Raw genomic sequence first — 72089 nt, 5'->3', positions numbered from 1 at the left:
AGTGGGGGCTCAGAAAAGGAACACCTAACGAAGTCTAGAAAGTGAGATAGAAAATGACCTCTAAGAGGACATTTTTTTTTTTTTTTTAGAGGACATTTCTTGGTGAGACAAAAGCTCTTTGAGACAGAGGAAGGAAGGAAGGAAGGTAGGAAGGAAGTTTTTTCAAAATGCAAATAAACCACTTAAAACAAAAGAATACCTATTGTTTCTCATTGCTATTTGTGGCCCACCTTCTGAGAAAAGGAGTTAGCCTGGGGCCAGGTGAAAAAACTAGGCGGCAGAGGGAGATATTTGTAGCTGGGTTGGGGAGGCTTTGCCAATTCTAGGGCGGCCCAGCTTGTAGGGAGGAAGGGTATAGACAAATATACTGCTCTCGGGTGTCACCCTCACTCTGCCTGTGAAATTGTTCACCTTTCTTTCTTTTTTTTTTTTTGGTACGAGGGCCTCTCACTGTTGTGGCCTCTCCCGTTGCGGAGCACAGGCTCCGGACGCGCAGGCTCAGCGGCCATGGCTCACGGGCCCAGCCGCTTCGCGGCATGTGGGATCTTCCCGGACACGGGCACGAACCCGTGTCCCCTGCATCGGCAGGCGGACTCTCAACCACGGCGCCACCAGGGAAGCCCCTGACCTTTCTTTTAAAGAGAAAGACACACCCTAACTCTAAAGACTTGGCCCAAAAAAGGGTGAGTAGAGGAGGAAAGGAGAGAAAAGAGGCAAGCATGTTGGGTGTGGTCACGGAGAGTGTGTGGATAGAGGAGGGAAGCTAGAACAAGCCCCAGGTACACCGGCATCTTTAGCTTGGGCAGAGGAAGTGAGAAAGAGTGCCTGTAAAGGTGGCTACATGGGTTCCTGGGGAAATGTAGCCAAGTCTTGGAAAAGGGAAAAAAGAACACTAAGTGATAGAGTAGATGGTGGATGGTGGGAGTTTTAAGAGGGAATGAAAAACAGGCAGTCATTGGAAAGGGCAAACAAATAAAAACCAATACGTAAGTGAGCTGGGCTGAAATTCTTGAATTTTTATTCAGTAGCAGATGGAGAGCCCCTGAGGTATTGCAAATAGGGGAACTATGGGGTTGTGTGTGTGTTAAAATCGCTCGCTGACCGGGAAGAATCTGGGTGGGTGAGTGGGCAGTTGGCAGTGGGACCGGAGGCAGGGAGATGATTCAGCCGCTACATACATCTCCTTCATTCTTTGTCCATCTTTTATTTTCGCTCTTCCCCTCCCTATCTATAGGAGCCTACAAAATCCTAGTCCAGAGACTTATTTTTCCTCCCAGGCTGTGTTGGGTGAGTTCTCCTTTTTACAGTTGTCAGAAGTGAAAGTGACAAATGTAACCTCTTTTTCACTGAAAGGAAAGAAGCCTTGCTAGGTTTTAACAAAAAGGAGACTGTCCAAATAGGTTTGTTATAAGTACTATAACCGAGAAACTCTCAGTTAGCTGTCCTGGCATCCCCAGGTGTTATCTTAATTTATTCAACATTTACTATACATCACTGTAGAGGAGGAAAAATAATTTTGCCTCTACCCTTCTTAGGTTCTTGAATGAGACTCCCCTGTAATAAAAAGACAGATTAACAAGAGGAAAATTTAATTCTGTTCCTATATACAAAAGCCCCACAAAGATAAGAGACTGAAAGACGTGACCAGAGCAGGAAGCTTTTCTAACTTTTAGACAAAGAAACAATAAATTTGTGAAGAACTGACAAGACAAACAGGTTTGGGCTAGAAGTAGTAAATGGTGAGGAAGTACCAAGATTTGCTTATCTAGTCTTTTTGGCCCTAGATTCCCTGTATCTTGTGGTGAGGATGCCTTCTACCCTCCAGGTACAGGGAAGGCACCTTTCACAGGGGAGATTTTTTTTTTTAATTTCTGCTGTACAGCAAAGTGACTTAGTTGTACATATATATACGTCCTTTTCCATTCTGATTTGTCACAGGATACTGAATATAGTTCCCAGTGCTATACAGTAGGAGCTTGTTTATCCATCCTATATATACCAGTTTGCATCTGCTCATCCACTAACGGAGCAGGACCCTATGGGATAGCCTTCCCCCATATCCTCTGCTTTAGCTCCTCTCTGAAGTACCTGGATAACAGTATTTGATGCACATTCCTGAGCTGTTTTACAGATGTGAAAACCCCCCACCAAATGGAAGATGTTAACTACTTGATGACCATGAGCACATAGCCCCAGGCCTCCTGGAGCCTAAGGATAGATAATGTTAACCCCTATGACACCACCCTGTTACCTCACCATCAACCAGTTAGAGACTTTTACATGTGCTGATCAACATATCTTGCGACCCCCCCCTCCCTCACCTGGCCTTTAAAAATGCTTTGGTGAAAGTGTTTGGGGAGCTCGGGGGGTTTTTTTTGGGCTGAGCCACTCGTCTCCTTGCATGGCCCTGCAATAAACCTTTTTCTGTCTTCCAGATTCCGACGTTTCAGCTTGTTTGGCCTCACTCTGCGTTGGGCACACAAACTTGCACTAAGAACCCCAAGCTGCCAATCCTTCCCTCCCCCTCCCCCTTGGCAGCCACAAGTCTGTTCTCTGTGTCTGTGAGTCTGTTCCTGTTTCGTAGATATGTTCATCTGTGTCGTATTTTAGATTCCACATATAAGTGACATCATATGGTATTTGTCTTTCTCTTTCTGACATACTTCGCTTAGTATGATAATCTCTAGGTTCATCCATGTTGCTGCAAATGGCATTATTTTAGTCCTTTTTTCATCACAGGAGATTTATCTCCTACTTTCAGGGGACAAAGGAGAGTCAGTGTCCTTGCACTGGCTGTTTCTCCAGTACCTTTAATGAAAAATAAATGCCAGAGTGGCATATTTTGGGGTGACATGTCCTGAACCCCTGTATCAGTCATGGTACTAAGATGAGGACCATGAATCAGACCGGAACTGGTTTGCAAGGGAGAAATGGAGACACAGTGTAGAGAACAAACGTATGGACACCAAGGGGGGAAAGCAGCGGGGGGTGGTGGGATGAATTGGGAGATCAGGATTGACATATATACACTAATATGTATAAAATAGATAACTAATAAGAACGTGCTGTACAAAATTAAATAAGTAAAATAAGATTAAAAAAAAAAAAGACCGGGTCTTTGCTCTCCTAAAGTTTAAATTCTGGGTAGGTTTTGGATATGTGTGTGTGTATGTTGGGAGTAGTGGGTGAGACAGATTGTAAACAAATAACCATGAAAACTTAAGATTCTGAGAGGGACTGTGAAGACAATAGGGTCCTGACATAGAACATAATAGGGTTGAGGGAGGGCTTTCTGAATGTAATACAGGGCCTAGGGGAGGTGACATTTGAACCTAGACTTGAAGGCGGAGAAGGAATCAAAGTACAAAGGTCCTTTCAAGCAGACAGAATAGCCTGTGCGAAGAACTCTAGGTGGTTATGAGTCTGAGGTTTCCGTGGCTGAATCACGTTGAGCAAGGGGGGCCATTGGTATAGGATGAGATGGAGGAGTTTGGCAGGGCTGGAGCAGTGGAAAGCTAATGAAGGATTGTTTTGTTTTTGTTTTTGTTTTGCAGTACGCAGGCCTCTCACTGTTGCGGCCTCTCCTGTTGCGGAGCACAGGCTCCGGACGCGCAGGCTCAGCGGCCATGGCTCACGGGCCCAGCCGCTCCGCGGCATGTGGGATCCTCCCGGACCAGGGCACGAACCCGTGTCCCCTGTATAGACTAGAACAATGGCAGTGGCGATGGAGAAAAGTGGATGGATTTGTGATATATTTGTGGAAGTAAAGCAAGAGTATTTGGTGACACATTAGAAGGGAGAAACAAGGGATAGAGAGGACTGTCAACTAATACTTGGTTTTTAGCTTGATCAGTTGGGTAGACGATGATGCTATTTACTGAGGTAGAAAGATCTGGAGATGAGTGGCTTTTTGAGGAGGGAATTGGAGATCTATTATGACATGTTATATTCAAAATGACATCAAGTAGCTGATTTAATATACGAGTTTGGAGTTCAGAGAAAGGTCTTAGCTGGAGATATAACACTTGGAGTCACAGGATATGATGGAACCACTGTTCCTCAAAAACAGTCTGATAAAGTCACATCTTTCCTAATTGGAGAACATGTCATCCCTCGGTGCCATCTCTCAGGTAATCCCCACGTTCCACAGGCGATCACCATTCCGATTTCTATTGCCATTGTTTCATTTCACCTGTTCCGATACAGGTTTCCCCTCCACTATCTGAAAGTAGAGCGCTTCTATGAAACGTTTGGCAAGCCGAAATGGTGTGAAGTGAAAAAGCAATTACCTTAACACTTCTTGCTAACTGGTGCACAAAATAAATTGAGATAAAGCACAGACACAGTTCAAATCTGTGGCGGCTTGATGCTGGGTGTAGTTCCCGGGGAAGGAGGTTGGCAGTGCCACCTCTATAATGGTGGCTGGCGGCTGGCTGCAAAATAAGTGCTGTACGTTATTTTCATTTTTCACCTTTTTTTTTTTGTAAAAGTGAGAATCCTCTTTGGCTTTCTTTCCAGTGTGGAAAACAGGTAAAAGCGAAGAGGTTGTAAAGTAAACTTTCGGAAAGTGGGGGATACCTGCCTTGTACTTTGTTCATCATCCAGTTCAAAACCTTTTTTCCCTTGTGATTTCTTCTTTGACTCATGGATTATTTAGATATGTGCTGTTCTGTTCAATTTCCAAATATGTGAGACTTTTCTAGATGTCTTGATGTTGATTTCTAATTTAATTATCTTGTGGTCAGGAAATAGACTAGGTACAATGGCAATTCCTTTTGAAGTTTATTGAGACTTATTTCATAACCTGGAATAATGTGTATCTTGATGAATGTTTCATTTGCACTTGAAAAGAACATGCATTCTGCTACTCTACAGTTGCTGGATGAAATGTTTTATAAATGTTAATTATATAATTAGGTAAAGTTGCTTAATGGTGTTTTTCAAATTCTCCATATCCTAGTTTTTTGGTGTGTGGGTGTGTGTTGGTCTAATTCTATCAGTTTTTGAGACGGGACGTTAAAATCTTCAACTACAATTGTTTCTTTATTTCTCCCTTCAGCTTTGTCAGATTTTTTTAATGTGTTTTGAAGTTCTGCTATTAGGTTCATATACATTTAGGAATGATATGTCTTCCTGGTGAAACAATCCCTTTATCATTATAAAATATTCCTCTTTATCTCTGGTAATACATTTTGTTTCGAAGTCTAATTTGTCCTGTATTAAAGTGGGTCTCTTTTTGGGGACTTCCCTGGAGGTCCAGTGGTTAAGACTCTGCACTTCCATTGCAGGGGGCATGGGTTCAATCCCTGGTCGGGGAACTAAGATCCCGCATGCCATGTGGCGTAGCCAAAAATAAAAAAAAAAGAAATAAAATAAAGGGGGTCTTTCATTGATAGCACATAGTTAGGTCTTCCTTTTTTATTCAGTTGGACAATTCCAGTCTTTTAGTTGGTTTGTTAGGTCCATTTACATTTGTTGTAATTATTGGTGTGATTAATTCAATTCCACTATTTTTTTTTTTTTTTTTTTTTTTGCGGTACGCGGGCCTCTCACTGCTGTGGCCTCTCCCGTTGCGGAGCACAGGCTCCAGATGCGCAGGCTCAGCGGCCATGGCTCACGGGCTCAGCCGCCCCGCGGCATGTGGGATCTTCCTGGACCGGGGCACAAACCCGTGTCCCCTGAATCGGCAGGCGGACTCTCAATCACTGCGCCACCAGGGCAGCCCCCTCTCTGTTAGCTTTTTAGCCTGATACCACAAGCCAGTAAGACTGCAGATTTCTGCTTGAGTTCTAGCTCCCCTAGACATGGGAACATTCTGTATGAGTGGATCTCATCCAGTGAGTATAGTTCCCTTCTTTTAAGGCTTGAAGGCCCCTCCCGTTTTTGCTTGCTTCAGCCCCTCTCCAGTATCTTCAAATAGTTAATTACATTTTATCCACAGTTTATGACTGTTATCTGTGGGAGAGTTATTCTAGTGCTGGTTATTCTGCCATTATCAACACCATAACTCTCAGTTCTCTTTTAATCCTTTAAAAGTCTTTCTCATATCAATGAGAAAGCCTCAGTTTGATGATGTTATTTAACATCACACTTTTTGTTTTGTCCAAGAGATCATGTCTCAGACTTTAGAAGACAATAAAATCTAGTTAGAATTTAATAATCATGTTTCATATTTTATCCATCTATCATTTTATTGATGGCCAATTATACTGTTTTTCCAGTTGTAGCTATAATTTAAATTTTTATACAAGTAAAACAAGTGTGAGTCAATGTAAAGAAAACTAATAAGTAATAGTAGAAGGATTATACAGTTATGGCAAAACATAAGACAACAGTGCTGGGAATACTGAAGTTAGGAAAATGCCCTTCAATAACATACTTCCTGTGACCATGAGACACTGGTGAATGGAAGTTTAGCGTTAGGAAGAGAAGTCAGGACAGGAAATAGAGATTAGAGAATTCAAAGGCTTAAGACCTTCAGCCCAGTGGCATTGTAAGAATCAGGTTTTATAACTTTAATGTAAAATGTTGTTGAGAATACAGCCATTCTAAGAGGTTCTCTCTTTGGTTTTTATCCTTATAGGTTGTTAAATTTTATAAGAGTCAGTATAACCTGTTCAATTCCACTTCTGATTTATGTTTTTTATTTGATGTTTGCTTTCTATTTCCAACCATTGTGAAGGTAGCTTTAAAATACATCTATAAGTTCATTTGTTTGAATGTCTCTGATGAAACTTCAGTTTCAGAAATGTCTATTGTTACCTTTCTGTTTTTTTCTACATTGATCTTGATCCTGAGGAGGGTTATAAATTTTCTTTTAAGTCATCTGACTCTAGTCCTAGATCAGGTCGACATCACCTGGAAAGTAACACTTTTGTTATCCAAGAATATAAAGAAAATAAACCCCCAGGGAGGCAGCATTGAAAAGAGATTAGAAAAGGGGCTATCAGGATGATAATCCAATTTAATCAGCTCTCCTTTTTCTAAACTCTCTGCTACCAGTCCTTTTTACCCTGGCTTTTTAAGGATTGGTATGACTACCTGGTGTTACTATTTATTTATTTATATAATGAAGGCACAGTTTTAGTTTCTTAAGTAAGTAGGTTTTAGTCAGTTCACTGTGGAGTAACTGGTTCTTTGATCTATTTTGAAGGGTGGACTGAAGAAAAAATTCCTGACAATTCTGTTAAGGGCCTCATGTCATGGACATGATCCTTATACTGTCTTTTCTAGCTGGTACTATGCTAAAATTGCATTATGCTAAAACACAGACTTTGGAAATACAAATACTTTTGATGAGAAGTCAGTGGCCTTTGTATTCTCCTGTATATAATATATATATTTTAACAGCTTTTAAGATTTTTCTCTTCATCTTTGGTTTTCAGAAAATTTACGAAGGACATCACGGATGTGGTTTTCTTTGTATTTTTCTTGCTTGGGGTTCGCTGAGCTTCTTGAATCTATAAATTTGGGAAATTTTCAGCTATTATTCCTTCAACTATTTTTTTCTGCCTCATTCTCTCTGTGCTCTCCTTTTAGGACTCTGATTACACATATATTAGAATTTTTTATATTGTTTCTATAGGTCACTAAGTCCCTTTTCTATTCTTTTTCCATTTTTCTCCCCAATCTTTTTTCCTCTTTGTTCTTTATAGTAGATAATTTCTAATCACCTGTCTTTATGCTCTCTTATTCTGACATCATCTCCAATCTTAAGTCTATCCATTAGATATTTTATTTAGGTTATTTTCTTTTTCTTTCTTTTTTAAAATAAATTTATTTTTATTTTTGGCTGCATTGGGTCTTTGTTGCTGCATGCGAGCTTTCTCTAGTTGCGGCGAGCAGGGGCTACTCTTTGTTGTGGTGTGCAGCCTTCTCATTGCGGTGGCTTCTTTTGTTATGGAGCAGGGCTCTAGGCGTGCGTGCTTCAGTAGTTGTGGCACGTGGGCTCAGTAGTTGTGGCTTGTGGGCTCTAGAGCACAGGCTCAGCAGTTGTGGCACACGGGCTTAGTTGCTCCGTGGCATGTGGGATCTTCCTGGACCAGGGCTCGAACCCGTGTCCCCTGCATTGGCAGGCGGATTCTTAACCACTGCGCCACTAGGAAATTCCCTATTTTATTTTTCAAATCCAGAAGTTCCATTTGGTTCAATTTGTATACTTTGATTTCTCTCCTGACAGCTTTTATTTGTTTATTACAAGATATTTTCCTTTATGTCCTTGAGCTTAGTTATAATAGCTGTTTTATCATCTTTCTTTGCTAACTTCAACATCTGGGGAATCTTGAGGACAGTCTGCATTGATTGCCTGAGTCATGAGTATTTTCCCCCTTGTCTAGTGATTTTGGGTTTTATTCAAAACATTATAAATAATCATTGTAGACACTTTGGATTCTGTTCTGTTCTTCCAAAGAGTCTTGATTATTTGTTTTAACAGGAGGTTAACTGGGCCTGCTTCAAACTCCACACTCAGACTCCCTTGCAGTTGGTAGCAGCTGAAATCTCTGCTTAGTTTTTTTAGCAAAGAACTTCTTGGATCTCTCATGCACATGTAGTTTAGGAATCAGCCAAAGATTTGGGCAGAATTTACATGCAGAATTTGAGGCAACCCGTTTATGACTCTTCTTTTTGAGATTTCCCCTCAGTTTCCAGTTGCTGTTTCCATTTCAAACTCTGGTTCTTCAAACCAGTAAGACTGCAGGATTCTATTGGCGTTTTAGCCACCCTGTCTTGTGCCAGCTAAGGACTGCCTTCAGGTAAAAGGACATAAAAATGGGAAATTCACACAGCTATTCCCTTTTTCCAACTATAAACATCTTTGCAGTTCCTGTTTGCTTTTGGTCACTCTCTAGTGCCTTTGGGCAACTGATTTTTATATTTTTGTCCAAGAGTGTTGGTCCTATAGGAGCTCTACACCATTACTGGAGCAGAACCTCATAAGCACTTATTTGTCTTATATTTGATTTAATTTGTCTCTGTGTCTTTGCAAAAAAGTTAATTGGCCTGATTTAGGGACAGTATTTTTATTTTAGACCTTTATTTTACAGATAACTACTCAGTATTTTTTTAAGCTTAACAGTTTTATTTTTTAATTAAACATTTTATTTATTTTGAGATAACTGTAGATTCACATGCAGTCATAAAAAATCACGGAGACGCCATCTACCCTTTACCCAGTTTCCCCCAATGGTAACATCTTGCAAAACTATAGTACAATGTCACAACCAGGAGATTCGCACTGATACAGTCAAGATACAGAATATTTCTGCCACCACAGAGATTCCTCATGTTGCCTTTTTATACCTGTGCCTACTTCCTTTTTGCCCTCACCTCCTCCTTAACCCCTGGCAACCACTAATCTGTTCTTCATTTCTATAACTTCATTATTTCAAAAATGTTATATAAATGATAACCTTTTAGGATTCGCTTTTTTCACCAGCATAATTCTCATAATTAATCCACATTGTCATTAATCTGTAGTTCCTTTTTTTTGTTTGTTTTTGTGGTACGCGGGCCTCTCACTGTTGTGGCCTCTCCTGTTGCGGAGCACAGGCTCCGGATGCACAGGCTCAGCAGCCATGGCTCACGGGCCTAGCCGCTCCGCGGCATGCGGGATCTTCCCAGACCGGGGCACGAACCCGTGTACCCTGCATCGGCAGGCGGACTCTCAACCACTGCGCCACCAGGGGGAAGCCCAGTTCCTTTTTATTGATAAGTAGTATTCCAAGGTATGGATATACCTTGTTTGTATAAACTTTTCCCACTGAAGGACATCTGGATTTTTTTCCAGTTTTTTACTATTATGAATAGAGCTCCTGAAAATTCATGAGCACGTTTTTGTGTGAACATAAGTCTTGATTTCTGTGGAATAAATGCCCAGGAGTGCAATTGCTGGGCCCTATGTAGTTGCATATTTTGTTTCTTTTTTTTGAATTTTATTTTTTTATACAGCAGGTTCTTATTGGTTATCCATTTTATACATATTGGTGTATATATGTCAATCCCAATCTCCCAATTCATCACACCGGCCCGCCCCCCCCGCATATTTTGTTTCTTAAGAAACTCAAAACTTTTCCAGAGTGTCTATGTCATTATACATTCCCACTAGGAATATATGATCCAGTTTCTCTCCATCCTCGCCAGCATTTGGTGGTATTACCATTGTTTATTTCAACCTTTCTGATAGGTATATAGTGTTAATCTCATTGTGGTTTTATTTTGCATTTCCCTAATAGCTAATGATACCAAACTATTTTCATGCGCTTATTTATCACATATATTTATTTTTTCTATGAAATGACCCTTCATGTGTTTTGTACACACACAAATTGGATTGTTTGCTTTTCTGCTGTTGAGTTTTGAGAGTTGATTATATAATTTAGATACTAGTCTTTTCCCAGATACACAGTTTGGAAATATTTTCTCCCAAACTGTAGCTTGTCTTAATTTTGTAAACATTTGGTAGAATCTCCAGTGAAACCATGTGGGCTTGGATGTGTCTTTTGTGGCAGTTTTTAAATTACACATTCAATTACATTGAGTTATAAGATCTTCAAATTATCTATTTCATATTGGGCAAGTCATGGTATTTTGAGAAACTGGTCATTTCAACTAAGTTGTCAAATATATGTGTGTAGAGTCGTTGATAGTATTCCCTTATTATCCCTTTCTTGTCTGCAGGGTCTGTAGTGATATCCCCTGCTTTATTTCTGACATTGGAAATTGTTTAACCTCTTTTTATCAGTCTTATTAGAGAATTGTCAAGTTTATTGGTCTTTTCAAAGAACCATCTCTGTCTCATTGATTTTTCCCTATTGCTTTTCTGTTTTCAGTTTCATAATTTTTGCTCTAATTTTTATTATTTCTTTCCTTCTGGTTGCTTTGAGTTTAATTTGTTCTTCCATCTTGAGGTGGGAGCTTAATAAAATATTGATTTGAGACTTTCCCTTTTTTCTAATGTATACATTTAGTGTTATATTTCCCTCTCAACACTTCTTTACCTGTGTCCCTCAAAATTTGATATGTTTTATTTCCATTTTCATTAAGTTCCATCTATTTTCTGATTTTCTTCGAGACTTCCTCTTTAACACATGACTTATTTATAAGTATGTTGTTTAGTCTCCAAGAGTTTGGAGATTTTCCTCTTATCTTTCTGTTATTTAATTCCAGTTTGACTCCCATCAAGGTTACACAACACACTCTCTGTGATTTACATTCTTTTTAATTTCTTAAGGTTTATTTTATGACCCAGGATATGGTCTGTCTTGGAATACTTCCTCTGGACACTTTATTTTAATTAATTAATTAATTGGGCTGCACTGGGTCTTTGTTGCTGCGTGTGGGCTTTCTCTAGTTGTGGCGAGCAGGGGCTACTCTGTTGTAGCGCGCGGCCTTCTCATTGCGGTGGCTTCTCTTGTTGTGGAGCACGGGCTCTAGGAGTGCGTGCTTCAGTAGTTGTGGCACGTGGGCTCTAGAGCGCAGGCTCAGTAGTTGTGGCACACGGGCTTAGTTGCTCCTCGGCATGTGGGATCTTCCCGGACCAGGGCTGCATTGGCAGGCGGATTCTTAACCACTGCACCACTAGGGAAGTCCCTGGACACTTTAAAAGAATGTGTATTATGCCGTTGTTGGATGGAGTGTTATATAAATGTTGATTAGGTCCTGTTGGTTGGTGGTGTTGAGTTCTTCTATATCCTTGCTGATTTTCTGTCTAGTTTTATCACTTATTGAGTGAGGAGTGTTGAAATCTCCAACTATAATATGGGTTTATTTCTCCATCCATTTCTATCATCTTTTGTTTCTCATATTTTGTAGCTCTATTGTTGTGTGCATCCACATTTAGGATTACTGTTCTTGGTGGATTAACCTATTTATCGTTATACAATGTCCTCCATCTTTGTTCATTTTACTTACTTTGAAGTCTCCTTTATCTGATATGAATATAGCCACTCCTACTTTTATTAATGTTTGCCTGCTGTATCTTTTTTCATCTGATAATTTATTATAAGTAAGTTTCTTATAGACGGCATAGAGTTAGGCTGTTTTTCAAGAATCTACTCTGCCGATCTGTCTTTTAATTGATTTATTTAAGACATTTACATTGATTTATTTATTATTTTTGGCTGCTTCAGGTCTTAGTTGTGGCATGCGGGATCTTTGTTGCAGCGTGCGGGCTTCTCTAGTTGCGGCATGTGGGCTTCTCTCTAGTTGTGGCATGCGGGTTTTCTCTCATTGTGGTGCGTGGGCTCTGTAGTTGTGGCATGTGGGCTCCAGAGCGCATGGGCTCTATAGTTTGCAGCACGTGGGCTCTTTAGTTGAGGTGCGTGGGCTCAGTGGTTGTGGTGTGCGCAGCATGTGGGATCTTAGTTCCCCGACCAGGGTTCCAACCTGCGTCCCCTGCATTGGAAGGTGGATTCTTTACCACTGGACCACCAGGGAAGCCCCCTAAGCCATTTACATTTAATGTAATGATATATCAGGGCTTAAATCTGCCATTTTGTTTTTTCTGCTTTCCCATGTTACTTGAACATTTTTTAGAATTCCATTTTGGCTTATTTACAATATTTTATAGTGCATCTCTTTGTATATCTTTAGTACTGTATGCTCTAGGTATACATTATTATACCTAATTTGTCACAATCTGCTTGTGTTTTCATTTCAACAGTTCAAGTGAAGTATATAGAAACTTTATTTCTTTTTATATCCCTTTACGCTCCCATTTGATAATTGTTTTAAATATTTCCACCACATAAATTTAGACCCATATTAGACATGTTATAATTTTTTCTTCAACCATCAAAGATAAATTAGAAAACTAAGGAGGAAAAGAAGTGGTGCTCCCCCTCCCCCCAAAGATTGATAGGTCCTTGTCCTAGTACCCAAACACTGTAAATATTACCTTATTTGGGAAAAGGGTCTTTACAGATGTAATTAAGTTAAGGATCTTGAGATGAGATCATCCTGGTTTACCCAAGTAGGCCCTAAACCCAATGACAAGTGTCCTTATAAGAGACACAAGAGGAGGAGTCACAGACACAGAGAAGATCATGCAAAGATGGAGGCAGAGACTGGTGTGAGCAACCATAAGCCAAGGAATGAAGACAGCAATCAGAAGCTACAAGAGGCAAGGAACAGAATCTCCCCTAGAGCTTCTGGAGGGAGCACAGTCCTGCTGAGACCTTGATTTCAGACTTCTGGTCTCCAAAACTGAGAGAATAACTTTCTGTTGTTTAAGACACAAAGTTTGTGGTAATTTCTTACAGCAGCCACAGGATCCCCATACAACACCACACCCAGCCTTCCAGTCTCTAATCTGAAAAAGAGGAGTCCAAACAGACCCAGCTTGACCAAGCTCTTATCCTAGAGATGGGATTGCCATAACAACTCTGGTTACAAACTAGACTAGATCTTTCAGACTCTTACTTTGAAAGACAGTAACTAGAATAACCAGGCTTTACCAATTTCCAATTAGGAATTTATGAAGCCAATGTTATGGATTGAATGTTTGTGGCCCCCATCCCCTGAAATTCGTATGTTGATGTTTAATCCCCAGTGAGATGGTATTTAGAGGTGGAGCCTTTGGGAGGGAATTAGGTTATGGGGCCCTCATGAATGGGATTAGTGCCATTAGAAGAAAAGATATGAGAAGAAGAAGATATGAGAAGAGATATGAGAGAGCTTGCTTCTCTATCTCTGCTCTCCACTGTTAGGATATAAGAAGAGGGCCATCTGCAAATCAGGAAGCAGACTCTTGCCAGACACCAGATCTGTTGGCACCTTGATTGTGAACTTCCCAGCCTCCAGAACTATGAGAAATAAATGTTGTTTAAGCCACCCAGTCTGTGGTATCTTTGTTAGAACTAAGACAGGCAGTTTGTACAGTTTCTAAATTTTTGAGTTTTGGATAATTCTTCTTGCTTCTCTAAGCAACCCTCTTTTCTTACTGGCCATTTGGTCTCTTTTGCTCCCTCATAACATTGGCTCATAGTAATCTTTGGTCTGCCGTGGACTCAGAGCATCATTTATTTGCCTTCAATCCCACCATTGGCCAGGGTTATCTCTTGGTATTAACTAAGCTAAGAGAAAGAAAATGACTGGCTTAAATTCACCTGTGTATGTGAATGTATGTATATGGGACCACTAAGGTATTATGGATCAGCGGCCCCTATCTCAGGTGTCTAATCTGTGGTGGCTGGCAGCAGGGGAACATTATCACCTGGTATCAAACATGATGCTTAAGCAGGTGGGGCTGGGTATTCAGATGCTGTCAGGTACAATATAACAGTAGAGTGTGGGCTCTGTCGGGGTTGAAATAGCAGCTCTGCCATTCACCACACGTTCTATGACCTTGAGCAAGTTGATCTCTCTCTGTTTTTGTATTTTATCTATAAAATAGAGAGAATGGACCAAGCCTGCCTTATAGGATTGGTGTGAGGATTAAATGAGTACATGTCTGGCATATAGTAAGTGCTCAGTACATTTTAGCTATTATCATTGAGCCTGCCAAGCCCATAACTTTTTCCATTGTGTAGTTTCAAAGACACCCCAGACCAACATGATTCAAATATCACTTTTCTACTCAGAAACTTATATTCCTGTTCCTAATTTTTAAAATAAAGCGCCTAAAGTCATAACTACTGTATCAAGAGACAGTATCATGGAGCAATATCAAAGGTGCTTCTCGGTCTAAGTTCACAACCTCCTGGCACTATAATCTCATCTCTAGTTCTGCTACAATTCTTTCTTGCCATTCTACAACCTATGGAATAAATGGTACCTTTAACCACCATCAACACTGCTGATATATTATTTAGATATTTATTATTTAACTACTTTTTAAAGTGTATGAAAGTATTAAAGTATGTAAGTATATTAAGTACGTAAGTATTAGTTAATGAGGAAATTTAAAAAATAAATTTCTAGGAATTAAAGTAATTATAGGGATAAGATCAGCTAACCATGAGCCTTGCCCCAAGAAAACCAGATCCCCTATTTTCCTGCCTTATGTTAATATATGTTAGTAAAGCACCGGGTACATAGTGGATATCTATAGACAGAGCAAAGTACACTAATGTGGGATCTGTCTTATACTTTTTTATAACCCTAGTAATTATATAATTTCAACTGGAGGACCAATGTTGCACTTCTACTTCTAACTGCTATTTGATCATTGGAATTATAATCATGGTTTTTGATTTTTCACACAGCTTTCAAAATATATCTCCAAATTTACAGAGCATTACGAATGTAGTTCATTGGCTTGTTTTTCGAGGACATCAATGAGATTTTTTTTCTTTTAGCGACAGCACTCTAAATCTCTTTTTTAATCCTACCATTTTATGCTCCTCTCCCACTGGTTATATTCTTGTTCTCTCTGACCTCCTAAATATCTCTTACATCCTGTTTTATGCTCACCCCTCCCTCTAATCCCACCAGAACAATATTAATTTAGGCCCTCATCATTCTGTGTCCTAGATAGCTGGAATAGCTTCCCATTTCCCCAGCATCCAGTTTCCTTGTCCCCTTCATGTGCATTCTTTATCCTTCCAGAGTGATTTTTCTAAAATGCAAATTTTACTATATTGTTCCTTTGCTCAAAACCCTACTGCTTTCAGGATACAACCTAAACTCCTTAGGCCTTTGCAATTCTAGCCCAACGGGTTCCTGTGATCGCCTTGGTTGCCATTAAATCGTCTGTATTGCACCTGTTGGTGCCTGGTAGTCTGCGCCACTGCCTGGTAGTGATACTCGGCAAAGCTCCTTGCTATAGTACTACTCACACCACCTCATCATCTCCTCAGTCATTAATGAGGATGTTTGGTGGCACTTGTAGTTGCAGATGCTGGTCTTGCTGAGACAGGAAAAGAACCCCCTCTCCCACCGCCCACTTTTACAATTCTTTCAATGAACGCCAAAGGGAGCAGTCCATTCTGAGTTACAACCCCAGGAGGCACAAGTTTCATCAGCCTATTTAAAGACCATTTGAGTGGAATCATTGTGTCCTACTCCAAAACATCCCTTTGGGCCCAAAATCCATAGGTCCTGGAGATTCCCAGTCTAGCCTGAGTATCTGTCAGGGTCATTTCCTTTAACACTGGGGGACACTCACCAAGGGATAGGCATGCTGGTTCTCCCAAGGCTGGATCTCTGTACACCCCGGCCAGACTGACAGTGCTGGGTGTTTTCTCCTTGTTTCTTCCTGGTGGCCCATGAAGAGAGGACATGTTTGTGAGTTATGGATATTATGTGTCATGATCATGAAAATTATTTTTATTTTAAAAAATTGCAATCTCCCCCCCCCCCCCCCCCGCTGTGCGGCTTGTGGGATCTTAGTTCCCCGAGCAGGGATCGAACCTGTGCCCCCTGCAGTGGAAGCGCCGAGTCCTAACCGATGGGCCGCCAGGGAAGTCCCCCAAAATTGCAATCTTGAAACACTATTGTAGCAAAAAGGAGCTGTGAATTATGATGACTTTTTGGACTATTAATAATTCTATCACATTTTCCACGGTAATTTTTTCTGTCTAGAAATCTGGGAGAGGGTGGGATGGGAACGTGGTTTTGCTCCTCACTCCCCGTGCCTTTAACCTGACCCCATGAGTCCTTGTGGAATCCAGATTTTTGGTGAACTGTTGTTGCTATTTTTTTATTTTTAAAATTGTGGTAAAATGTACATGAAATTTACCATTTTAACAATTTAAAAGTGTACAATTCAGTGGCATTAAGTGCATTCACAGTGTTGTGCAAGCATTAGCACTATCCATTTCCAGAACTTTTTCATCTTCCCACACAGAAACTCTGCATGCATTAAACGTTAATTCCCTCTTTCCCTTCAGTCCCTGGTAACCTCTATTCTACTTCGTGTTTCTGAATTTTTCTACTCTAGGTACTTCATATAATATTTGTCCTTTTGTGTCTGGCTTATTTCAGTTAACATAATGCTCTTTAGGTTCATCTATATTGTAGTATGTATCAGAATTTCATTCCTTTTAAGGCTAACATTCTATTGTAGGTACACACCACATTTTTTTTCTATCCATTCATCTGGTGATGGCCATTTGTATGATTTACACCTCCTGGCTATTGTTAATAACACTGCTACAAACATGCGTGTACAAGTTTCTCTTTGAGTCCCTGCATCAATTCTTTTGGGTATATACCTAGGAGTGGAATTGATGGATCATATCGTCATTCTCTGTTTAACTTTTTAAGGACTGCTGGTGGGCTGGTTTTGAACTCTACGGATCAATGTTCAGATTAGGCTCTTCCGTGGGGCCCTGACCAATATCTTCAGTTTTTAACCAATCTATAGTCAATCCTCAAGTCTCCTTTAAGCTAACAGTTAAACTTCCTCTCTCTACAGCAATTCTCTTTCCACAGAGTTGTTTAAGAGGAACAGATCTGAAGAAGAAATCAATGATCTGGAAAATTCACACCTAGGACAGTTTACAATAAGTTGTCTATGTAGCAAAAACCAGAAAATTTTCACATCTTTTTCTTTGGTACACTCCAGTTGTTTCCAGTGTATGTGGGGGGATGATCAAATTAAAAACAACCCAAAAACTCTTGAGCACAAACAAACAAAAACCTTGCTGAGTGCAAAATTTTAAAATAATTATGGAAGGAGAGCAAGTTAAAGGGGAGTCTGGATCATAAAAATGTAGGCAGAGTTAGGTTGTAGTTATAATTCAGTGTCCATAATGTTGGAACCGACTGATTCAGTAATTAAAACTTGACTTTATATCATCCAGTGTTTAATGGTGCTCTAACACTAGCAATCAAGTATTTCACAATGGACAATGCTTATCCATGAGAAAACAAATATTTCCTCTCCCTAAAAATGGCCAGGTTTGCATTCATGTTTCCATATTCCATTCTCGCATCAGGTGTCAGATGTCAGCAAACTGACCTACTTAAAATGGTGTTGACGTATGATTAAAAGCAAACATACCAATATGGTTTGGAGGGGTAGGATTTGTGGATCTGACTGAGCCAGGGTGGTCATGGGCTGGACCCTCCTGCAGAGTGGCTTCTGGCTGCAGAAGGGTAACTTAGACCTTTTGGGTTTCTTTGTGCATCCTGAAAGCAGGTGTGGGGTGCGGTGGGGTGGGGGTGGGGTGTGGGAGTGGGGGTGGGGGGAGGGGGGCGTGTAGATCGATAATTAGGGGGTTATTTAAAATAAGTCACCTGACAGACTGCAACCTGCCTGTATCCACAAATACAATGACAGCTCTCCCCAGTCCTTTGTTCCTGGGTGTGTGGCAGCTATTAAAGGTCTCTTGTTTACAGAGCAGCTTGGGTTCCAGTTACATTGCCTGAAAGAAGGAAAGGTGTGTGGGACTAGAGCAGCACACCTACTGGGACATTAGCTTTGTTTTGAAATCCATCTAAAAGTGATAACATGTTATTAATTGTTGCATTCTTTGTCCTAAAACCAAACATCTAGAGGTCAAGGTTGACTTCAGCTCACCTTGTTATTAGTGCTCAGAACCTCAGGGTCAAGTATCATACTTAATAATAAGAAATGGAATTCTTTGTGCAAAGTGAATAAAAGCTATGGGACAGCACACAACCATCCTGAAAGTTCATAATAGCCTGAGGAGTTCAAAGCTCTTTAACAGGAGACTGGTATTTTAGAATGTTTTACAGATTTAACATTCCTCCTACAATCATTCTGGCTAGTAATAAGTAGTTACTGAGTATGTGCTGTATTTACAGCCCTCGTACCAGATCCTGTCTGTGTATGTCAGGTGTGTGCTTATGAAATGTCAGGTATGTACCTATTACCTTTGCTCTGGCCTGCGCCCTCATCTCTGCACACTGAATTTCCATTCTTACTCATTTTGTGTCTTTCGTTCAAAATGAACATATTTACCCGTATATGATTAACACAGTGACATAAAACCTTTATGAGATGGCTAAAATTACAAGACTAACTCGTATTCCAATTTATAGGACCCTATAAAGGGACCGCATATTTAACACTACAATATATATCTTGACTGACATAACAAATGTTTCAAAATTAAAAAGTTTATCATAAAATGTTTCAGATACAAAAAAATCCCACAGAAAGTGAAAATATAAAAGACACGTATCTACCACTCACATTTAACATTTTGCCATATTTGCTTCATACATTGAAGACCTGACCCTCCCCTCCTTCCTCCATCTTTCCCTCCTCAGAGTTAACCTGTATCCTATTCCAACTGCACATGTCTTTATATACTTTCACAACTTATGTATGTTTTGTGTTTAAAATTTGCATAAGGGGTATACGTTACAGAAATGTTTGCAATCTGCTTTTCCATTCAACTTTAAGATTTACTTATATCGATGCAAGCAAGCTATGCCATTCCTTTGAACACTTCAAATTCTATTGTATGAATACACCACTGTTCATGTCTCCATTTCCCTTCTGAGGGCCATTGAGGTTGTTGGCAGTATTTTACTACGATACACAAATACTACTGTGAATGAACCATCCACTCCTCTGGTCTGGTTAGCTCTACCTTCAAAATAATACATCTTAAAATCTGACCACTTCCCCCCATCCCACGATCACCCTAGTCCAAGCCATCATTTTTTCCTCCAGGGGCTCGTGTCTCACTCTTGCCCCCCTTTAGTTTATAGTTCACACAGCCCATGGAGTCTGATTGGGTCTTGTCTTCATCAGAATCCTTCCTATCATACCTGATATAAAATCCAAACCTCTTCCTATGGCCAGGGAAGCCCCATGTGATCTGTCCCCTCACCCTCTCTTTCCCTAGCTTTCTGTAGTCCAGTATGGTCCTTTACTGGGCTTCTGTTCACTCTGCCTGATACCAGCACTTCCTTCATCTTCCTATGGCTTCCTCCCTTATTTTTATTCAGGTTCCTGATCAGATAACACCTCCTTTCCTGTTTCTATTTTCTTTTTTTTTTTTCTGTTTCTATTTTCTGAATTGGTACCTCTTTCATTTCCTATCCGTCTATCCTACTTTTTCCTTCTTGGAAGTTATCACACCTGAAATTATCTTATTGTTTACTTCCATTCCTCCACTAGAATGTCAACTTCCTGGGCTTTATGTCCCAGTTCTCAGAATAGTGCCTGGTGTCATGGGTGTTGGCAAGCCTCAGCTGAACGAATAAAGGAGAGAGCATCAGTACAAGACTCATAATGTACCTTCTCCAGGACAGTATCTTGGAAACTTTGTTGACGGTGAAGCACAATAAGAAGTACGCGTTTTATACAGCACACACACAGACAGGCACAAGCGCTTCAGGAAACAATACTCACACTACTCTTATTTTTAAAATTCTATTTCAAAAAGAAAGAAGAAAATATGCTAGTTGCAACCCACTAAATTGATTTCACAATTTGCCAATGGGTTCTAACTTGCAGCATGAAAAACTTTGTTTTAGGGTATATATCTGGAAGTGGTTTTGCTAAATATTCCTGAATTGCACTCCCAAGTGAAACATTTACACTAATAACATCATTTCAGGGATTTCCTCATATCCTTACCAACACCTGGTCTTAACAGGCTTTACATTTTTGGCCAGTCTGAGTGAAACTGTATCTCTGTTTTAATTTGCATTTTCCTGATTACTAAAAAGACTAATAGACTAGTGATCTTAACCTTAAAAAATATGTAAACTATATTCTGGTGCCCCAGCAAGACTAATACTTTTCTTATCAGAAGAAATAGGCAAAGTGAGTTAATCTTCCCCTACTTTATGTAGTTTAACAATTCCAAATTCTCACATGTTTAATTTTAGTGGCACAAGATTGTATTCCCAAGGACATAACGACGATTTTAGTTCATTCACCATTCATGCAGTCGTTTATTTACTCAACAAATATTTATTGAGGGCTAGCTACTGCCAGCAATTTCGCCAGACAGACCAACAAACTCTCCTGCCGCCTACCTTCCAGACCCTGAGTTCTTTGTTCCTCGCTCTGTGGCAGAGTGACCATGGATCAGGCGTGTAGTAGAAAGGCTCGAAAACTCCGATCAAGTCCTTAACGATTCTTCCAATCCACGTTCTCGTGCATCGATTATTCACAAGTTTTTGTATTCAGTATACCCGGAGAGGAACGCAGTGTGTTCACGCATGCTCTCTCCCTGCAAAGGAATATTCCCAAGAGAAGTTTTGAAGGAGAAAGCGAATGCTTCATTTAAAGCACTTGTTTTAAACGTAAGATTATAATTAAGGTCTTTTAAAGCAACACAATTTATTTTACTTTTTCTTCTAAAAGCAACTTTTTCCCCTCTTCTCTACAAAAAAAATTTTTTTAAGCCTCACACTGTATTTCGTCGTAATGTCAGGTTCGTTTCAAGGGGCAATGAAAAATCTCAGGCTCATTCTGACTGAGGTAATTCTAAATTTTGACGAAGAACGTTAACTCCAAACCACATTAATACAGTCTTTAGCTTCCATTCTAATATAATTTCTAGATTTTATTATCCCGTAGATAAGTCTTAACTAACAGTAGCCCTTTCTCATTTCAAAACCACAAGTCTTATATAAAACAACTTCCCGTGCTTTCTGGAAAGAAAGATCAGGATTTAACTCATTTTATTGCTTCAGATAATGTTGCGGTTACCAGATAAGAGGTGCTACATCGAGGGACAGTGCCTGGGCTGATAAACGGTGGAGTTCGTGCTTGGTTCTTTGATTTTTATTTTATATAACGTAAACCGCACACCGCAGGGAAAGTCCTAAGTGCGGAGGCCGGCGCAGCTCTCCACGACTCCCATCTCCACTTTCCTCTCCCAGCCCCGGAATTCATGCAAATCAGCCTGCTAAACCCCGGGGCAATACGACCCATTTTCGCGCCATTAGCTCGGGACCGTGCAGCTACGTAAAGAGGAGTGGTCCTGGAGCTCCCAAGGCACCACAGTTCCAAGGAGGATTTTAGGGGACTGCACGGCTATCACAGGACTTCAGGGTACCTGGGGGGGCCGCTTTTTTTCCGGGGCCGAATGGGTCTCTCGCGCGGGTGGACCGTTACCATAGCTGGCAGGACCTGCGCCCCAACGCGGGAAAGCCTGCCGCGCCCCGCCCCTCCGGCCCGGGCTCTGAGCGCCCCGCCCGCCGGCCCGCGCTGCTTGAGCTCCGGCTCCTGCGTGGTGGGACGGAGGCGCGCGCGGCTCCTCAGCTCTCAGCGCTCAGAGCGCCAGCCGCCAGCATGGACGCTCGCCGCGTGCCGGTGAGGCTGGACGGGCGAAGGCGCGGGATGGGCGCGGTGGGTGTTGGGCACGGGCGGACCCCCTCCAACTCCGCGGCGGAGTGCCCTTATCAACTGGTGGCCGTCCTGGGCGGCGCCCGTTGAGGCAAGCCCGTGATGTTTTGCACTTGCGGGTAGTTCGGGGACTAGGGGTTGCCCCCGACGGGCGTGTGCACCCGGCGCGCGGGCGGTCCGGAGATTTGAGAGGTTTGCAGGATGGTTGGCAGCCCTGGGGAGCTCGAGGCCACGTGCGCCCGAGGTGCACGTGCGCTGGGGGCTGGCTGGGGGGGCCCATTGTGTCCGCTGTACGCAGCCCTGCCCGCGGGGCGCGGAGGGGAACGCCGCCCTGCAGCGTCCAGGCCCTTTCCCGCGCGCAGCCCCGCGCGCACTGGGGGTCCTTGGGCGCGCTTCCCGCCCGCTTTTGCATCAACCATGCCGGCAGGCGCTTCTAACCACTGAGGGTTTGGAGTTTAAAGGTCTTGCAAATCGGTCTCTTTAGAACTTGGGTTATGCACACTTGAGGGGGCATTTCTAGTCCCAGGCGGTGATTTAGTGCAGCGGAAGGACTTGGTCTGAACAGTTCGCCGACCGTTTGCTCATTTCCCACTCCCTTCCCCACCCCCCAACCATCCTCTCAGCAGCAGGACGTAGCCCTGATGGAACGTTACTTTCTGCTGTAACGGAAACCGGAACGGAGGGTCTGTCCCAGAAGAGGTTAGAGGGTGGGGGTTGGGTGAAAAGGAAGAGAGTGACACGCTTAAAATAAATATGGGTAAGGGACCCACGTGGGAAGGCTGGGATTCCCTGGGGGTGGGTGGGAGAGGGCGTGTTGGGGGCGTGGTTTCAGAGACAGCTCTCCTGAATGGACCTGGGCATTGGCTTTTGGCATGAAGAAAGACATGTGTAGCTGGACTTGGACTCTGACGTGCCTGGGTTCAAATTTGGGCCATCGTGGGACTTGAATAGTTCCTTTCACCGCTCTGAGCCTCAGTTTCCACCTTTGTTGCAAGGAATTAATGTGAAAGCATACTTAGTGCCTGGCACAAAAAAACACCTATTAAGTGGTGTTAGTTATTACCTATCTGCCAAGAAAGTCCATCTCAACCATGATCATTTGCCTTGCTTCTTTCTAGGTCTTTTCCTCCAGATATATATTTGCCTGATAACTAACTCTTGGCATGTGGTGACTAGTTGAAGCGCAGCAGGAATTTCCCTGCGAGCTTCCAATAGAATGCCTCCCTTGAGGCTATCTTGGGCGTCTGACTGCTGGCAGGTATACTGATGAGTGAATGGTGATAATTCCTGCAGTAGTGCAAGGAGCTTTGCTGTTTTGGGAGACTGCAGACTCCTTCCAACCCTGTGATCTTGAGCAATCTGTTTCACCTCCTTGCAGCCTTTAATTTGCTCATCTGGAAAATGGGGAGTTTCTGAGATCCCCTTTAATAGGTAGTACCTCTACCTATTATCACATTTGCCTGCCTTTCTAAAAGGACAAAAGACTAAAACTTCCTAAGATGATTGAATGGAGTCTGTTGAGGAGTACTGGGTGGTTGGGTCCCATGATCATGAAAATAATTTTATTTGCAAGAGAAATGCATAATGTTAAGTATAGAAGGAAGGTCAGAATGTTCTGTTCACCCGACACCTCACATCTTGGCATTATTTTTGTGGGACCCCTAGCAGAGCTTGCCTTTTCAAAAGTTTTCAGTGTAAGGAGTCACTTCTGTTACTCCATGGCTATACTTCAGAAGAGAAAAATATAGGAACTACTAATACAACATTTAAGAAATCTCATTAAATATTAAGCAATGGTAGAAACTACCATCTTTTTACATGAGATTGATGCCAGTTGCACGTTCTGAGGGGCAGTGCCAGGCTATTCAGTGTTCATGAATGAAGGCTGCATTTTCCTATCCACAGGCCATTTGTGTCTTATGAAAGGACTTCTAAAAACTTAAGACTTGTGCAGCAAGGGGACTGCAGAAAGAGCTGAATGTCTGGCCAGCCTAATAGAGCCCTGAAGTGGAATCAGGCATTCTACCTGGGTTTGGAGGACTGTTTGACCTTTAACTTGGCTCCTGTACATTTGTTCACTGGGTCGATAATATTTGATTTGTAAGGACTTGTGCTGAAATCACTCTACCCCTCCTGACTGGCACAGACCTGGTTGAAAGCCTGCCATCTCAAAGTAGAGGTGCTGCCCAGTTTTTACAGTTTGGGAAATTAGCATCACAGTGCAGAGCCCAGAGCTTACATAGAGAGATCTCATTAGCTTGATTTTGGCTGAGGCAGAGAAATCACTACCATTTTGTACTTTTGAAGTACAGTTTAATTTTTTTTTTTAAGGGCAGATTTTAGGAGTTTAGCTTTTAATGCCTTGGGAGCTCAGTATAATAATGTTAAGAGTTTGGGGCTCTGAAGGTGGGTAAAGGGGTAGCTCCACAGATATTTGAATAAATTGATAGTTGTCTTTCTAATGTTCCTTCACAGGGATCTCTTTTTAGGATATTACCTGGTTTTGAAAAAAGTTTTGTAGCAATTGCAAACCCGCCTTTTTCTGTGTAGGGTATGAGAAGTGGACATATCTCCTCTGTGCCGTTTGAACCTACTCAACTCAAAAATGATATCTTTCGTTAGATTCTGCGGTAAGCAACCCATTTAATAGTGTTGCCATTTCTGTTTGCAGCAAAAGGATCGCAGAGCAAAGAAGAACTTCAAGAAATTCAGATATGTGAAGTTGATTTCCATGGAAACTTCGTCATCCTCTGATGACAGCTGTGACAGCTTTGCTTCTGATAATTTTGCAAACACAGTAAGTGCAGCCTGAGAATAAACAGAATGGAGTCTGCCGTGCTCAAAATGCCTCAGATGCTTTGTGCGTGATTAAAACTGCTTGCTTTTTGCTTACATTTCTATACAGCCGTTACGAAAATACAGTATGCACTGTAATTTCATTTCACTTTTTGCTGTGGTTCTAGGTAGTAATTGTTGGAGGTAGATTAGCTACTTATTCTGTCCTTTTGAAATGTCGCCTAACCTAACATGCCTGATGATTTGCCATAACAACTCAGAAATCATTTGTAAACCTCTGAACCATTTTTCTTTGTAACAAAAGCTGTTCTCTTGTAGTGCACTTGTAAATGTGATTTGCTCTCTGCACGGTTTATGGAAAATTGGTTCTTGAAAAAGGAAAAAAAATGCACAACCACATTTATTTATTTATTTTACAGAAACCTAAATTCAGGTCAGATATCAGTGAAGAACTGGCAAATGTTTTTTATGAGGACTCTGATAATGAATCTTTCTGCGGCTTTTCAGAAAGTGAGGTGCAAGATGTGTTAGACCATTGTGGATTTTTACAGAAACCAAGGCCAGATGTCACTAACGAACTGGCCAGTATTTTTCATGCCGACTCTGATGATGAATCGTTTTGCGGTTTCTCAGAGAGTGAGATACAAGATGGAATGGTGAGTTTGAGAATTTCACCAATTTCAAGAAATAAGGTACCTTTAGAGGCATGACGTACTTGCTTAAAAAGTTTTTTTTTTTCTTAAGATTTTCGTTTTAGTCATGCCAGAAGATTTTGTTGATCTTTTAAAAAGTTTTAAGAGTATTTTCTTCATGTCTTAAAGCAGTTTTTTGCTAATGTAGTTCTACTTGTAAAGCTTGACCATTTTTGTAGTCTCTGAAAATCTTGGAAACTGGTAAGATAGAATTGGCCCGCCTGCAGATTTCTGTTGCTACGGAAATCCAGCCTAATCAGAGGAAGCACACGTGTCCTCAAGATGAGCTACATTCACATTTAAGTTCAAGTGCCCAGCCCAGGGCCTGACACAGAGTAGGCCTTCAGTAAATGTCGGTTCCCGTAGTGGATCTGTGCCTGCATCCGGAAAGCCTGTGATAACTCCCATGCAGGAGCTTAAGTGCAGGTAATGACAATTAGGGCCCTGCCTGCTTCCACTTTGGCTCCTTTGTTGGCTTTTCCTGTGCATGCTGTCTTACCTCTAGCCTCTGTTGTCCTGCTCAGGACACTGCTGCCGCTGACGCACCTCGGTCCCACTCTCCCCGAGCATGCTGGTTACTTCTGCACACGTTTTTCTGTTAGCAAGACTTTCTCGACAGACTGTTGATTTGCAGTCAGGTGCGTGCTCTTTAGCTCATTGTGGTCTGACACGGGTCCACTGCCTGGGACCACACTTGAGCGGCACTGACATAAGTGAGAACGCCTGACCAGCGAGTGTTTATCACTGTCTAACTTAATGATAATGTAATATTTCCTCTGAGAGGTGATGTTGGTCTGAATCAGTATGTATTGGAGTTATTGGCAGGGGCTGATCTGCGAATCTGGATGTCACCCAACATTGTCTATAGCCTGGATCATTTCCGGGCAATGTTTCAATTCTTTGTAGATGCTATTTGTTGCGATTGATAAAATGCCAATTGTTTAAAAGGCTTAAGAACTGATAAAAGTTTTGTCATTTTATATCTTTCAACCCACGCACACTAAAAATATAAGAATAGTACAAAAGCGGTGGGGATTTTGGAATGTTAAAAAATGAGTCTTCCGTTTCTGGGACTTTATGGGTGGTATTTTTTTCCTCTCTCTTTTCTTGTTTGTTTTCAGCCATCACCACAGTCAATTTCAGAATATTTTTGTCACCCCCAAAAGAAATGCTGCACCCATCAGCAGTCACTCTGCATCCTTTCCCAATATCCTCAGTTCCTGACAACCGTCAATCTATTTTGTCTCATAGATTTGCCTATCCTGGGCATTTCCTAGAAGTGGAACCCTACAATATGTGGTCTTTTGTGACTGGCTTCTTTCACTTAGCATGTTTTCAAAGTTCTTCCAAGTGTCAGTACTTCATATCTTTTTTTTTTTTTTTTAACTTCATATCTTTTTATTGCTGAATAATATTCCATTGTGTGAATATACCACATTTTATTTATCCATTCATCAGTTGATGGACGTTTCGGTTGTTGGCACCTTTTGGCTGTTAGGACTGATGCTGCTATGAACATGTGCATACAGGTTTTTGTATGGACATACACTCTTCAGTAGGAGTAGAATTGCTGAGTCGTATAGTCTGTATGGTTAACCTTTTGAGGAACCGCCAGACTGTCTTCCAAAGTGGCGGCACCATTTTACAGTCCTACCAGAGTGGGTGTGTGGGTTCCAGTTTCTCCACATCCTTGCTGTACTTATTGATTTGGTTCTGCTAGTGGGTGGGAAGTGATGTCTTGTGATTCTGATTTGCATTTCCCCAGTGGCTAAGTTTCATACATTTTAAATGATGGAAACATACTACTTTTGGAATCTGAGATTTTAAAAATTTTAGGCTTACAAAAAGTGGATAAGAGAGGGAGGTAGTCAGATCTCATAGAGACAGAAAGTAGAATGGTGGTTGCCAGGGGTTGAGGGGGATGCGACTGGGGAGTAATTGTTTAATGAGTATGGAGTTTCAGTTTGTGAAGATGAAAAAGTTCTGGAGATGGATGGTGGTGATGGTTGCAGAACAATGAATGTATTTAATGTCATTGAACTGTACACTTAAAGATGGTTCAAGTGAAAAATTTTATGTTATGTTACATATATTTTGCTAGTTTTTTAAAAAGTAGTACAGAGCATTGAGACATCTTTTAATAAAGTTTAGTATTGCCATAAGCATTGAAATCATATTTATGAGAGCACACATATTTACTCCTAGGGGAATTCTTTTTAAAATGCATAAAGATTCTATTTTTAAAGAAATGAAAAAGGGAGCTGGGATTTTCACATTAAAAAAATGGCTCAGAACCACTGACCTAGGGACTGTGAAGGTGGCTTATAACAATGTGTCTCAGGTAGGCTCCCCGAGTTAAACTACACTCAGGTTGTTGTATTTATTTGTAATTCTTGATTTTGTTACCCAGAGCTGTCAATTAAACTTGACAATTAAAGTGTTCAGTGCAAATGTATTTGCTGCGAGCTTGTTTTGTTCCAAAGGCATATTTTGTAGTCATACTCTTGCAGACTGTGCAACGATCAGCAAGTCATTAATGCCTCACTTGTTCTGATTGACTAGAGGCTGCAGGCAGACCACGCCGGCTGTCGGACCCGCAGTCAGTGCAGAAGTTCCGGACCTCTCCGGGTAGCCATGAAGTTTCCAACTCGAAACACCAGGGGAGCCGCCAACGAGAGAGCAGTGCCCTCCGAACCCTCAGAGAATTCTGTGACCGATTGCAATTCTGATTCAGAAGATGAAAGTGGCATGAATTTTTTGGAGAAAAGGGCTTTAAATATACAGCAAAACAAAGCAATGGTAGGTATCTGATTTTGAATGTATTAGAACTCACCCTTCCTTCCCAGCTTTTCTCTAAGCCACTTGTTGCTTATATCTTTGTCATAAGAATTATTTTCCATGTAGCTCTGAAATTTTCATAACATATGTTTTAAAATGTGTTTCTTTCCCTAAACTGACTTTTCTTTTTTTAATCTGTTAAAGTCTTGGTAGATGTATAGGGGAAATCAGAAACTCTTTGCAACGTGCTACTGTGATTTCCAGAATTTACTTGTTTTCAGTAGTTATTCTAAACCAATAACTTCTGTTTACTTTCCTCCCTTTTTAGCTTGCAAAACTAATGTCAGAATTAGAAAGCTTTCCTGGCTCCTTCCCTGGAAGGCGTTCCCTGCCAGGCTCCAGTTCAGTAAGTACAAATCCTTGTTTATATGGTACTGTTTTGGGCAGGTCTGATTTTAAATGGGCAGGTCTGATTTTAAAGTCCAATTTCATTATTTCATGTGGTCTTGTAGACAGACTTAGAGGTGATAGAGGAAAGCTTCTGACAGATCTCTGGGACCTCTTCCTTGCACCCTGGGCCAGGGGTGCCCCTGTCCCCTGATGCCGAGCTCCTGTGGGGCTCAAACCCCACCCCCCTCCGTTTTCCTTGGCCACCCACGTGGCACGTGGGGTCCTAGTTCCTGGACCAGAGATCGAACCCGCGCCCCCTGCAGTGGAAGCACGGAGTCTCCACCACTGGACCTCCAGGGAAGTTCCTCAAACCTCTTTTGATTGGTTGTTCTTTTCCTCCCACCCAAGTAAACCTAAGACCCTCAGGGGTAGGAAATAAAGATCGAAAATGGTTTTTTCTGTATCCCCAGCATTGGCAGATTCCTCCTACATGGTAATGGATGTTTTTAAAATCTGAGAATGAAAAAAAAGAAAGCAAAAACAATTTGTTAACCAAGTCATGGCCTAATATATGTGATTATATCCTGAGGAAACTAAGCTGGTGCAACTCAGGGGAATCTGGTGTGTCCGGTGTGGTACAAAAGGAAAGATTTCCTTTTCCGCCTCTCCGTGAGCAGGAATAGAACAAGGAAAAGCATACATACATTTCTCTCTTGGGCAGTATAGGAACAGTGAATATGTTTCAGGGCTCAAGAGATGTTGTAGAAAAGGTTTTTTTTTTGGAGAACGAGATTCTTTCTTACATCTTTATTGAGTAAAGCATAAATAGATCATCCCTCAGTTTGAGAGAAACCAGGTTTGGTGTTAACAAAAGCCAAATTACAATGGCTGTATCATTTCTGGGCTCATTTTCCATGCATTACAGAGAGGCTGAAGGAAATCGGAAAGTGGAGTACTCCTTTTACTTAAATGACAACCTGGTTCAGGAGAAGGTGCCACTTCTCATTCTGGAATAAACAGGTCCAATCCTCTGTGTTTTGTTCAGCGTCCAAAGACACCCCGAAGGCGCACATTCCCAGGTGTCTCCTGCAGGAGAAACCCTGAGCGGAGAGCTCGTCCTCTCACCAGGTCGAGGTCTCGGGTCCTTGGGTCACACAGTGCCCCGCCCACGGAGGATGAGGAGGAGGACGAGGAGGAAGAGGATAAGTACATGTTGGTGAGAAAGAGGAAGCCCGTGGCTGGCTACGTGAACGTGAGTTCTCCGCTTTTATGCTTTCTCTTCTGTTTGTCATGTTCTGTGGGCCCAGGGTCATGGACACAGCACGGGAGCACACACCCCCTCAACACCAATGATCCGTATGAAATGTTCTTCTCAAACACTCCAGAACGGTTAAAGTCACATCAGCTTTTTTTTTTTTTTTTTGCGGTACGCGGGCCTCTCACTGTTGTGGTCTCTCCCGTTGCGAAGCACAGGCTCCGGACGCGCAGGCTCAGCGGCCATGGCTCACGGGCCCAGCTGCTCCGCGGCATGTGGGATCTTCCCGGACCGGGGCACGAACCCACGTCCCCTGCATCGGCAGGCGGACTCTCAACCCCTGCGCCACCAGGGAAGCCCCACATCAGCTTATTTTGATGGTTCTTGCTAGCAGGCAAGAGGATCAAAATTATCTTGGGCTTTCCTTAATCGTAGGAGTCATTTCCATGATGTTGTCCCATGATCCTTAGTAAACTTAGGATTCTCCCCTTCTCCGTAAGCTCTAAGAATGATTTCCAGGTTGAATTCTCTGAAGAAATGACAAAGCGAGTATCTTGAGATTCAGAGCTGGCAAGAGCCAGGAAGGCCACTCTGTTCCATGTTTCTCATTATGCAGGAAGATGACATGCCCCGAAGTCGTCGCCCCGGATCCATGGCCCTTCCCCATATAATTCGCCCAGTGGACGAAATCACGGAGGAAGAATTGGACAACATCTGCAGCAACTCTCGAGAGAAGATCTATAACCGTTCATTGGTTAGAGCCTCTAAATGATGTCTGGAAATGTACACGTCTGTGAGAGAGACATTTTGCTAATGTTCTAACAGTCTTAGCATATGGGATGTGTGCCTGTGTGTTTTTTTCATGTAAGAAAAGAGAGTTTTGTAGCATCCTTGGGATTTAGCTTTCTTAGTAAGTTTGCAGTAGTAGTAGTTGCTTAGTAAGTCTTCAGTAGCATTAAATCTTTTCTCTTAATTTGGAAATTGATTCATTCAACCTAAGTATCTATTAACGTGTGCCTACATAGATAGGTGTTGGGGATATGGTTGTGTGGTAAAGATAAACAGATTTTTTTTTTTTTTTTTTTTTTTGGCGGCACGCAGGCCTCTCACTGCTGTGGCCTCTCCTGTTGCGGAGCACAGGCTCCGGACGCACAGGCTCAGCGACCATGGCTCACGGGCCCAGCCGCTCCGCGGCATGTGGGATCCTCCCAGACCAGGGCACGAACCTGTGTCCCCTGCATCGGCAGGCGGACTCTCAACCACTGCGCCACCAGGGAAGCCCAAACAGATCTTTTCTTGTTGTAGTTTTGATAACATAAGGTATTGCGTCTGCCAGTTGAATGAAATCACCATGCTTGAGATACTTTTCATGTCCTTTTGTATACATGTGTGTATAGATGTGAACTAGGATTCAAAGAGAAAATATGAGACTTTACCCACAAAGAAGGACATTCTTTTTTTTTTTCTTTAAATTTTTTTTTGTAGTCAAATTCCTCCTTTTCTTGGCTGTGCGGCTTGCCCTCCACAGTGAAAGCGTGTAGTTCTAACCACTGGACTGCCAGGGAATTCCCAAAGAAGGACATTCTTTAAGTATTTTGTCTACAGAAAGCAGTGTTTTTGTTTTTGGTTCTTATTTGCTTATTATTTGCAGGGAACGACTTGTCATCAGTGCCGCCAGAAAACTATGGATACCAAGACAAACTGCAGAAACCCAGAGTGCTGGGGCGTTCGAGGCCAGTTCTGCGGGCCCTGCCTTCGAAACCGTTACGGTGAAGAAGTCAGGGATGCCCTGCTAGACCCAGTACGTGCCTCGAAGGGGTGGTCCTGGGGGCTCGAGAGTCTGCTGTGAGCTGATAGGGCCAGAGAGAGATTGAGCCCTTAGTGTCGTGGGACATTCATTTTGGGGAAGGCAGATGCATTCAGAGTGTTGGTGCTGGGTAGTGGTGAGCCCTTCTGGAGTGCTCCCGACCCGGCCATTCGGGGAAGTCCATTCCCCACTTAGCCCTGCTAGTGGCTGTGGAACTTTTTCCGTGGGATTTCCTAAGGGAACGTGATGCATGACTAACTGATGTTAACCATGTTATGAGGTTTTTAATAATTAAAAAGATCTGAATGCAATTGATCAGGCCCATCTTAAAGGTTAAACAGGAGTAAATAAGTAAGCGGCGGCGTGAGGTTTAACTTAATGGTGCCTTTTCATGCTTATTCAGAGCTGGCACTGCCCACCGTGTCGCGGGATCTGCAACTGCAGCTTCTGTCGGCAGAGAGACGGGCGGTGTGCAACTGGGGTGCTCGTGTACTTAGCCAAGTACCACGGCTTCGGGAACGTGCATGCTTACTTGAAAAGGTAGGGCTGATTTTTCCCTCTTCCACACCCAAAGCTGACATTCATTTTTGTATCTTAATAAAATCGTAGAAGTCAGAAGAGTGGTCTTATGGAGGGCAGGAGGGTGCAGGTATTAACTAGAAAGGGGCACATGGGGAGTCGGGGAGGGTTGGAAACATCATCTGGGTGGTGGTGACCCTCGTGGGCATGCGTGTGTAAAATTCAAGCTGTACACTTAAGATGTGTTATAACTCGATAGAAACGTTTAAAAGAGTGAATTAGGCTCTCAGAAGATTATTATTTTTTTAACTTTAAAAATTGAAGTATAGTTGATTTACAATGTTGTGTTTCAGGTATACAGCACAAGTGATTCAGTTATACATATATATATATATTTTTTCATATTCTTTTCCATTATGGTTTATTACAAGATACTGAGTTTAGTTCCCTGTGCTATACAGTAGGACCTTGTTGGTTATCTATTTTATATATAGTAGTTTGTATCTGTTAATCCCAGACTTCTGATTTTATCATCCCCTCAACTCCCTTCCCCTTTGGTAACCATAAGTTTGTTTTCTATGTCTGTCAGTCTGTTTTTGTTTTGTAAATAAGTTTTCATTTGTATCATATTTTAGATTCTGCATATAAGTGATATCATATGGTATTTGTCTTTCTCTCTCTTATTTCACTTAGTATGATAATCTCCAGGTCCATCCCTGTTGGTGCAAATGGCATTATTTCATTCTTTTTAATGGCTGAGTGATATTCCATTGCATATATGTACCACATCTTCTTTATCCATTCCTCTGTCGATGGACACTTAAGTTGCTTCTATGTCTTGGCTGTTGTAAATAGTGCTGCTATCAACATTGGGGTGCGTGTGTCTCTCGGAATTAGTTTTCAGAAGAGAATTCTTAGACCGAAAACCATATCCTGACATGTTCCCTCTTCTCTTTCAGTCTAAAACAGGAGTTTGAAACGCAAGCATAATAATTGGAAGATCCACTACCTGCCTTCCACTTCACAAATCTTCCTTGTTTTAAAGTTTTCAATTTTGTCATGTGATTGAAACCCGAGTTTAAGAATTCTGATGATCAGTCTGTCTTATAGGCAAATCAGGTTAACCTCATTAGACATGCACGCGTGTCTGGGCATCACGGGGTTGTAGTGCCAGCTGTACCCTGCCCTCCTGCAGTTTCTCCTTTGCATTTCCCCCCACCCCTCATCCCATGCCATCCCCCTCTTATCTCCCGTGGTTCTCTTCCATCATTTAGTTTCAGAATCCTTTTTAAATGACAATTTTATGAAAGCATGTTTGATTTAATTGGTGTTGAAATAGCCCTGGAATCCACCCATAAAACCAAGCACTTAGAAACGCAGTACTAGTGTTAACTAACTACATCTCTCGATTTCCAGAGACTAGCCCTCTAACTTGCTTACGTGAAAACACTGGGTCTGATTTAGTGTTCGCTGACATTTTTAACAGAATCAAGGCACAAAAGTCTTAAAACCATGTGGAAAAATTAGGTGATTGTTGGCAAGTGGAATATATGACTGTGGAGGCCTCTCAGGAGAATATTCCATGTATTGTGCTTATTATTCAAGTTGTCACAGTTGAGGCTTAGTTGCTGCTGACTTCTTCCACCAAGTGCATCTGGCCCACACGGTCACGACCCAAAGGTTCTCGGGCAGTGCTATGCTTGAAATCATTGTAGAAAAGCCATCCTGGGGAATTGGGACGGGGAGCCTTCAGGAGTAGGCCGATTTGAATTCATGGAATAAAACTTCAGGATAAGTGTAGTTTGCCAAGTTGATTTCAGTTCATAACGTAAGGTATTTCAAATAAATTCTTGCTTATGTTGCGTGGAAAATTGATACTTATACTCAGCTACAATTCTTTGCAGTTTTTACTTTCTTGAAGAAATTATAAACCAGGCACAGGGTTCACATTCAGGTTTGAAGCACTTTTATAACACTGAGAAGTGCCTTTTTGGAGAAGGGTGACTTTCAACAGTTTGCTAACTTGACATCTCTGCCAGTTTAGTTTCTGGGCAGAGTCCATGTGTCGTCTCTCCCTCTGCCTGTTTCGGCATGAATCAAATCGTTTGCTAGAGGTAGAATCTAAGTGTGTGTATGTTCATTTTGCTTTGCGTCTGCAGCCCGTAGCTGTGCCTGTGCAGTGTTTGGTGCATAATTGGACCTTGAATCAATAAATGTAAATAGAGCATTTGATCTGTTATGCTTTTATACAAAGTTTTTTATTTTAATAATAAAACATTTTGTTCTAGCTTGTCTGCTTTTTTAAAAATCTTTGATGCTCAGTCTTACCGCACTGAGTCCTAATTTTTTCCTCCTATTTAAACAAAAGACTATGTCTGCCTTTTCGAGAGCCCCCTCCCCCTTCCCCCCCACCTGCACACACACACTTTGGCTTCAGTTTCTGACAGTCAAGGGCCAGTCAAGGCTTGGTGATAATGCCTGATAGCTGTGAATCAGAATCAGTTAAGACGGCTACATCACCAGATAGAAAATACGGGCCCCTGAAGTTTTACAATGTTGTTTTCTTTTCTTTGACCATTTGCCAACCCAAGAACCAACAGTGATTTCACAATACCTGGCTTGCTTTTATCAACCGTTCGGATATTTATTGCAGGCACGCTGTGCCTTGAGACCTATTCCAGAACTGAGAGAATCAAAAGACAAAAAAAGCATGGTTCAAAAGTTCTCGTACCCGATTCTTTAGAGCAGGGTTGGCAAGCTACATCCTGGGGACCAGATTCTGCTGCAGCCTGTATGACACGTGAACTAAGTATGGTCTTTTACATTTTTAGAGAGTTTTTAAAAAAAGAAAGCATGTGACGTAGTGGCCCACAAAGCCTGAGATGCTTTATGGTAAGTTTGCTGAGTCTTGCTCTAGACTTATCTGAGAAACCACGTTTACACCACATACATTCGGGGGAGAAGACCAAAATAAATGAAGTTACACAACTGTAACTGTATTCTATACAAGCCCAAAAGAAGTTGACATTTCTTCTCATAAACTCTTAGTATCTTAAGAAGCCCAATTATAACCCAGCCCTTTTAGGGATGCAATTGGGAGGCTTCTATTTTTGGAGTTAATCAAAATTGGTCGTTGTTTGGAACGTTTTTGGTGTTACCATGTTTTAAAATTATGAAGTGGCACTTATGTGGTTTTCATTAAAAATATTGCTAGCAACAGTAGATGCTGAAGCCTTATACCCTGAAAGGATTTACAATCTAGTGGAAGAAGTAAGACAAAAATCTAAAAGTAACGCTCTGTAGGAATGAAGAGAGGAAAAGCAATTGGCGTTTTCTCACTAGCAGGCGTTTTACAGCGTTGATGGGCAGGTCTGCTGCTCTTGTCTCAGCGTTGTCTGTGGGAACCTCTACTTTCTCCCATGCACCCCACTGTAAAGCTCCACACACGGTCCTTAGAGTTGAGAGAACTCCAGTTTGGACAATTAGATGAAAAAGTAGTGTGAGGGTATTCATGCTTCAGGAATTGCCTTTGTATTTCTCCATCCTGGGTTCCCAGAGGTAGAGATGGTATCCACCTTTATCTTCACCTACTAAGAGGTTCAGAAAGGAAATAGCAACTATAATAGACTTTAGTAGTTTCATAGGAGGGGCAAAGGCAGTAGTTAGAAGGTGCTGCAGGAGGGGGTTATTTGTGTTTTATTTTGCTTTCAGAAAAGAAGTGAGAGGGAGCTCCTGATGGCTCAAGGTCGGGTAGACAATTGAGTTATTTGCATGCCAGGGGAATGGATTACGGGTTCAGGGATTTAGAGCATGGTCGCAGAGGATTAGGTTCCGACAAGAAAGTGATAGCAAGTCCTGAGGGGAATGAAAGGTGAGCATATGTGACTTTTGTGTTAATGTTAACTGCACATTTGTGGGGTAGTAGCTCAAGGATGAACTAAATCCAGAGAAGTTGAGAAAAGTGCCCAGTGCCACGTAGCTAAAGTGGCTGAGCTTGACTAGAGTATTCCGGGGAGAAGCCTTTTTTTTTTGGTAACTAAGCAGGACTCGGGCAGCCTTAGGAGTCAGAAGCAGAGGAAAGGGCTGTGGATCAGGTTGTGGCAGTGAGAACAAGGGCGTCTTGGGTGCTGGGGCAGTCCTGGCCGAGGTGGCTTATGCGGAAACCCTGCTGGTGGGGAGACAGGAGGGCTGGGAGGGGCTGAGGGCTTCTGTGGTCAGGAGGGGTTGGGGGTAGGATTCCGTAGGCCCCCCTCATCCCTGGGGGATATGTTCCAAGACCCCCAGTGGATGCCCGAAACCACAGATAGTACCAAACCCTATATATACTATACTTTTTCCTATACATACATACCTATGATAAAGTTTAATTTATAAATTAGGTACAGTTAGAGATGAACACCACCACCTAATAATACAATAGAACAAAGGTGTAATAAGAGGTGAATGTGCACACTCGCTCTTTTATAATGTTGTACTGCATTCACCCTTCTGATGGCCATGTGAGAGGATAAAATGCCCTACGTGATGAGATGAAGTGAGGTGAATGACAGTGGGCATTGAGACGGAGCATTAGGCTACTGTTGATCATCTCCTTCCCGTGACCCTGGATGTCAGGAGCAGACGATATGGATGGCTGGGGATCTCCCAGTGGGACGGAGCAGGGCAGCACGAGACTTCATTGTGCTACTCTGAATGGCACACAATTTAAAGCTTCTGAATTGTTTGTTTCTGGAATTTTCCATTTAGTGTTTTTGGACCAAGGTTGACCTTGGGTAACTGAATCCGAGGAAAGCAAGACTGCGGATAAAAAGGGTCTGCTTACTGTGGTAGGTATTGGCTCATCCAGCATAGATGTTAGAAACTCGTGAGGCTCTTAACTGCAGGGCTGTAAAGTCTGTGGTTAGAAGACTCCTTAGTTAAGGTTGAGGAAGGAGGAGAAGAGGGTGAGAACTTCCAAAGGAGGCATTGCAATGAGATAGTGGAGGATGGACTAAACTTGGAATGGTGGGAGGGAGCTGGGGATCTTTGCTTTCGAATGTATAAGGTATGGACTCAGCTGTAGAGAAATTAGTGTGCTCCAGGTAGAGACCTTTATTCATAATAGCCAAGTGATGAAAGACTTGTTTGAGGCAAAAAGCCAGAAACAAAGGAGACATCACTTAAGGTTAAAAGTCACTAACGTATTTGTTTTTTTTTTTTGATCTTCCCTGCATTTTGTTTTATATGGTAGCATTTGTATTCTATATACAAATTCTATAGCATTAAGAATGTCAAAACATTTAAAATGGCCATATAATAGTATTTGTTTATATGAATGGTCCATATTTTACTTAAACTATTCCCAAAATTGGGGTATCTTGGTGGTTAACAATCTTTTGATATTGCGAGTAATGCTATCGTTAGTATCGTTATGCCCAAATCTTTGGTTAAAATAGATTTCTAGAAAGTGTGGTAACTCTTAGTTACAAGGATGAAGAAAGGTAGGAGGCTGAGAATTTTGGAGAGTGTGGGGCTGGTCTATAGCCCTAGACTGCAGCACAGAGTTCTAGGTGAACTTGGGTATAGTATAGCCCAAGGGTGGGGAGAGAGGAGGAAAGCTACTTGGCTAGACACCAAAATGGGAGGCATGGCTCATTGTAGGTGAACTCAACTTGTAGGATTGCAAATGTGCGTAGCCTGCCAAATAGGAAACTTTTTTTAAGGTAATCCTGCGCCTTGAAGGTTTGTTGGGAGTGTTTATTGTCAGATGAAAGTACCTGCTGATAACACATGATTGCAGCAACGCTCAATCCAACATCATATTGATAAGTATTTGCCAAAGGAGGGACTCTAGAGTTAGTTGAGCCGCCTCCTGGGTACGAGACACAGTGCTCAGTACAGCTTTTCATAGCAGGTATTTTATTTTTATTTTAACTTTTTTGTTTGTTTGTGGTACGCGGGCCTCTCACTGTTGTGGCCTCTCCCGTTGCGGAGCACAGGCTCCGGACGCGCAGGCTCAGCGGCCATGGCTCACGGGCCCAGCCGCTCCGCGGCATGTGGGATCTTCCCGGACCGGGGCACGAACCCGCGTCCCCTGCATCGGCAGGCGGACTCTCAACCACTGCACCACCAGGGAAGCCCCATATTTTAGAGATGAGGAGACTCAGCAAGGTTAAGTAACTTATGAAAACTCAAGAGCCCATGCCTGCTTTTCTAGCCAGAGAAGAGAGATATTAGAACCAAACACTGTTCTGAGGACTTCTGATAGACCAGGCTACATACTTGATAGGGCTACATATCTTGATCATAACATATAATACCAGCCACCCATAGTTACGTGTTTATTTCACTTTCTCCCCTCATTAAGGCTGTGAAGTCATTGAGAGCAAGACCATCTTTGATCCGATTACCCTTATCATGTACTAGGTACTCAACAAATGTTTACTAAGGGAGCGCCTTGGTGGTCTAGTGGTTAGGATTCTGGGCTTTCACTGCCATGGCCCAGGTTCAATCCCTGGTCAGGGAACTGAGATTCCGTAAGCCACGTGGCAAAAAAAAAAAAGAGAAAAAAAAGTTCACTAAATATTTATCAAAAGATAAGTTGAGGGTTCTGGGCAGGAAAGTTCCTGAGATTTGGGTGGAGAGAACTAAAGTCATGGTGGAGGAGAAATAATGGATAGATCCCAACGTTGAAGAGTTGGTTAATCCCAGCATTAACCCCTTATGAGGTGTAACCTTTCTTTGTGATATAATGCTTAGCTTTCTATGAAGCTGCAATGGTCAATTCATTAAGAATCATGCATTTCTAGTAATGTATTTTTGTATGGGAAAAATACATTTTACTTCATTATACTAACTTTAAAGAATATCTCTATTCTACTGAGTAAAGAATTTGTATTATTGAGCTATAAATGAGCTACAAAAAGATAATTTTAGATGTAGTAGCTCGAAGTGTTCTCCATTTGTTGGGGGAAAACTTTTGGTGGCAAAAATTGTGTGCATAGAATTTAAACTTTTTTTAAAGAGAAGAGACCCTCCCCCACTGTGTGTGCCCATCACTAACTTCAGCGGTGATCAAAGCATGGTCCATCCTCTTTCATCTGTACTCTTTTACTATCCCCAGTCCACTGAATTATTTTGAAGAAAAGCCCAGGCATTACATTCATACACACTTCAGTATTTCTAAAAGATAATGACTCTTTTTTTAGAACCATAATGAAATATCATTATTACACCTACATAAAGTTAGCAAGAGTTCCTTAATGTCAAATATCCAATCAGTGTTCAAATTTTCACTATCCCACCCCTCACCTTCCATTTATACAATTGGTTTATTTGAATTCAGGACTCGACTCTTATTCATTTATATATTTAATGTCTCTTTTAATTATTAGGGTCCCCTCCCTTTATTCCCCTTGCTGTTTATTTGTTGAAAAAAGTCATCTTTCCTAAAGAGTTTCCCACATTTTACTAATTGCAACCCCATGGTGTCATTTAATATGTTCCTCTGTCTTTTCTGTTATCTAGAAGCTTGATCTGATTCAGATGCAACAACAGTACTTTATATTGTGTACTGACATCTGCAGACTCTTACTATCCTGTTCTCTCCCTTTTTGTACTGTTAGTGGCCACTGATAAACATTTTCTGTAAATTCTCTCTTTCTTCATTAATCAACTGGAAACTTCCCCTCAAGTATCTAATTACACAACGTAGAGTTTTTATTACATAAAAGGTGTATTAAGGACTTGATTATTTTTGTTAACCAGTCTTCAGAATCAAGAATTAGTTCTCTAGTATCTTCTAATGGTGCCAACCAAGGGTTTTTGTTTATTTGTTTAAGTATCACATGAACTCTTGGATTTTTCAAATATTTGATGTGATTCAGTCCATAGCAGTTATTATTCTTATTGATGCCCAATTTTGGCCCATTGGGAGATTTGTTATAGGCTCCTGCATCCTTCTGATATGACCCCAGTGGTCTTTGATAGTTTCCTTTGTTTTCTGGTAAGACAAAATGTTCCAGGCTCATCTTACACATTTTCTGCCCCAAACCTAGAATCAACCATTCCTACAAAGTATTTTGTTTTCAAAACACATTTCTTTCATATCTATCTATGTATTACATATACACACAACTTATGTAAATGTGCTCCTATATAAGCAATTATATATAAATATATTAGTAACATCACTATATATAAACATCTATATGGTTTATGTATTATTATTTCAGAATAATAGTACCAATATTTTACTTATATATTAACATTATTACTGAAAAACAGTTGAAGGTAATTTTCTGTTTTTGTCCTTGGTGTCAGTCCTTTGGTACATATTACTGTTTTTTTTGCGGTTCGCGGGCCTCTCACTGTTGTGGCCTCTCCCGTTGCGGAGCACAGGCTCCGGATGCTCAGGCTCAGCGGCCATGGCTCACGGGCCCAGCCGCTCTGCGGCATGCGGGATCTTCCCGGACCGGGGCACGAATCAGCAGGCGGACTCTCAACCACTGCGCCACCAGGGAAGCCCGTATATTACTGTTTTTAAAGTCATTTTAAACTCTTTCTTTTTTTTAATGAATTTATTTATTTATTTATTTTTGGCTGCATTGGGTCTTCGTTGCTGCGGTGCTGGCTTTCTCTAGTTGTGGCGAGCGGGGGCTACTCTTCGTTGCGGTGTGCGGGCTTCTCCTTGCGGTGGCTTCTCTTGTTGCAGGGCACGGGCTCTAGGCGCGCAGGCTCAGTAGTTGTGGCACATGGGCTTAGTTGCTCCGCAGCATGTGGGATCTTCCTGGACCATGGCTCGAACCCGTGTGCCCTGCATTGTCAGGCGGATTCTTAACCATTGTGCCACCAGGGAAGCCCTTAAACTCTTAGGGCTTGAACCCGTGTACCCTGCATTGTCAGGCGGATTCTTAACCACTGTGCCACCAGGGAAGCCCGTAAACTCTTAATGTGGTTAAGCCACCAACTTGATACATTGTTAGGTTTACTTGTGTTACTTTGCTTTTGCTTTTAAAGACTGCTCTTCAGAAAATTAGGATTTAATTTTGTCTTGTAATGATGTAAAACAGTTACATGTTTCCAAAGTCAAGCTCAGAAAATAAGGTGTTTTTAGTGAAGTCTAAATTTTATTCCTATCCTTCCACCCTGATCCTTCTCTCCCTCTCTAGGTTAACATCTTAAAATTTTTTATGACTTATACTCTGATTTTCAGAACTATAAGAAAATACGTATATATATATGTACCCTCCTTTTGCCTTCTCAGATAAATGATAGTATCCTACTCACTACATACTTTTCTTTATCTTGCCTTTTTCACTTAATTACATATGGGAGAGAGTCATGATTAATTTTATTATACAAAGAATTCTGAACTATACTCACATGTATGAACATGGAACTAAGCCTTGAAGTTTCAGAGAAAAAGATATTGTAGAGAGTGGTTTTCTCCCCTACTCAAACACTGAAGGACAGACTCTCCTGTGAGCTCGTGCTAAGATAGTCAAATTCTCTATTCTCACATGCTTAGTAGGCAAGCCATATCAGTAGGAACTGGTATTTCAGTTTAATTTTAATTTTTAAAATTTTTTTAAATTTTTATTTGATTACACACTTTTTAATAGACTGGTCCTCAAGTCTTCTAAATTGTATAGCTGTAAATGTTTCTCACTTGTTGAAGACCCTCCAGCATGTCTTTTAGAAAAGTAATAATGACCACTGGAGCTTGCCTGAATTTCCAAGACATGACCATTTTGAGTAACCTAGTGCTTGAGGAGAAAAATATGTAAATAAAATTCCTTCATGCAAATGCTCCCTGCAACTCTCATTGCCAGTCAGATTTCTGTAAATCATGATAAACAGATGCCACCAAACTAAATGACTAAGTAAAATTATGAAGATAGATTCTATTTATCTTACTTTTCAGTGTTGGGGAGGGAGAAAAGGATTAGGGCAGACACCAAGAACTCTATTAATTGATTTCAGCAAAGTGAGATGTGGGATTCTTAAGAACTGGAGAGAGCTGGCCCTGGTAAGAGAGAGGTTTGATTGCAACTTGGTTTGCTTTACCAGAAAACTGGGTTTTGGAAACAACCTAATATCAAGCTCATTGGGTTTTTGCCTAGTGTTTAGCTTTTTGCCACTTTTATTCTTAACTTTAAAAAAAGATTGAAGTAAAATTCACATAACATAAAATTTACCATTTTAACTGTTTTAAAGTGTACAATTCTGTGGCTTCCAGTACATTCACAGTGTTGTGCAACCATTGCCACTATGTAACTGCAGAACATTTTCATCACTCCCCCAAAGAAACCCGTCACTCCCCTTTTTCCCTCTCCTCAGTCCATAAGAACCCATCTGCTTTTCTGTCTCATGGATATGCCTATTTTGAACGTTTGGGAACATACAATATGTGGCTTTTTGTGTCTGATTTCTTTCAGTTAGCATGTTTTCAAGGTTCAACCTTATAGTAGTTCTCAGGACTTTATTCCTTTTTGTGACCTAATTATATTCAATTTTATAGATATACCACAATTTTTCCATCAGTTGATGGATATTTTGTTTGTGTTCACTTTTGGCTGTTGTGAATAGTGCTTCTATGAACATTCATTTGCAAGGTTTTGTTTAAACACCTGATTTCAATTCTCTTGGGTATATACCTAGGAGTGGAATTGCTAGGACATAGAGTTTGAGTAACTGCCAGACTGTCTTTTTACTTGCTTGATTATACTCTATTATGCACAAAAGTTTTCATTTTCATAGGGTCCAATTTATTGATTTTTTTCTTTAGGTGCTTGTGCTTTTGATGTTGTATCTAAGAATCCACTGCCACATCCAGAATCATGAAGATCTATGCCTGTGTTTTTCTTCTAAGAGTTTTATGTTTTTTAACTCTTACATTTAGGTCTATGGTCCATTCTGAGTTACTTTTTGTATATGGTGTGTGGTAAGTGTCCAGTTTCATTCTGTTGCATGTGGATATCCAATTGTCCAAGCACAATTTGTTGAAAAGACTTTTTTTTCCCCTGTTCAATGATCTTGGCACCCTTGTTGAAAATCAGTTAACCGGAGATGTATGGGTTTATTTCTGGACTCTTAATTTCGATTTCATTGATCTTTATGTCTATCCTTATGCCAAGACTGCACTGTTTTGATTACTGCAATTTTGTAGTAAGCTATAAAATTGGGACATGTGATCCCTCCAACTTTCTTCTTTTTCAAGATTGTTTCAATTATTTGGGGTCCTTTGCAATTCCATATGAGTTTTCGGATCAGTTTATCCATTTCTGCAAAATTAGAAGTTGGGATTTTGATAAGAATTGCATTGAATCTGTGATTTGTGGAGTACTGCCGTGTTAACAAAATTAAGTCTTCTAATCCATGAACTTGGAATGTCTTTCCATTTATTTAGGTATTTTTAAATTTCCTTCAACCATGTTTTATAGTTTCTAGTGTACAAGTCTTGCATCTCCCTGGTTAAATTTATTCCCAAATATTTTATTCTTTTTGATGCTATTATAATTGAAATTACTATTATTATTTTTTTTTTGCGGTACGTGGGCCTCTCACTGTTGTGGCCTCTCCTGCTGTGAAGCGCAGGCTCCAGACAGCACAGGCCCAGTGGCCATGGCCCACGGGCCCAGCCGCTCTGCGGCATGCGGGATCCTCCCGGACCAGGGAACGAACCCGTGTCCCCTGCATCGTCAGGCAGACTCCCAACCACTGCGCCACCAGGGAAGCCCTATTTTCTTAATTTTATTTTCAGATTGTTTATTGCTTATATATAGAAATACAACTCATTTTTGTATATTGAAGTTACTATTATTATTTTTGTGTGTGTGTGTGTGTGGGGGGGGGGGGGTACACGGGCCTCTCACTGTTGTGGCCTCTCCCGTTGCAGAGCACAGGCTCCGTACACGCAGGCTCGGAGGCCATGGCTCACGGGCCCAGCCGCTCTGTGGCATGTGGGATCCTCCCGGACCGGGGCATGAACTCGTGTCCCCTGCATTGGCAGGCGGACTCTCAACCACTGCGCCACCAGGGAAGCCCTGAAGTTACTATTATTTTTAAGGAAACTGTTTTGTCACCAGTGCATCCTTGATAACTTGTGCTAATTCTTTGGGTTTAACAGTTACTCTCTGACCTTCATGCTGAAGGATATTAATACCTCCTTAGTTTCATCCATCTTGATATAGGGATTTCAACACTGTCTTGTTACCAAGAAGTTTCTGCTCTTTAATTAACCATGGATAATACTACATTTAAAAATGCTGACTGATACGTTGGGGAGGAGAAAAAAAGAGAGATATGGGGCTTCTCTGGTGGCGCAGTGGTTGGGAGTCCGCCTGCCGATGTAGGGGACGCGGGTTCATGTCCCAGTCTAGGAAGATCCCACATGCCGCGGAGCGGCTAGGCCCGTGAGCCATGGCCGCTGAGCCTGTGGGTCCGGAGCCTGTGCTCCGCAATGGGAGAGGCCACAACAGTTAGAGGCCTGCGTACCACAAAAAAAAGAGAGATATGGGCAATAACCTTATAGTCATCATATTTTAAAAATTTATTCTTATTTATATTTTTAAATCGCTTATTATATAAAATTAGAATGTCATAATTTAAATCACCCATAATCCTGCTACTCACAGGTAACCACAGTTAAGAATTAGATTACTCATGGGTGCTGAACATAAGTATTGTTAATATTGCTAAGATCATACTCTTCCTATAATTTTTGTTCTATTTTTAAAATATCTAAATTCTGTAATAATGACTCACTGTTAGAAAACATCAATTTAAATACACTATAAAAATAAAAAGTAATAGTAATTTCTTTACATTTATTTTGGATAGCCACTTTTGGCATGTCTTTCATGGGCCTTTTTTTTAAAAAAAAATAAGTGTAACACATGCATTTGGTTAAAACAATCAAATAGTTCTGAAGGATTCATAATGGAAAGCAGTGGTGCCTTTCTCCACTTCTCCAGAATCCCAGTGCCGCTCTCTAGGAGGAAATCATTTTTAACTCCAGTTTTTGTAACTTTTGAGGAATGACCTCCATATCTCAGTATTTTTCCTGATATATTTTGATTTAGCAACTTTAGACACTAATATATTGGATCTCCTGACCTTTTTTCCCTACATCCTTATCATCCCTTAAGGCCTGACCAGAATAAGCACATTGGCCCAGATATTAGGAGAGACTAGAATTTCCTAAGCACTTACTATGTGCCAGGCTCTGCTCTAAAGTTGCCATTTTAATCCTTACAACAACTGAATGAGTTAGTTTACATCATTCTAGTTGGAATGGTAAGGAAACAGAGGTTCAAAGAGGTAGAAACTTGTCCAAGTGTGGCAGATCGCATTTTCCAAAACATGGCCGCAACAGTATTTCTGGTCCCACCTGCTTTTCCAGAACACTGCCATTTATTTCCCCATTGCCTTGGAGTCTATTTCCTCACCCCTTAAGCCTGGGCAAGCCTTTGTGGCTGACTTGATGAGTAGAATGCTGTGGATATATTGCTGCTGCATGACTTGCCTGGGTTTAGAAAGGTGGAACGCTTCTTAATGTCTCTCTCCCTGTGGATTCTCACCCTTGGAAGCCAACCACCATGTTGTAAGGAAGCCCAGGCTCCATGAAGCCACATGTAAGTTATCTGGCTTATAGTGTCAACTTAGGGTCCAGCCGGCACAACAGCTGCCATCAATCACCAGACGTGTGAGAAAACAAGCCCTCAGCTGATGAGCCACTCTCATCCTTCCAGTCTTCCAGCTGAGGCCCCAGACATTGTAGAACAGAGACAAATTGTCCCCTTTATGCCCTGTCCACATTCCTGACCCACAGAATTGGTGAATGTGACAAAGAGTAGTTTTATGCCACTAAGCTTTGAGGTAATTTCATACACAGCAATAGATAACCAAAACATCAGGGCACCATACATCTGGTAAGTGACAGACCTTGGGTTTGAGCCTCGTTCCACCTCCGGAATCTCTGCTTTTAGCCACTAGGTTCCACTATCTGTGGAAACTACTGTATTCGTTTGCTAGGGCTGCCATAACAAAGTACCACAGACTGGGTGGTTTAAACAATGGAAATGTATTTTCTCACAAGTCCAATATCAAGGTGTTGGCAGGGTTGGTTCCTCCTGAAGCCTCTCTCCTTGGCTTGTAGATGCCATCTTTCCCCAGTATCTTCACATGGTCTTCCCTTTGTGCTCTCCGGTGTCCTAATCTCTTCTTATAAGGACAGAGCCTACATGTATGACCCCATTTTACCTTAATTACCTCTTGAAAGGCCCTATATTCAAATACAGTAATATTCTGAGGTACTGGGTGTTAGAATGTGAACATACGAATTTGGGGAAGACACAGTTCAACCTATAACAACTACCCACAGGGCGTGGAGCTCTGGCTCCTGGCTCACTCTCTACCTCCTGCCTTCGTCTGCTTTATCTTCCTGGGCAGTGGTTTTAGACCCTAGCCACACATTAGAATCATCTGGTGAGCTCAAAAAAGAGTTATAGCCATGCCCTACCCCAGACCAATTAAATCAGAATCTCTGGGGTAGGGCCTGGGTACCAGCATATTTTTAAATTCCTCCATGATTCTAACGTGCAGCCAGGGTTGAGGATGACTGCTCTGGTGTGGAAGAGAGGTCTGGCGAGAGCAGTGAGCCAGCCAGGACAGGTGAGGGTCACCTGGGGCAGCAAATTCATGTTTCGGTTACAGAAAGAGAAATAAAATCAAAATAAAATAAAATCACAGAGAATCCCAGTGTTTCATAGTAGCTTAGATATGAAGAGGATGGGGTATCAACTGGGCTAAAAAGCAGAAGATATAGGGAAATAGCCATCCTGCTAGTTAAGGTGTGAAATTCCATTACATGACATTAGAAACCAAGAAAAAAAATAAAGCAGGAAAGCACAAGATATTCAGTGGCAGTGAAGTAACAAAAATGAGCAAGTACGGGGCTTCCCTGGTGGCGCAGTGGTTGGGAGTCCGCCTGCCGATGCAGGGGACACGGGCTTGTGCTGCGGAGCGGCTGGGCCCGTGAGCCATGGCCGCTGAGCCTGCGCGTCCGGAGCCTGTGCTCCGCAACGGGAGAGGCCACAGCAGTGAGAGGCCCGTGTACCGCAAAAAAAAAAAAAAAAATGAGCAAGTAGGGTTTGGTGTGAGTCGTCCCCCATTAGAGCCTGGTTTTCATGTTTTACACTGTAACTGAGCAGAATTTATTGACTATTTTATAACATGCAAAAATCAAGTGCTAGCAGTATAGCCCAGCCGGGGAGCTCCATACCCCACGTCAGGAACCTTGATCTCCGTACACTGTCAGCAGTCAGAGCAGCACCACCCTGTCCCCACCTCGCCCCGGCTGGCCACAGACACTCAGCAGACCTCTATGTTCCAGACAGATTTTTCTTTCCTTCTCACTCCCAGCCTTCTTCCCCTTTGGCTGTTTCTGGGGCTCTGTGTTGCTTGTGAATTGACATGGGGGGATGTTGCCTATTCCTGAAGTCATTTATATTAGTATTACTACAGTAAGTTCTTTATGAAATAAAAATCAATAGTCACAGACATCCTGAGTAGTGAGGAAAATAATTGTTTATGGCACTCAGCTTAAGCTGTTCTGGTAATCACGTTGAAAAATACAATATTTATTCATTAGATCAAATTTAATGAGGCCTCCTGGCAGTAATTATAAAAATTACTGTAGCAGTAAATTACTAATGAGTTGTGATGTGCTTCCTACCTGTGAAGAAGGACTGGGGGTTGAAAAAGCCTGCTACCCAGATGAGGATGCGAGGGAGGGAGCCCCACAGGCTCCGTGCTGCTCCCTCACCCAGGCAGGAGAGGAGCAGTGTACCCAGACCACAAAAGCAAACAAGAAAAAAGACCAAGGACATGCAACCCGGGTGGTGGTGGTAGGGGGGGATTCTTGCAGCCGTAGGAACAGGATCAAGATTAGAGCATTCTTTTCCCAAAGGTGAGCATCATCTCAGCGACTTGGAGTTGCTGGCGTGCTGGGGTCACAGAGGAGCACTAATCTGTGCTTGGGAAGGACAGAGCTTCTTATTAAGGCCGGGAAATGATTCCAGACACACGCCGCCCTTCAAGTCTGGGGGCTCGACTCTGACCGCTGAGGTATAGGTTCTGCTCGACGCTTTCAAAACCAGCCGCTAAGCCTCTGCTCTAATGCAAACACAGCTGATGGTTTTTACAAGCTCCTGCGGGTTTCTTCCTCCTCTGAAAGCTCAGAACTAGATAGAATGTTTGCTTTTTATTTATAGCATGGAGCTAAGATTTTTTAAAGGCTGCAAGTAATTGATTTTGATTGAAAGTCTATATGTGAAAAAGCCAGAAAATATATTGATCTGATGGTAGGCACAATTTTATTTTATTTATTTATTTTTTGCGGTACGCGGGCCTCTCACTGTTGTGGCCTCTCCTGTTGCGGAGCACAGGCTCCGGACGCGCAGGCTCAGCGGCCGTGGCTCACGGGCCCAGCCGCTTCGCGGCATGTGGGATCTTCCCGGACCGGGGCACAAACCCGTGTCCCCTGCATCGGCAGGCAGACTCTCAACCACTGCGCCACCAGAGAAGCCCGGTAGGCACAATTAAAAAAACATACAACAGGGTTAAGTGGACACATCAAATATCCAACAAGGTATGGTTCAACACAGCTTTGTACTGCAGTTTTCTGGATTAATATAAACGATGGATACTAGCCTTACCCCATAACAGGGCTACTATGTCAGGTCCCTATGGTAGCCTTTGTTCCCCAGACACAGAACCATGGCCTGCCGACGAGGGACCAGCCACGCTGGGTGAGGGTCTCCCACCCACCAGCAGCTGGAGTCGGGTACCCAGTAGAAACGCCTGCTGAAGCCTCAGCACAGCGTCCCTCTCCAAAGTAACGTCTCTGAATAGCAGGCAGGCTGTCGTCTGGAGTGACAACTATCTATTCAGGTGGTGGCTGCTTTTGTCTTCTCACTTGTAACACCAAGAGGATTTTTGTTTAACTTTCAGAATTCTGACAGCATCTCTGAATGTCGTACTCCAAGCGGGTCCAGCCCCTCCTCTCGTGGGGAGGGTGCAGTGACATTAGAGTGTACATTTTTTTCTTTAAATTGCAGATGCCTTAAAATGAGATTGTCAGGTTTGTTGGCTCGTCAGACGAAAGTATCAAGATTGTCACAGTGTATTATATCACTATAATATGATTATGGTACACGAAACTAATGAGTAATATTGTACTTAGTGGTGGGACTGAGTCACACCAACATTAAAAACGGTGAGCAGCCTTGCGTCTTACCAGAGAACCTAGGAAGGATGCTACCCTGCGGGACATGAGGCCGGAATTTCATCCTCAGGGAAGGTCAAGAAGCCCTCTTTGGAGAGGGAGAAATAGCGGGGAGGGGCAAGATGAGGGTTGTGTGGGGAGACCAGAGCAGCAGGGAGCCAGGGGCTCCTCAGGGAGACGGATTGAAGCCTCCGACAGAAAATGAAGGAAGGAGTCAGTGTCAATTGTGAGTTTTCATCACAATTAGAATCGCATGTGGCTAAACTAGAAGCAGTTTGAAGAGGAGTGTTATCTGCCTTGCTTAAGCCCTCGGCCATTCATTCCTTCATCAGATGTTTATAAGCCTCCTGCGTGCCCGGCACTCAGCATCAGGCACCCAGCAGTACGGGTACCAGGCACAGGCACCCGTGAGGTGAGGTGAGGCCCGCGGTGAGCAGTGCAGACATCGAACAAGTACAAGTACAAACTAACGTGCAGTGCCCGTGTGGTGTAAGTGCTGGGGAGGGAAAGACCTAATTTATTTAGTGGAAGTGATATTGGAGCTGAGAACTCAAAAGATGAGGAGTTAGGAGGGGAATGGTGGTGATGGGGGTTGGCATTCGAGGCACAGGAAGCAGCATTCCTGTGCAGGAGAGCACGTCGAGCCAGTGGGAACTGGCGGAAGGTCAGAGGGATGGAGGGAAGAGGTGATCCCATAGTCGCCACATGAAGAACGTGACTTCCGGGGTCAGACAGACAGGGCCAGTCGACCTCTCTATGTTCGTTGTAAGGGCCTAAATGACATCATCCGTAAAGCCCTCAGCACACACGGGTCCTGGCATGTAGTAGAAATCGGTGCATGGAAATAATCATTATTGTTACTGAGGGGCAGGCTGGTGAGCTTATTGCTATGTGGCGGTGTGCAGACAGCCAAGTGCTTGTTTGGTGGTAGATGGACTGCTGGGGAGTTGGACAAAGGTGAGGCATGTGAAGGCATAGCACTGCCATTATACCCGAGTCAGGGCGTAGAGGATAACAGAAGAGCAAGTACTTACTCTGACCTAGGACAACAATATCCCAAAGTAAACATTCATCTACTTGTTAGCATCAAGCAACACCTCCACGTGTGGTAGATGAGCTGGCACGTTATAGTTTCTTTGAGATTTCTTCAGTACACAGACCGCACAACCGCACTCAGAAGCCCTGAGCCCAACACGCCGTTCTGTGAGTGCCTAAAGACTGGTCAATCTGAAGTGGGTATTTTTGCCAAGACAGACTGCGCTTGTGCCTACTAGTACAGAAAGCCTGCTTCCTAAAACTGATAGGATTTACAGGGTTTATCTTTTCTAAAAGACGCATGTGTATTCCCCTCACTAATGTTATTGCACCTAACACTCATATTTGAAGAAGGAAACTTACCTGCAAGAACTGCAAGAAAAATTAAAAATGTGTACCCAGAGCCCTCCCAGAAGTCAAAGATGTCAGTGTTTAGAGTGTGTCGAGTTGGGACTTTGACACCCCTGAACTCCTCGTCCCCAAACTCAAGAGCAACACGGAAAAGATGAAGGACTAAAGAGATTCCTCATTGCTGCTATCCCAAGAGCACGCCAAAGGCTGGCTGAGATTCACTTGTCATGAGTGGGTTGTGAACATATTTATAAAGGATTAACCTGGGCCTACAGTCCAGGAAAACGATTTGGTTAAACACATATTTTATTCCATTTTGTCTTCTTCATCTACATCTTCCCCTACTTCTTGATATGAGTCATTGTTGATGAGGGTATCGTGTGCATCTCTAGTATTCCTGCTAGGGAAGACGTAGCTTTTTCCAACCCAGACTTCCAGAAGATTATAAAGCTCTTATTTTCCAAGAATTTTGTCTAGAGGAAAAGCATTCACTGATGGGTTGACTGAGCTTTGTAGCCCAAATGGCTGAACAAATGAGACATGGGCATTTTCAACTGGCTTATCCTTTCAGAATGCATAAAGTGGGGAGTTGTGGGGAGGGGGGCGATGGGGAAGAGGCAGGAGGAGAACAGACACAGGCTGGAGACTCACCAGTCCTGCCAGGGGCAGCTTTGTCTGGCCTGGCTTGTCTCTGGTACCCGGGGCACCCGTGCATCCTCACGCAGCTCCGCTCTCCCTCGCCTGCAAGCCTGCTGCCCCTGAACTCTTTAGAGCACCAGGTCTGAGTGTGGCTTAAAGGCCATCTGCTACAGGCACATGGTCAGCCCTTTGTGGAAGCTGCTTACTGGGGGTACTTTAGAACTCGGCCTCTTTGTCCCGAAAACAGCATACTTCTGTGAGCTTTTTTTTCCCCCTAAATTGAACCACTCCTGTCCCTAATTGTGTCACTCCTGCTGTCACCTCCTAGCCATCAGAGCCTGTGGCATGGTTCTGATTGTGTTGCAGTGCGTCCTTGAAGCATCCTTTTTGTTGTGTTCAATGGCTCTCCTTCAGCTCACAACACAGTGGTCGCAATGGTCTCCTAGGGTCACCCATTCTCCACTGAGGACCAGCCCAGAAAAGCTCAGTCGTAATGAACGGGGCTTCAGACGGACAGACACACACGCGGGCTTGAGAGCCCTCCTGGCTTCGGCCACTCTAACAAGAATTTGTCATTTGTGGCTTTTGCACATTGGAAAAACTTTCATCTCTGAGTTTCTATGGGCTATAAATACTTGGTAGGTTAAAAAGGAATCATTCAGAACATGAAATAAACATAACCTGGCACGTACACAGCAACACACCTCAACGGAGCCCTTCAACTTGTAGGCCAGAGCTGCGGGAATCTGAGACGGGCCTTCCTTCATCTCCTCTCTCATTCACTTCCCTCCCGGGCTGGACACTGCTCTGGTTTCTGACCTTTTTTGGTTGGATGTTTTCCTAATGAGGCAGGAGGATGAGGTCTCCATGTTACTTACACCTTTCAACCACAAAGTGAAAACTTGATTTCCTTGGGATGGGGGAAAATGTGTACAATGTATGGAAATCACGACATGGGTAATATGTATCTCCCACAAATAAAGAAATGAGTCTAGCAGAGGGATGCTCTAGCTTGATTCTGAAAAATCACTATGATCGTGGTCTTTATGGCTTTATTTGTTTTCAAAATAACTGCTTTATTATTTTTTTCAGATCGTAAATGAAGTGATTGTTGTAAAAAAAATTTAAGTAATAGAAAGATAGACCAAGAAAAATAAGCATCAACCATATTTTCCAAAGAGAGTATCATTAATACCTTTGTCCTGTGTTTTTCTTTCTTTTTTTACATTGAGGTATAAAATACACATGAAGAGGTACACAAATCATAAATGCACATCTCAACATTAAAAAAATTTTCTTAATAGTATATATCCATATCACCACCACCTACATCAAAACATTCCTTGTACCATAGCAAACTCTGTTGTGTCCCCTCCTAGTCAATACCAGACATCCCTTCCTGAGCACATATAATATATGTATCCCATTTTAGACTGTTTTCTCTATATTACACTTTTTATGCTTTGCTTATGTATAGCAGGCATTTTTACAAAAAGAAACCAAACTCTTCATATAGTATTGTGATCCAATCTTCTCACTTTATGTAATAAAAAATTTACATTTATATATAATAAATATATAAATTCACTTTATATAATACCAATAAGATCTCACACTTATATAATATACAAATATATAATTTACATAATTATCACTTCATATTCTTTCTATGTCGTTAAATCTAAAACTAAACCATCATCTGTAATGGCTGCGTCCCATTATTAGGTGTAGCATAATTTGTAAACTACTTTCCTACTGATGGACATTTAGCATTGTTCCCTTTTGATTATATTTAGAAATTGCCATTAGGGTAACATTTATGAGCAAACTTATTCCAAAGGCTTTGTAATCCTTTACTGTTGAGTGTATTTCTTACATGCTTCTACATTTTTATATTATCCATCTCTTTTGTTCCACATTTGTTCTTTCTCTTGTGTGTACTCATCTTTCAGCACATGCTAAAGGACTCTGTGTGTGTGTGTGTGTGTGTGTGTGTGTGTGTGTGTGTGTTTATTCAGATATTGTTAATGTAGTAGTCCCAATCTAGCCCAGTCTTGGAGCAGGAGACAGAAAGTTATGTTCGGCTCCACACATCATATCATGAGGTTTTAAAAGTCATTTAAAAATTCTCATCAGATTTCACATCTTCACAGATCATTCTATTTACAGGGGCAAAAAAAAAAAAAAAAAAGGTATCTGGCTCAAGTCCTCTGATTCCATCCTTATTGTAACGTCACCCCTTCCCCTTGACTAGAAAGCATTTCCATGAATATGCACAGTGCGTTTCTTTCTGCTCTAATCTGTGAGTATCACTGCCCTGGTCTCTCAGCCCCCCACCTCAGGCTTTTTGTGAAATACTCCATTCTCTTTATTAGGAGTGAGAGTCTTGTACAAAATTCCAGTGCTGTGGGTTGGCACGCTCGTTGAATTTTCAAATCGGGTTCATTTTCCTGGTCAGTTATTTAATTTATTTTTTAAAGACATCTTTTATTTTCAGTCAAAGGACAAGGAAAAATAATTCTGAGAGATATGTGTTTAAAGTAAAAGGGGGTTTTATTAGGATGTTTGTTTATGTTGACTCTACAGAGTTCTTTTTAGTCTAGAAGCCACAGGGATTATTATTTCTTTGTCATGGAATCCCTAGATCTTTGTGGGAAGCCTAGAAGAACCAGTTTCTCTCCATTTAAACAAATTCAATTCACTCGCATTGGCAGAGCACACCAAAATCTTATTTTTCTCAGCCAAGCAGAGGAAAGTCTGGGAGTTTTTAAGTTTTATTATTATTTTTTTAATTTTTGGCTGCATTGGGTCTTTGTTGCTGCGTGCGGGCTTTCTCTAGTTGCAGTGAGCGGGGGCTACTCTTCCTTGCTGTACGCGGGCTTCTCATTGCGGTGGCTTCTCTTGTTGTGGAGCATGGGTTCTAGGCGCATGGGCTCAGTAGTTGTGTTTCGTGGGCTCTAGAGCGCAGGCTCAGTAGTTGCGGCACACAGGCTTAGTTGCTCCGCGTCATGTGGGATCTTCCCGGACCAGGGCTCGAACCTGTGTCCCCTGCATTGGCAGGCAGATTCTTAACCACTGTGCCACCAGGGAAGTCCCTGCCTGGGAGTTTTTTAAACATGGATTTTCCATTCTAATTTTTCCCCCCCAGGGGGAAATATATATATAAAATACACATAGCCTCTTCTCCAAGGCAATGAGGCACATGAAGTTTCTCTCCTAAAACCCTTCCTGGCCAGATTATGTATGAGTGAAAATAAAGTTTTCTTATAGGCTTAAAAGAAATCGCCAAGCAAATAAATACTTGTTTGGAAAAAATTCAAGCAAACCTCTGAAATGTAAAAAATAAAATTTGGTCTCTCACAGTCCCATTACCTCAGGAGTAACCATTGTTAATAGTTGGCATTTGTATCATGCTTTAGAAATAAAATATGGGATTGCATTATTCATATGATGCAAAAAGCTGTTTTCACTCCACACGTATTGGACACATCTCTATTGGCAGAACACAAAGATCTACCTCATTAGAGTGGCAGTAGCAGATTCCATAGTACGAATCCCTATAATTTTTTAACCATTTTTGATCAGTGGACATCTAGGTTTTCCTACAGATTTTTCTATTTACAAGCCTGTATATTGAATCTAAATGTCTCACAGGTCCCGTTATAATTATAGCCACAGATCTTAACCAGTTGCAGTTGGCGGTTGGTGGTTATTTTTATCCATTTCTATTCCCAGAAAAGAAGGAATGGGGCAATCCACAGCCAGTGATTGGCCTGCCTACCCAGTACACAAATGTAACTATAAAACCTATTTTTTCCTTCTTCCATCCCAGCCTCCCCACCTCCTTCCTCCCACATGCCTTCTCTCTTCCCCCCACATGGAAAAAAGTTTCCAAAAGAAAGTTTTGGGCTTAGCAACTAGGCTGATGTATCAAACTCGTTTAGAGACATGACTGCCTTATATTTTTCTGGTTCCATATTCCTAGTTTTCTCCTACAAGTTCTCTGGATTGTTCTGCATTTACAACCTGATGACTATGGTCTCTGAGAGGATTTCCGGTGGCTGGAAGGTTTATGGTTGATGATGTAATGTAGTAGCAGTTTCACACCAAGTCCAGCATTCCTGAGTCTAACCAGGTGCTCTTGAGCCCGAAGTACGGCGGTCTGAGTCTTCATGTTTGCTTCCCCCTCCCTCGTCATGGAAAACAACAGAGTACACCGATAAGCCAGAAACTGCACAAAGAGGACGGCTTTCAGACTCGCATGTTAGAAGGGCAGAGTTCTGTGTGTTGTGTTTGTACTGTTAGCCTATGAAAAACAGACAAGATTTAGGGAAAAAAAGGAAGGCTATTTACTAGCGCAAAATACAAGATAGTTCACTTTACATATTTTCCTGATGGACACAAAGTGACACCCATACTGATTGACTGTCGGCATGTGCCTCTCCACGGAGCCAGGCTCTCTGTGATGGATCAGCCGGGCTCAGGCAAGTGTCAGGAAGATTATCAAAAGAAAGAGCTGTCTGTAGTTGTTCCCTTTTTGAAGAGATTGACAACTCACCCTAACAAAAGGAAACATTAGTGTGCTATTTGCGTCTGGAGAAAGAGACTATGATAAGATGACGTGATAAATGGTGGGGTGGGGCTAGGGGTGGGAGGGAGGTTGCCATAAAAACACACAAGGTAGCTAAATCGTGTAGTGCAAAGAAAACCTCAGCTCGCACATTGATGAGGCTTATATTTTTAATTATTATTTTAAAAAATAAATTTATTTATTTTTGGCTGCGTTGGGTCTTCATTGCTGCGCACGGGCTTTCTCTAGTTGTGGCGAGCGGGGTCTACTCTTCGTTGCGGTGCGCGGGCTTCTCATTGCAGTGGCTTCTCTTGTGGAGCACGGGCTCTAGGTGCGTGGGCTTCAGTAGTGCTGGCACGTGGGCTTCAGTAGTTGTGGCATGCGGGCTCTGGAGTGCAGGCTCAGTAGTTGTGGCGCAGGGGCTTAGTTGCTTCACAGCATGTGAGATCTTCCCGGACCAGGGCCCGAACCCGTGTCCCCTGCATTGGCAGGTGGATTCTTAACCACTGCGCCACCAGGGAAGCCCGAGGCTTGTTTATTTTAAGAAGGCAAGCTGGTCTGAACCCCAAAAGCGTCTTCAAAAATTTTAGCATAGGTTCTCTAGTGTTGCCAACAGCTTTCAGAGAACTCTTAAATATTTCGTACCTTTTCTCTAGCTGCTTTACTGTGACCATTGGTAGCCTGCACGAGAAGACGCAGTGTACGGTGAAGCAAAAAGGAATTAGGCAGATCTCCTCCCTCCACAAGATCCAGAGCGGGGCCTACATTTGGCATAGCCCGGAACAGGGGTTTGTATAGTGGATTCACCGAGGGTGTTTATTATGATTCTGAAACTAACTGGATGAACTTGGGTGTATCCAAATAGGAAATTGTCCCCTCGAGATGCTTTACCCCTCATTGATTGCAGGGATGGCACCGATTTCAAGTGTCTTCAGGTCATCTTGTCAGACTTGCTTCCCGAGCTAATACACCCGAGTTGATAACGCAGTGAACAAGTTGCGCGTGGAGATGAAAATGCTTTGACAGACGGCTAAAGTCCACACGGCGCCTGCAGGAAGCAGTCACTTTTCTCCTCGCTGACCCTGCATTCTCACAACATTCCTAGGCCTCCAAGGTGCTCCTGGGGGAGTCTCCTGCCCATGGCAAACCAGGCCATGTCTAGTAGGTGGTGGGTCTCCTCTGGCCTGAGCAGAGAGTGGTTCTAGATCTCAAGAGCTTGCTGTAGGAGCTTAGCTTTGGGCCAGGCTGGCCCCTCTAGGCATCCTCAGGGTCTGGGCCTGGAGTGGGTCCTTAACAAATGCTTGCTGCACTTGGTTGATCCAGAGTTGCTGAGGGCTCTGGAGCGTTTTGTTTAGCATGGATCTCAAGAAGAGGATTCTGACTGATCCTGGGTCTCTGTGTGCTCCAGTCAAGTCCAAGGATCTCTGCCACCGATTCCTACCCATGCACGCTTCCTACATGCACAAGCGTTGGCTTTTGGAGTTCATGATGGGAGTTACCCAGTGAATCAAGACAGGCTCTTAGGTATGCATCTGAAGGGCCAGGTGCTGGCAGGGGTAGAGAGGAAAGTCTTCTGGGCTTTGTGCACTGTCCGCCATGTAAGCACCAACAGGGTAGGAAATAGCACTTCCTGTCCACATCTGGGTGTAGGTAGAAAACACGGTCAATACCAAATACCAGTAATAACAATGGGGGATTTTTTAGAATGTGCTTCTTTCTGCTCTTTGGGTGCTGGCCTCTACCATTACATCCTTTGATGACCAACTTCACTATATTTTTTAAATGCCGTACTTTCTCCTGAGACTTAAAGCAGTTTGAATCTTGGTGTGATTACCCTTTAGTCTCTGAGGGGTTTGCATCTCCCTGAAAGCTGTTCTTCTAAGGATGACTGGGTGGGAGGCTGCGGTGATCTGTCCACTCACGGTGATGGGAGGGCTACAATGAACAGTAAGGCGCGTCTCTGTTGGTCAGTGGGAACGACATGCTCAGGTTACGCCAGTCACTAATTTAGTGACTTCAACAGCATTGGGAAGCCCTCACCTGCCCACAGAAGAGACCAGATACAGGTCTGGGTCTTTCCACATTTAGGTGACCTCTGGGAGACAAACTTGTCTCCTTCTCCCTGGGCCGATCTTTATCTTTTGAAGGACCCTTGGCCCTGTTTGAGCCCCTAGAGAACCCTTTCAGGAGCCCCTGGATCTAAAGTGATTTAGAAACAAGTAGTTGAGGGAAATGGTGAATAAGCAGAAAGTCGGAGAAGGAAACTCTTGTGAGGACTGGGGAGAAGAAGGCAGGCAAGAAAGCTAGAAAGGGGAGTCAGGGGTCCTGAAAGGAAAAGAGAGGGAGGCTGTGTGTGTTAGAGAAACAGAGAAAGAGAACAGACAGGAAGAAGGCCGGGGAAAGAAATCAAAGTACTTGAGTGAAAACCAAAAAACAAAGGCAACAACCAAAAGCAAACAATAACAACACCAAAACCCAGAGAATGGTGTCCTGCCCCCAAATTTCTGAGGTCAGCAACACCCACCAGGTAATCTGACAGTGACACCGGGTGGCTGATGACACCGCACAGGGGTCAGCCTAAATTATTTTACCGTAAAACGACAAGCTTTGTTCTCTAAACCAACCCTTAAGTTGAAACAGTACTGTAAGAAACCTAGATGCCATGTAATCCAATGTCCTCATTTCACAGCTCAGGACACTGGGTCCTCAAATGATCAAAAAAGACCAAACAAACAAACAAAAAATGCAATACCGTTGTGCAGACATGGCACTTCACTTAAACAACTGCATGACTTTAGCTTTTTATTGTTATTAGTCTTTTAACAAATAAAATCTACCTTAGAGTTCACTGCCTTTTGATCAACAATGGGGAACTAATATGAAAACACAAATTGTGATGATCTGGGCATTATATTTGATCAATGCAGATGCACACAGGAGATTTCTGTAGAAAGTTAATCAAGAGGAAAAATCATCACAAACACAGGTACAGTAACTTGTGACATGGAACAGATTATTGAAGAGAGAGCACAATTTGACTAGTGTCGTCTTTCCCTTACAGTCATCCCCCGGTACCCGCAGGGGACACCAAAGTCCTTGGATGCACAAGTCCATTATATAAAATGGTGTAGTGTTTGCATATAACCTATGCACATCCTCCCATATACTTTAAATCGTCTCTAGATTATTTATAACACCTAATACAATGTAAATGCCAGGTAAATACTTGTAAATACAGTGTAAATACCATGTAAATTGTTACTGGTGCGCAGCAAATTCAAGTTTTGCTTTTTGGAACTTTCGGGATTTTTTTTCCGAAATATTGTCAGTCCTCTGTTGGCTGAATCCATGGATGTGGAACCCGAGGATACAGAGGACTGCCTGTATCCTCTACAAAGTTACAGAGAGCCACTTGCTATTCTAGAAGTAATATCAGATGTAGCTCATGTGCTTTTGGAAGTTTTTAAAGAATATCATACAGTAGACTTATCAAATGTAAGCAAGAACAGGAATTCTAAATATTTTTGGTGTCTTATACAGTCGGTTAGCATTCAGGGGTCTGTTTGTCCTAGTTATATCTGATGATGGTTTCATCTAAATTATACATCCAATGAAGCATTTGATGAAAAAAGAAATGTTCGATATTAGAACGTGAATCAGCAAATATTGGGCATGTAGAATATTATGCTGGACCTTTAAAAGCAATTTGTGTCCTGGGAAAAAAAGCAAAAAATATTCTTACAGGGAGGAAACTGAAGAAAGGAAAATATTTGGGGGTGGTTGCTACTGATGGTATATTGAGAACTGGTTCTCTAAATCAAAATTTCTTACGTGGCTACGTCTTATCAATTATTGAAAATAAAAGAAAATATCTTTATGATTTCAAAGGGTGGTTTATTTAGTTTGATTTGTTTTATTGGCTTTTTTTTTTTTTTTTTTTTTTTTTTTTACAGCTGTAAGGCTGTTTCCTGCTTTGCTTTGGTCAAGTTAAAGGGAAGAGAAAAAAATCAAACAGGAAAATAGCTATGTTAAGTGAAATCGATGAACGTTCAGAAGAACACAAATGCTTTGCCACTTTTGCGAACAATTTTCCATCTCTGCGTGTTTATGGACCCCTCCCTCTGAGCATCTCTGTGTATTTACTAATTGCCGGTGGTGTCCCCTCACCAATGATGGGTGCGCAGGCTGTAGAACAGGCTGCTCAATGTCACCGTCAGGAAGTCAGCCTCTACCTGAGGGAACAGAGCATGCAGGGTCAGGCCCCCCTGAGGCAGTCTTTCATCTGTGCAACTAGGTCATCTTTGGAAATCTGGCGAGAAGCCACCACCAGACAGGGTGGGCAGGGCAAGAACCCGCTGCCTGTGCAGCTCACCTACCAAAACCCTAGTTGTTGTCATCATTGCTCGCAGTAGGTGCCCTGATCAGATGTTGTGGCAGTCACGTTGATAATGGCCGAACATTTATAATGTGTCCCTGCATGCCTAAATGCATCTGTATCATTAAAACAATATGCACAGAACACACTTACAAATTCTTCATTGACAGACATTCTAACCAGGCTGCTGCTGGTTCTTTTAGCTGAATTGTTATGAAATACTAACTTGACCTTTTTTAAAAAAAACGGGGGGGTGGGGGGGGCATACATTCCCTTTCTAATTTTTGAAGCTCTGTCTTGTGGCAAAACATTATTATTCCACTTGTCCCAAATTAAACAATTTAATATTTTAGAAAACAACTTTTCCCTATTTAAATGAAATCAAGTAATACAGTTTGCAAAGTAAAAGGCAGGGTTTCATCTTTTAGACAAAAAAAAAAAATGTTAAAAGAAAGACATGTATCGTCTATTTAACAATCGAAATGCTCCAATAAAATAAAATCGTGGTATCATAATAATGAGTTCTCTTTCAGATGGTTTGCTCTGAACTGAATTATGTTCTTTATGTAATCAAATGACAAATGGTTTAATTCAGTATCAAATATTCATGAGCGGTAAATGTGCTGCATCACCAGAACGGGGGCAAAATCATAAACAAATACTGTAGCATGAACAGAGATGGAAGCTAATGGAAGTGGACGTCTGCACTGGTTTTCAGTTATTGTGGCCTTGATTCCAAGAGAGAGAAGAAGGAAAGGGAACGCTCCCTTTCCTAACCATCCTAAAGTGCGACCGTGGTGAGAATGAAAGGGAGAGAAAGGAATGTGGATATCGATTCTCATGGCTCCTTCTCAGATCAGAAGGCTAAAGGCAGGTCAGGGATTAGACCACAATGTGACAGAAGTTCCTAGACACTTCAGAACGCATCAGGGTAGTATTTCTTTATTAGAAAAGAGTGTGTGAATTGAATCTTGTTTTTCCTTTAAGGTTAGAACGGCTAATTATCCTGAATCTGAATTTAATAATGGAGTGAGTTCTGACCATCCAGGGAACTAGATGAGAGCTTATCCTGCCGCATCACCTACCTGGCTGTACTGTTTGCCCTGTACATGGCAAGACTTCATGGGAAGACGGGTCTTTGGAAATGATGGAAATTGCAACTGGAAAACCCAGCTGTATCCTGTAGGCTCTGAGAGTCTTCTTAGACCTCCCTGGAACAAACCAATTAATTTAGAATAACACATTTCTTCTTTTAGCCTCAGCCAAATACTCTCAATGCCATGCAGGTGTCTCTGTCTGTTTCTCTCTGTCTCTCCCAGCAGTGCTTTGCCTCACAGGGGGCCCCATGCCACCATTTCCCAGCTGCCGTGTTCAGACTTTTCTAGAACTCATGAGATCAGAAAAGGTTGAACCCCACCCAATGTGTGAGGCAGGCCATTAGAGGAGCTCTATTCCCATCCCTGTAAGCAGTCATTTGGAGTTGCCTAAGAAATCTCTAAGAACTCCACAAAATTGAAATCAGCCCTCCCAAATGGCATAAAGAGTTTTTGGTTGTTAACTCTACCATCTCCTGTTAGCTAAGCTCATTTGTTTTCCCTCCTGAGAGAAGAGCTCTTGCGTCTAATCACACCTAATCTTTCTGCAAAGATGTTTTCCTAAAAAACTGTGTAAATCAAGTTTTGTAAATCTAATCATATGTTTTATGCATCAGGGGAACTTGAAATGTAAAGGAATCCCATGGTGCATCCTTCTGTAAAATGAAGATTTGCTCCCTTGTTATTCATTTTTGTAAATCTGAATATTCAGTGGGTTGAAGGAGGTATGCTTTTATTTAGGTTTTTGCATTTGGTGTCTTTCCATTTCTTATTTTCAATGAGCCTACAAATGTGCACACATTCCACCTTTAGAGGAAGGAAACATAGCAAACACACTCTCTGATTCTTAGGTCATAAAGAGCCTCCAAATTCTGTGCCAGTGATCATAATGAGTCATCGTCTGATTGAAAAAAAAAACAGCAGAAAACCTTGCCCCTATCACACACCATAAAACCAGAGGTCCATTTCAGACTGTCTCAGTTCTGTCCCTTCCCTTCATCTTTCTATTTGGGAAATTAAAAGATGCACAGAGTTCTCCATTTAAAATAGGATAGTGTCTATTAAAGCTTTACCTAGCAGGAATTTGCCAAATAGGGACATGAAGTTACTCAGCCACCAGGGATCCTGGAGAGTCTGGTCTCTGAAGATGAAGTTAGAAATGAGGGAATGTTTACTGTTCATTCTTCTATTCGACAGAAACCCACAGGGTCCTATAGCAAGGAAAGGCTTAGCAATCCGAGAAGAGTGAAACCAGATTCCCAAAGTTTGTGCAGCAGACTTCACTCCTAAGGGCAACTTTCTTGAGGTATTTTTGCACCCTTCATCCCCTGGATCCCAATTAAGGGAAACATTTTTTTAGACATGTCTTTTCCCCATGATACTAAAGCAGGCCTGTTCTTTCTTTCTCTCCTTCCCTCCCTGCCATCCTCCCTTCCTTCTTTCCTTCTTTTTCTTTCTTCCATCTAGATGGGCAATGCAAAGGGTCTGATATTTGAAAATGTAATTTTATTAGTGAGAAACTTGTCCTACAAGGACCTTGTTTTAATTTGGGAAATTTCCCAAACCTAAATTCCCGGTCCAGAGGACCCTGATTCGATCCAGGCTGGGCAAACTGGAATATCTTTCAGTAAAAGGGAGATAGCCAAGGGGAAGTAAGAATCACACATGGCTGAACACCGACGTCAGCTCAAGTGCTTGGAAAGAGCCACTGTACGAGAACAGAGTGGCTGACTGAAAGCTCGCTCAATCAGGGCTTCAGCACTTGCAGGAATGAAATAACGCCGGACGACGTTACGAAGCGCTTTGGCTGCCAGCAGGGGGAGCTCTAGCTCCGGAAACCCGTCAGTGGTCGCGGAAAGCTCTTCACCGAGTCTAGATCTTTCCAAGGAGTTGAAAGCTCTGTGGTCGTAGAGGTCGGTAAGAAGACCCACGAGTGACGTCGATGAACCAGAAACAGAGGTCTCCCTTCGCATGGGCTCTGGGCGAGGAGAGCAGTTAATACCTTTGTAGCAACAGAGCTAAAAGAGGCATTTTAAGAGCCAGTGACCAAAGCCTTACAAAGACATCAGAGAAAAAGCGTCTTCTTCCTCCTTCTTTCCCTTCCTCTGCCCCTGGACACAGCTCTGTTTCTTGGAGACCGGGACCGCGGTCTGATGGTACACTCCAAAGACACATTTGGCAGGGGGAGCCTCCCGGGCTGTACAAGCTGCCAGTGGTTGGAATGAACCGCATTTCTCGATGCCCTCCATCAGCTCTGGGTCACAGCTGGGTCCCTGCTGCTCTCATTTTTTTAGGCAGGAGACACAGAAAACCCTTCAGTTGTTAACTATATCAGGGCCAAGAGGCTCCACTTACCATGTCTTCTGTGGTTGTTGTAGAAGGTTCTGCGGAGAGAGAAAGGCGGCCCCAGGAAAGGCAGACACATAAAAACCATTCCAGCCCATGAAATATCTGAGAAGCCGCCGGGCTCCCAGCGGCTTGTTCCGAGCTGTGTCAGTGTTCCACTTGCCAGTGTCCCTAGGGAGTTTCCAGGTATTTCGGGAACACAAAACTTCTGCCTTATAGAGTTTGAGAAAGGCTGCATCGCTATCCATGCATTCCCCCCTTCCCCACCTCTCCTGGCAAGAACGCTTGTTACCACTTCAAATGAACACGTGAAAAAACCAACTTAATTTTCTTTAATACAGCATTTCCATAATTGATCTGACCATGAAATATTTTTTCCCCTCTCCAGACAGTACCTATACCCCGGGTACTTCTGTTCTCTGGAGCACACTTTGAGAAATGCTGAGTATGCATAAAAGAGTCACCTTCTAGGGGTGAAGAAACTTGTGCGTTTCTGCAGATTGGCTCTGAATTTAACTGTTATTATTTTTTATTTTGCGATGCCACGTGGCTTGTGGGGTCTTAGTTCCCTGACCAGGGATTGAAACCCTGGCTCTTGGCAGTGAAAGCACTGAGTCCTAACCACTGGACTGCCAGGGAATTCCCTGTTGTTATGATTTGTGGTGAGTCATCTAGCCTCTCTGGGCCTCAGTTTCCTCTTCCGTAAAGTGATGATTCTTCAGTTCTACACATCTATGTGGATCCTGGCTGCAATGGGAATCCCAGATGTTCAGATACATTCAGAGCTTCTAAAACCTGTGTTTCTGATCACATGTTTATGTGGAAAGTAAGTTGTGAACTTTTGTCTATGAACAGACAAAATTGACAAAAATCATACGACAGGAGGAGGCAATATTCCTTTCTCTTTGTATTTGGTTTATAAACCACACTAGTCCTGTGGCTACTTCTGTGTGTTTTTATCTGTCCGCTTTACTTAATCGATGGATTAGCTGCATGCATGGTTCTCTGTGCTTTCCATGTGCAAAACTGCAAGGGTCTTGTTTTTTGTTTTTTGTTTTTTTGTGGCACGCAGGCCTCTGATTGTTGTGGCCTCTCCCGTTGCGGAGCACAGGCTCCGGACGCACAGGTTCAGCGGCCATGGCTCACAGGCCCAGCCGCTCCGCGGCATGTGGGATCTTCCCGGACCGGGGCACGAACCCGCGTGCCCTGCATCGGCAGGCGGACTCTCAACCACTGCGCCACCAGGGAAGCCCAAGGGTCTTGTTTTGATTTAGTTTACGTAATGAATAAATTTTAATTGTTGAGGACATTTATCCGGAATCTTAACAGGGATTCCACAGATTGCAAGGACATACAGGCTTCTCTGAGCAACAGCAGAAACCAGAATGCCTGCTGGTGGTGGTTAGGGACTGGCGTTGATGAAACAGTGCAAGTTAGAAAGCATACAGCCAGAGGTTTTGCTAAAAGAGCTGTAAGGAACAGTGGTTGAAATATCGGGTCCTCTGGGACGAAAGGGCCTTTCTGCTCTTTCCCCAGATCCCTGCCTCTCCTTCTCTTGGAAGTAGAAGTGGTATTACCATGAATGCCTTTCCTTGGAGATATTGGTGAGGTGAATCAGAAGGAAGATGGGGAAGCGGGGGTTTGTGATATGTTACTGGACATCTTGCACATGCCCATCTGCAAGTCCTTGTTCAGCAATGTTGGAAGAATCCAGCAGATATTGGTTGAGCACCTACTATGTGCCAGGTGCTTATTCTCACCAAGTGGAAGGTCTTCTCTTCCAAGCTCTAGGTGCAAATTCAGCCTCCTTTCTGGAGCCTTCACTGATACTTGCAGCCTTTACTGATAGCTGCCAAGTGCTAAACGGTTTTGGTTGGATCACGCAGCTTAGCACTCATTATATCCTGCCTTGTTGCTGTAGTTTTATATGAGTTCCTAACTAGGATGTAAGCTTCATGAGAGCACGGACTACATCCTAACACTCTTTTCCTTGCCCATGGTACCTCCATAAATACAGCTCACCAAATCACAGCAAATCACAGCAGAATCTGGGGAATCCTTCAGACAACAGGTCTCTGCACCTCAGAGTATTAAAACGTGTTTTTGAGCCAATGGTGTATGTTGCGTGTTAAGTGCTCATAACTATCTATTTTGTCTACTCTCTTTGTTTCAGTGGGGTTTTGTTAGTTTCAGAATTAGAGGGTCAGATTTTGGGTTTACTTCTCAGTATTGGTTGTTGATAATGTTGTGCACTAACATTTGTTGGACTCTGCAGAATTAAGTGCCTTTCTGGGTGGTCTGAATTCATCTCCAAAGGCAACTTCCACTGATGTGGTCTTTTCCCTGGCTTTCTGTTTTACAAGTTTGTGGCTAATTATGAGGGTTTCAGTCAGTTTGATGACCACAGATGGCACCAACACTCCAGATGGCCCAGAAGGGGATTTGTGGGGCTGTGCGGTCTGGGCTCCTTCAGAGAGACCCGCAGGGAGATGAGCAATACGATTGTGGGCATTTGTCTCTGCCTTTCACACGTCTCTCCTCCTGGCATCATTGCCCACCTTCTGGAGCCACTCCCTCTACCTACTCTGGAACCCAATTTTTTTTTTTAAATTTAATTATTTTTGGCTGCGTTGCGTCTTCGTTGCTGCACGTGGGCTTCCTCTAGTTGCAGCGAGTGGGGGTTACTCTTCATTGTGTTGCGCGGGCTTCTCATTGCGGTGGCTTCTCTTGTTGCGGAGCACAGGCTCTAGGCGCGTGGGCTCAGTAGTTGTGGCTCGCAGGCTCTAGAGCACAGGCTCAGTAGCTGTGGTGCACGGGCTTAGTTGCTGCATGGCATGTGGGATCTTCCCGGACCAGGGCTCGAACCTGTGTCCCCTGCATTGGCAGGCGGATTCTTAACCATTGCGCCACCAGGGAAGTCCCTAGAACCCAATTTAGGTGTTCCCTGCTTCAGGGTTATTGCCTAAGTAGGGTGGGGGCTGATGAGCCTTTACAGCGGGGTCCCTTCCAAGTGTGCACTTGCATGAAAAGTCGATCTGGAATATCCAGAAGTCTTTCACAAAGCTTAACTTGACTGGTCTTCCCCAATTACCCTAATTTGTAACCTTTGCACCATAGCTTTTAGAGTCCACAGAATGCTTCCATGCAGAGTCAGCTGTGCTGTAAACATCTAGGTGAAGTGAGGGGAGTGGTGGAGAGGCCGAGGGCAGGTGACTGACACAAAGAGGGAGGAAGAGGTGGCAGGGCTGGAACCGGGTTCTTCTGACCCTCCCCTGCCCTGTGTTTTGCCTTGTATTATGGTTATTGGCAGATACGTCTCTTATCCTCAGAGCCTGTAGTAAGATGTAGAGGACAAGTATGCAGTCTGCAAATCTTGGGCTAAAAGTCGGCCTGCCCCTCACACGCCAGTGGATAGTAATGATGATGATAATAACAGCTCCCGTGACTCAGTACTCACCATGTACGAGGAATTGTACACATTTTACCTCGTCTTAGTCTATTTGGGCTGCTAATGCCAGAGACTTGCTAACACCCTGCTAACAAACATTCATTCCTCACAGTTCTGGAGACTGGGAAGTCCAAGTTCAGGGCAGTAGCAGCTTCGGTGTCTGGTGAGAGAATCTGTTTCCTGGTTCATAGACCACTGCCTTCTCGCTGTGTCCTCCCATGGCAGAAGCGGGGAGAGAGCTCTCTGGGGTCTCTTTTAAAGGACACTAATCGCATTCATGAGGCTCTACCCTCATGACCTCATCACCTCCCGAAGGCCCCACTTCCAACTACCATCATATTGGGGATTAGGATTTAACACCTGAATTTAGGGGGGACACAGACATTCAGCCTGGAGCACTCATTTACTACTCATGACAGCCCAAGAGGCATATATTCTTCTTTTTTTTTTTTGGCTGTGCCGTGCAGCATGCAGGATCCCGACCAGTGATCAAACCTGGGCCCTCAGCAGCGAGAGCATGGAGTCCCAACCACTGGACCTCCAGGGAATTCCCGAGGCCTATATTCTTATCCTGTTCTACAGTGGAGATTAGAGCAAGGGTTCACGGTCACTTACTGATGCTGCTAGGATTGAAAGCCATATTTTGTCTATATTTAGCCAGTGATTATTTACGGTTTCTGCATTGGTTGTTGAGAGGTTTAAATAAGATAAATAGCATGGTGCAAGCCTGACCCACAGTAAGCTCACAATAAACACTAGGTCTTTCTCTCCTTTCCCTTGAGTCTAGGGACCTAATCACCCCACCCTCTAACCCCTGCCGGATAGATAGTCCGTATGGTATAGTGCCGTAATATCAACTTGTATAAGTTGATTCTCAGTAAAGGTTCATTGAGTTAAATGGAAATCAAAGCTGAGAATGAGGAAATCCTTTTGCTTTTCTAAGCAGGTGGAGGAAATATATGAAGACCCAAGCAACCATACTGCAAAGGTTGCTGGCATCTATGCTGGAGCATAATGATGCCAGAGTTGTGGCTTTGGTCCCCAAACACCATCTCTGGTTCTTCACCCAACTCTCTGGCTTCTCTTTCTCTGTTCACCTTCCTGTTATGCAGTTATATTCCCAACACCCACTCAGCTTGGAGCTGAGGTGTGGACCTCATACGTAACGCATCTTGTACTGAATTCATTATTCCCTCATCCCGCTTAGCTGCTTTTCTTTTTAAGCTTATTCGTATCATTTCAGGTAATGATGGTTTTATTGTAAAAATACATACGTGAGAGCTGAAAAAACAAAAACAAAACCAGGCTTCAGGGGAAGAGAAACCACAGTGGATCAGAATCCCAGAGCAGCTCTGGGAACATAAACAGCAGGATCTGGGATGCTTTTAGTCTGGTCCCCACTGCTGACCTTACTCAGCTATCCTCCAGGGTCTGCCAGACTCTGTACTTGTTACTGAGTGGCTGGTCCACCCTACATGCTGTGCATCCTTTTCTTTTTACCTCATCGCTTCTGTTAACCTTCCTCTTCCTCACCTTGATTATAGAGTTTGCTCCTGCATAGCTTTGGCTTGCCTTGACCCCTCACAGCCCGACTCTAGCTCATGGAAGCGCTGTGCATCCTGCCATCGTCAGCTCCCCCCTGCTTGTTGCCACTGAATCCTACTGAATCATTCTCTCAGTACTTTTGCAGTTCAGATTGGAGAGAATCTGATTGCCAAGCACATCCTTTCTTGCCAGACCACCTTACTGGTTATTGACCAGTATATATGGATTTGCTTGGGTCGGATCCAATCCAATCAGCTGTGACCAAGGGTAGGACCCCTGGGCTGCCTTTCTTCAAGAGTGTTTCTACAACCCAAATTCTCATGCTAAGTGAAAAAGCCAGTTGTAAAGGATCGTATACTGTATGATTCCACTTTTATGAAATGTCTAAAATAGAAAAATCTGTAGAGACAGAAAGTAGATGAGTGATTGCCTAGGGCTGGGGGTGGGTAAGGAATTGGAAGATGATGGTTAAGGGGTGTGGTGTTTCTTTTGGGGTGATGAAAATGTTTTAAAATTGATTGTAGTGATGGTTGCAAAATTCTGTGCATGCATTAAAAGCCATTAAAGTGTACACTTTATTTATTTTTATTACCTTTTTTAGCTCAAAGGTTTTTAAAAATATCTTTATGGTAGTTGCTTATGAGTCTTTTTCTTTTTCTTTTTTTTTTTGAATCTTTATCTTTTTTAAGTGAACATCCATCATCTCATATAAACATAATATTAAAGAAATAAAAAAATTTTTTCCTTGTGATGAGAACTCAGGATTTACTCTTAACAACTTTTGTATATAACATACAGCAGTGTTCATTATATTTATCACATTGTACATGACATCCCTAGTACTTATTTATCTTATACTAACTGGAAGTTTGTACCTTTTGACCACCTTCATCCAATCCCCCCTCCCCTCACCCCCTGCCTCTGGTAACCACAAATCTGACCTTTTTTTTCTCTGAGTTTGTTTCTTTGTTTTTGAATTATAATTCACCTATAACACTGTGTAAGTTCCTGGTATACAAAATAGTGGTTTGATATTTCTATACATTTCAAAATGATCACCATGATATCTAGTTATCGTTTAAAGTGCACACTTTAAATGGGTAAACTGTATGGTAAGTGAATTATATCTGAATAAAGGTGCTTTTAAAAAAAAAGTGTTTGTGGGGAGTGGGAAAGGTAAGCTGGGACAAAGTGACAGGGTGGCATGGGCATATAAACACTACCAAATGTAAAATCGTTAGCTAGTGGGAAGCAGCCACATAGCACAGGGAGATCAGCTCGGTGCTTTGTGACCACCTAGAGGGGTGGGATAGGGAGGGTGGGAGGGAGGGATACGCAAGAGGGAGGAGATATGGGGATATATGTGTACATATACCTGATTCACTTTGTTATGGAGCAGAAACTAGCACACCATTGTAAAGCAATTATACTCCAATAAAGATGTTTTAAAAATAAATAAATAAAATAAAAGATAAATAAAAAGTGTTTGGTGGGGAGTTTTCCATAGGAGGGGCTGAGGACACGGAAGGTACCATATCCTTCTTGTTGATTCTAATAAATGCTACACTCTCTACCCATTTTGCCAAATCCAAGCTCTGGAATTTATCCTGACATCTTCAACTCTTTCAGTTCACGGCTTACCTCCTTCCCTGATTCCAACTCTTAGTGCAGGAGTTGGGCCTCAGTTTGGGTCAAGTGCCCCTCCTCTGTGCTCCAGAAGCATCTCATATATGAGCATCTCTTTTATTATTCCATATCATACTTGGTGCCACACTAGCAAGTCTCTGGGGGTCTTTCAGCATTCCTAGCATGCTGCCTGATGCGCTAGGTACCTAAGAAGGTTTCTTGCGGGGATGGGATGGACGGATGGAATGGTTGGATGGGATAGAAAGAGGAAAGGGCCAGTTATCGTCTCTGCCCGTGACCACTGCCTTAGCAGTCCTACCAGTCACCTAAGATATGTGCGCCAATGGGAGAGTGGCTGCAGGATGGGTAGATGCGTGCAGCCCCACCATTGTCATCTACCCAAGAATCCAAAACACAGATGTTGTTGATGCAGTTTAGCCCATTTCTGTCAGAGCAGTTATCTGGGGCAACTGGCAAACTTCCAAGGGCTCGGTTTCCACTCACTGTGATTTGTGTTGAGTTTCCAACGTTCTCTGGGGCATGATACGCTCCTTGGGGTGAGGGCAGACCCAGCACTAGCAACGCATTATGGACCCAATGTTTCCAGTCATTTCTCTTCTGTGCCAAGCCCATTGGCTGGAAGCTTTGGGGCAGGGTGGAAAGGCAGGAGGGTGGGAGGAGAAGGAGGGGCGGGGGAATGGCCGCCTCAGAAAACAACGATTGATTGGAAATATGAAATGTCTTATTGATAAAAGCAAAGGCTAGATGGAAGGAAGCAGTTTGATATAGCACACTATTTGAAAAAATCATGTGCATCTGTTTGGCACAATATACAACATAATGACAGCAATCTTCCCTGTTTGTATCTATTCATCTGATTATACAGAGTAACAATTCTTTTAGTTACACATTTATTTACCCAGGGATTTTTTTAATGGATAATAAGTTAGTAAATCAGATAGCATGTGTTCTGGATAATACTTTAGTAAACTGTCTACCACACAAGACAGTTGCAATTCACATTTTATATAATATCCAACGTTCCATTAATACACAGCACAATGTGAGGCTATGAGCAGCTCTTCAAGAAGGACAAAGCAGATTTTAATGATTATTTAATACTGTTTGATCTAGACACATATTATGTTGAAAAGCTACAGATTTCAGTCCCGCAGTGCACCACAGATGTAACGAGAAATGCGGATTTATTTGAAGTAGAATCCAGTGGCCTTCTTTTTTTTACGGTACGCGGGCCTCTCATTGCTGTGGCCTCTCCCGCTACGGAGCACAGGCTCCGGACGCGCAGGCTCAGCGCCAGCGGCCATGGCTCAC

The 72089-nt window shown here is 42.6% G+C and overlaps 1 protein-coding gene across 2 annotated transcripts; it reads left to right on the top strand.

The window, feature by feature from the left end:
• The first annotated feature begins 22056 nt into the window (after positions 1-22056).
• Positions 22057-35916, top strand: CDCA7 (cell division cycle associated 7). Of its 2 annotated transcripts, XM_022570190.2 has the most exons (10): positions 22057-22189; positions 24894-25019; positions 25438-25674; positions 28273-28509; positions 28817-28894; positions 29924-30130; positions 30750-30887; positions 31785-31934; positions 32344-32480; positions 33419-35916. In XM_022570190.2, exons 1-10 carry the CDS (start codon positions 22169-22171, stop codon positions 33447-33449), a joined length of 1362 nt encoding a protein of 453 aa, XP_022425898.1. In that variant the 5' UTR covers positions 22057-22168; the 3' UTR covers positions 33450-35916. The 2 variants fall into 2 exon arrangements, with proteins under 2 accessions (XP_022425898.1, XP_022425899.1); XM_022570191.2 differs by lacking the exon at positions 25438-25674 and having other exon boundaries at positions 33419-35914.
• The last annotated feature ends 36173 nt before the right edge of the window (positions 35917-72089 follow it).

This window comes from Delphinapterus leucas, chromosome 8 (genome assembly GCF_059928025.1).
Source record: "Delphinapterus leucas isolate spDelLeu-1000000601 "Yukka" chromosome 8, BTC_Dleu_Yukka2, whole genome shotgun sequence".
Lineage (NCBI taxonomy): Eukaryota > Metazoa > Chordata > Mammalia > Artiodactyla > Monodontidae > Delphinapterus > Delphinapterus leucas.
The sequence above is the reverse complement of the archived record's forward strand: the minus strand, read 5'-3'. Positions and strand labels throughout refer to the sequence as shown.

What these genes read in the sequence shown, in the direction of transcription:
- CDCA7 (XM_022570190.2), top strand. Translation starts at nt 22,169, where the DNA reads ATGGACGCTCGCCGCGTGCCG. An exon ending in CCCTGCCAGGCTCCAGTTCA is followed by an intron (nt 28,895 to 29,923) that starts GTAAGTACAAAT and finishes TGTTTTGTTCAG; the next exon opens with CGTCCAAAGACACCCCGAAG. An exon ending in GGGATGCCCTGCTAGACCCA is followed by an intron (nt 31,935 to 32,343) that starts GTACGTGCCTCG and finishes ATGCTTATTCAG; the next exon opens with AGCTGGCACTGCCCACCGTG.